This window comes from Cajanus cajan, chromosome 1 (assembly GCF_000230855.2).
Source record: "Cajanus cajan strain Asha chromosome 1, NIPB_CcT2T_4, whole genome shotgun sequence".
In the NCBI taxonomy this organism is placed as follows: Eukaryota; Viridiplantae; Streptophyta; class Magnoliopsida; order Fabales; family Fabaceae; genus Cajanus; species Cajanus cajan.
In genome coordinates this window covers 3,480,966-3,553,054 of record NC_138517.1, presented here as the reverse complement: position 1 = coordinate 3,553,054, position 72,089 = coordinate 3,480,966, and the positions used below count along the sequence as shown (strand labels likewise).

Here is a 72,089-nt window from a genome sequence, read left to right as displayed (position 1 = left end):
AAAATATTGATATTTTTATGAGCAATATATATATATATATTTATATATTTATATTTGTGATATAATCAAGATATATAATCCTCTCCTTTTGGATTGGTCTATTTTAAGGATAAAATGGTATCTTCATTTGTGACTATATCTAAATAAAAATTGAATTTTAGTTTTTAGTTAAAAAATACAAATATCAAACCACTTATATTAATAATTTTTAGTATTTATTTATAATATATAAATTTTGAGCTAAAAACATTAGGCACATCACTTTTTATTGATTTTCCGCGACAATTCCTCACCTCTTCTCTCATTGGCCCTTACTTTTATTTCTTAACGTTGGTAACTATCATCTTCGTTATTATTGTATTATTCTCATTATTCTTTACAAAATGAAGTTGACATTTGAAGTCCACTAGCTTCGTGTCAAAGACCCCATTCAGTTGTTAAATACTTGCATTTTTTTATGAGTTTCAAAGGAAATAAATAATTACAATTAAAATGGATACATGACGTTTTGTCATCTTCAATATCATTAAAAATTATTATATATTTTTTTTACACAAGTATTGTTTATTGAAGACAATTTTAATCAAGCCGATCATTAAAAAAAAAAAAAACTCTCCAAATATTTAACACAATATTTTAATAAAAAAAAAGGCCATGATGAAGTGCCTAATAAAAAAAATTTAAAATAGTAAAAATCCATCCATATGAATCAAAATTTCGCTACATTCTTTTCATATAAATTGAGACAAAAAATGACACGAGTAATGTTTAGAGAAAAAAAATAAAAAGAAAATACGAAAGAATATAGAGATTTCATATTATAGAAAGTTACTTAAATCTATATTTTTATTTTTAATACTAAATTCCACCGGAAGGCACGGGTCAGCTACTCATTATTAATTTTCAGAGTTAAAACGTCAACCTCTACCCAATTATAAGATTGATAGTTGACTGAGGATTTGTGTGCATTCCTCTCATTTTCCCTTGCTCACAATTTGATTAATTAACTTTTTCCAATCACAAACTGAAAATTCATTCTGGCTTCGAAGGACATTGATTATTCACTATTCTAATAATTCACTTTGTTTAGAACTATTTAATATAATCATGAATGCCACGATCCGTTGACTTCAATTCCTTCACAAATGTACCCCCAAAAAGAATTCATTAAAAAGTCCAACTTGATCAATGTTGGTAATTATTGCAGCCGCACGTTATGGAAAGAAAAAAAAAAAAGAATTAAACGAAAAGAAATTTCTTGACTTGTAAAAGTAAATATGCATGATTTCTAAAGCGGTGGGTAAACCACCAGGGAATTATGAAAGTGCATCAGTGAAATCAATACTTGATTTTATTTTAAGCTCTATTGTGACTACATGCAACAAGATAAAAAAAATATTTCATTGAACTAATAATTTACTGTTTAAATGGTATTAAAATTGATCTCTTTAAATAAATTTTCAAGTTTGAATCTTGAATTATAAAAAAAAATAATTAGAAAAAGGGATTGGACTAAAGATTACCGTTTAGTTTTTTAAGTGATATTAATCATCAATAAAACAATAATGTAGATAAATATTTTGTGTCAATAACATAATTAATAAGAAAATAATAATTAGAAGTTCAACTAAATCAGAAACTAATAAAACCTCTCCTAATGAAAACTAAGCATTTATGTACACCAATTCTGATTTGTGCAATACATAACACATGAAACAAGGATGGATCAGTTTATTTCTACGTGAAATGCATCAACTCAAAGACTACTTGTGACTTGTTAGATAAACCAAAGGATGGTCCATGATTAGGTGAATTAAGTAAGGGAAAAGCTAATTCACATACCAAATTTTCCACAAGGTTTCATCAATGATTTGTTTGTTTACCCATGAAACTTCCACCTTATTATTTGTTATATTTTTTTCAATTAGTTAAATAGATGGGGAATTACTCAAACAAAATCCAATTCTTTATCTAAATAAGCACCAAAAAGCACAAGATTCCATATTTAGGAATTGGGAGGAATCACAGAAGAAAACAAAATGGGACAAAACACTAAAGATGGATTCCCGTTATTCTGTCTCCCAAGCCGGGGACCCTTTTATCTGCATGGCCATGGCATTCAGAAGATCCATAATCTGTTACAATATTCTTTTAATTTCTAATACTAATAATATCATTGTTTATCTTCATGTAGTTTAATCAACTTCATTTATTAGCATGCTAATTAGTACTACTAATTACTAATTAGCATTTACTAATTCTTACAAAAGATGATTGTGATAATAAATTAATAATAAATTAAACCAAGATGAATTCATGATACGCGATGATGATGATATAGTATATGATGAACAAATCACTTCTTGCTCTTCTTAACCTTCCCAACACGTAAAAATGAACCCAAACCAAAGAGATTTGCACCTCCCTTTGAAGCACAAGGAGTTGGTACGTTTAAAATAGGATTAATCCTAAGGCCATTGGGGTAATAAGACCCTCCATAACTCTTACCTGAGGGAGATTTTTGCACAGGATACATATTTAAGGTGGAAGATGATGATTTAGCAATTGATGGATGCTTGTTTGAATTTGAACTCACTCTCTTTGGATTTGACACTGAACCTGTTGAGTTGCTTCTTGACAAAAGAGGAAAGGAGCATACCAAGTTCTTCTTTGTATCACAATTGAGACTTTTGCTTCTATTGAATCCCCAAAAAGACTTGCAATGAGGCTTCTTCTCATGATCAGAATTCACATCTAGGAGCTCTCTAATGGTTTCTTTCTTCACTTTTTCAACACTTGAGGCACATGGACGAGGTGGGAGTTTTGTGTGATGAGGTTCCACTTGATGAGTGAGTTTTCTAGCTTTGGTTTTGTCTTGTATCTGAATTGGAAGGATCACACCATTGGAGAAAAGTTCATCTGCTGAAGATGATTCAAACTCAAGGCTGGTGCTTGTGCTGAACTCAAAGTCAGAATTTGAGTCATGCAACAATGTGTCTATGGAAGGAACATCTTGTTTCATTGGTAGAACTTGTAGCTCTGAGAGATCATGGGAGAAAGAGAGACGTGGGGGACTTGTTTCTGAGCACATAACCATAAAGATGAGAACAAAAGTGGGAAAATGAAGAATTCAAAGGTGAACAGAAAAATAGTATGGTTTTAAGGATTGGACATATGAGGTTGCTTTTGGTTCCAAAGTTTAGAAGACAAAGGAGCAGAAAGAACTCTTTTCATAGTCTTTCAGATATAGAGGGATAAAAAAGAAGAGGGTGTATCAACATTTATTCAAGTTTCAAGGAGTAGAGATTCTGTGAAAATTGTAAGATCAAAGGAGATTTAATGTTCTTTTAAAAAGAAATAGATAGGATTTTGTCTATTACTGTTGGAGAGTAGATGCAAAGGAGCAACACAAAGCAATTAAAATTGTAAAATATTTTGTACCCTATGAAATCAGTAAAAGTGATGCTTGATTAGAGGAAAGTGACTCCAATCACAATCTAATTCAGCTGATTTGAAGGAATAATGTTTGGAGTCATTGTCTATAAAACAGCCAACCTTCAAGACTTGTTCTATAAGATATAGACTTTGGGGTTCTCATCCTAATTCCTAACCACTAATTAGCCTTTTGTTTATTTCCCCTATCATATCATGTATCATATGTAAGATAGAGGGACATTGTCTCATCTCTAATCTCTAATTAATTTAAACAATTATAATAACAAAAATCAACTAGATGGTTAGGTACTGCCAAATACACATTTCAAGATTATATTGATCTTTCATCATATTTTCTAATGCATCCGGATATGATTTCTTAAACACATGTTGCTATAAGAATGTACTCCTTTGCCCAAGACCATCCTCAAATGAAATGGGTGGTTCGTAAATGAATTTCTTTTTTATTCCTCGATAATGTGTAAATATATATTAATAAAATTTACATTAAATACAAATATATATTATTAAAATAAATCTTTAATTTTAATTAAAAATAAAATTAATACATTTAAATAACTATGCTTAAGTCATGATCTTAAAATTATATAGTATGCTTGATTCCTAGTTTGTTACAATTATAATTATCGACATTGATCAATCAATTAGAATCCTGGAAATCAAGTGTCTCAAGCATGATCCAGTAAAACTATGAACATGCATATCTAATTGAGTTCTTTTTATTAATTCAGTTTCTTTTCATCATATTTCTATCTCATTTTTTTTTACTTAACTCTCTTTATTTCACATCACATCATTTATCAAATTTATAACTATTTTTTTTCATATTTTATTTTGTCCTTTTTTTTAATCTTTTTCTTCTATCTATTTATACAATCCCAAATATGAGGTGTACGTTCACCATTTTTCTATCCAATAATGTTTGACACACATCCCTTAATAAGGCAAGAAATGAGTACAAGGAAAAGAAAAAAGAGAGAGAGAAAATAAGAAATATGATTAATGATGTGATTAAAAAGAAAAGAAAAAATAAGAGACAAATGAAAGATGGGTTGTAAAAAGTATGTGAGAAAAAGTGAACATGATCGAGAAATTCAAACTCTGATGTTTGTTTAAATTTAAAAATAAATATTTTTTAACTTTTTAAGAAACAGATAAGAGTTACTTCTTTAAAAAGTAGAAATTAAAATTGTTTTTTATTTATAAAAAAATAGACAAACACATCAAAAAAAAATAAAAAATATTTATTTTATTAAAAAGAAACGAAACAGACCCTTACATATTATCATCAGTTTTAAGCAACAATTATAATCCTCAGTATCTTTCAAAGTTTAAAAAAAATCTGCTTAATTTTTTGAAACAAGATCAAATTAGAGTTCCAAGGAAACAAATAAATAAATGAACTTCCCTTTGTTCAAAAACCTTGAAAGTTAGATCTTCCATTACTAGGAAACAGATAACAGATGCAATGTAAGAATTTCCCATCTGCCAACCAAATCTGTAATATTCATTAAATAGTACTCGAGGGTTAGTGGTGCAAAAAACTTACCATTAACCACTCTTCGTCTTCATTAGGTACGATTCTTTCTGTATTTACAAATTTCACATGATGATGAAGTTGTCAAGGATCAACTATGCTAAAAGTATCACTCAATACCTTACAGCACCATGCCTAGTGTTAGCGCCACCTAACTACAAAACTTGAATTAATAAGCATAGGACCCGCGAAAAATTAAAATGCATCTACAATCCTCCTATATTCTGAAAATGTCACATTGACGTATACTTTGACAATTGACACCACAATAATGAATGAATATTAAAGAGTAAGCTTACGTGACATGCTATCTATCCCCTTTTACTTGGTCTCACAAATGAATCATAGTCTCTCTCTTTTTAGCCTAAAGATTAAAATGGCAGCACCTTACAATTATGTGATACTTGGAAATATCGAAACCTCCCTCCCATCAATGACTAGCAAAATATGGATTTAATGTTCATGTACTTTTAGCGTAAAACAGTTTTACGAGGCTGATAAACAGAAATTATTATTGATATGATTTTTAAAATTACTGTAAAAATCAACAAATTTATTATGTACACAACGATGTGTGATTAGATGGGAATTATTTGTTCTACACTCGGTACATTTCTCTTAAATATTATGTGCAAGATAAATTAAGAAGGGTCAAAAGAAAAGTAGGTTACATAGTACCTTGATGGGCTCTATATAAGTATAGCATGGGATGTGGGGGTCACAATGGAGGATGGACCCAAGTCCCAAGAGATAACTACTATTTTCTTTTCTTCACCAAGACAAACAATCCATTGTTGTCAACTTGCCATGTGAGCAATCTCCCAATTTGGAAGAGTGAATAAGCTCATAACCATGATGACAAAACAGTCCTTAACCCCCTATTTGGGATGCTCAGTTCTTGCCACAACATGGGACCCTACCCAACCACTATGTGAACGACCCCTCGAAGCATCTCTCGACCCAGAATTGGCATCACCAGAAACAATTGTTCATTTGGTGCAAGAAAAGATGTAATGAATGTGACCAAAACTATAGTATGCACTAGAGATGATGCCATGCATTTAGAGTGAGACCTATCTCGTCATATAGTTGATAAACCATATAGGGACTTGGCTGTGATTGCTTTGGTGGACCCAAAGTCACAAACATAAGAAAATATATCATGGATACGGCAAATAGATCATTCGCATAGAATAATAGTTCAATTATCTATGTGGTGCATGTGCACGTTAAGATGCTTTGTTATATGTAAAAAAAACAATTAGTTATCAACGGCACAAAAAGTTGATAGGATTATATTACATTATTTATCTGAGAGGATATATTTATATAGAGGATATAGAGGAGATTGTTACATTTTGTTATTTTTATTGGATTATTTGGTTATTTGCATACACGTACATTTTTATAATGATAAGATTTTCCCCTAAAAAAAAAAGATATTATTTGTTTGGGATCTAAATTCTCATGATTTTATTTTTTATTATTACTCAAAAGATCTTTCAATCAATGGAGTATGTGTATAGTTTATAAACTCTTATTTTTCTTCTTTATTTTATCGATATGAAATCTTGTTTGATAAAAGCAAGGTATAGAGACACACTATTTTATCAATTCGATGAAAATTAAAATTTGTGACAAAAAATTGAATATCTCCAAAACTAAAACTATTGTAGGCATAATTGAAAACAATACAACCCAACCTGCTAATTCTATCTTGCTCTCATACCAAATATGGTCATAGTAGTCCCAAACCACAAGGAAAAATATGTAAGGGTAAGCTTATCAAACAAAAACAACGTCATACCAATAGTAGTCAACATAAACAACTTAAATGATGTCCTGTAATGCACCCAATAACAATTCTACAACACAACTTAAAGCACTCAAACAACTCATACAAATTAGAAACTTCATTATAGATACCATATAACACAATCATCAAATAACATCACATTCATAGCTTTCACCAAATAACAGCTTGTACATCTTTACAGTTTCAACTTAACCACTTTCAATATGCACATATACATATCACCAAACAACATGAACATCTGTGTCATCAACATATCACAAATAACATAGAACAATACAAACACTCATTCGGTTATCATTCACCTCAACGCCTTAAAAAAAACAACATAAATCACACACACACACACCTATATATATATATATATATATATATACACACACACACACAATTGATGTGTCGCCACATATATCAATTGTAGAGTTCTCTTACAATTGAAGTGAGCAATATAAGTGATTTGATTCAATCGAATCATATCAACTAGTATAATACTGAAAAACAATGGTTGACATTAAGGTCAAAAACAACGGTTGACACTATGGCCAGAAATAGTATTTAACATTATGACCAAAAATAGCGACTTACACTATGGTCAAAAATAACGGCTAGTATAAAGCTAGAAACAATGTACAATTTAACATCTTAATTATCTTTCAACTTACAACTTAACAGTTTCACATCTTTACAAATTAAACATCTTTCATTTTACAACTAAACATCATCATAACTTATCTTAAAATAAATCAACTTACATCACACAACTTAATACACCTTTAAGCATTTATCAACTTACAACTATAACATCAACATACTATTTTACATCCTATACTTCATCACATACAACATCAACTTACCAACTTCATGGGTGTCAACATATCATCTCATCATATAGCTTAGACTTAACATGTTCAACCTTAGCACCTTACAATTCATACAACTTACACGTCAACCAACTCACACCATTCAACTTTATATCCTCATTCAACTATACAGTTCATATATCCTCATTCAACTATAAGACAACTTAAAACATCCTACAACATGTATCACATACAACTTATTAGCTTTCAAGATATAGATTTAATTATCATTTGACATCATTCATACAACTTATTTGTCATCACTTAGCCATAAAACAACTCAAATAACAATTGTTCATCATGTAAATCACTACAAGAAAAATTAACATTATCTATGGAAGAAATTCGTAGATAAGTATGAAAATCCGTAGGAAAGTGTTACGGATTATCTATGGAAAAAAATCTGTAGGTAATAAGGTCGTAGATAACGTTACCTACGAAAATTTTTTCGTAGGTAACGTTACTTATAGAAAATTTTTCGTAGATAATTCGCGAAAGTTGTTATCTACGGATTTTTTTCCGTAAATAACGTTATCTATGGAAATTTTTTCGTAAATAACCCACGATAGTTATTATCTATGGATTTTATCCGCATATAACCTTTGAAAATTTTTTGTTTAATTTTAATAAATTTATTAATGTAACAACCCTCATATTTGGCCTCTCAAGGATATTATTTCATGACACTTCACTTTTTAACGTATTTTGTCCTTACTGCACATTTTTTGGGAAACTTCCCAAAATGTCACCCATCCCTATATTACTCCAAGTCAAGCACACTTAACTATGGAGTTCTGATAAGATAAGTTACCGAAAAGTAGATGCATGTTGTCAGTATAAGTAGTACAAATTAATTCATTTAAGTCATTGTTAAGTCTCAATTTTACCTCTTTTTGGATGAGACTTATTGAACAAATTCCACTCATCCTTTGAACCATTGCAATATAATTGTTCTCTTTTTGGTTCATTTTGTGTGCAGATATAACTAACCCAAATTCATCTAACAATACCTTAATCCACCTCATTTTTTGTGCAGGTATTGAGGAAGAGTGGAAAGTTGAAGACTCTTAGGATTGGAAATCTAAGAAGCTAAGGAGCAGAGAAGAGGTTCTGCGCCGGGCGCAAGGTGATCCGCGCCAGGCGAGCAAAACAGAGTATCTCACCTCTGGGAGCCATTGCGCCGGGCGTAATGTGAATTGCGCCGGGCTTGTCCTAAGGCAGAGAGTATCTGGAAGGCCCCGCGCCGGACGCGAAGACTTATGCGCCGGGCGCGAAACCCTAATCTGACTCCCCAAGCTCGTATTTGAAGCCATTTTCGGGGGAGAAACCCCCATTCTCACATTGGGCACCTCCAGGAGCTGCGGAAGGGATTCCCAGGGCTTGGGATCGTCCGTGTGCGGATCTTTCCTTCGGTTCTTCATCCTCCTTTCATCTCTATTTTGTATTTGCCCTCTTTGTTGAGTGGTTTCACCCATTTTGTGGGGTTAGATGTAGCCAACATACTCTATTGTAATCCTTACGTTTTCAATGATATATATATTTGTTGTTTCATTCATTGTTGTGTTTGTTTCTTTGCTTAATGCTTGCTTTGGATTGATCACCCTTTGCATGATTTAAGGTTCCATGGGTATTGGAAAATAACCTTTGAAACTAGTTCTGAAACATATGCCTAGTGGTGATTGTATCTAGGGATAGAGCTTGACCCATTAGTAGTCTTAAACCCTAGCCCGTAATGCGGGTGTAGATATTGGGTACTCAAGGGATTGATATTCAATATCCGCACCTAGGCTCTTCCTCTAAGGGATTAGGTTTGAGTAAACTCTTGGGTTGACTAAGCAATGAATTCAACAAGAGATTAAGGATACATTAGTGTTACGTTTGGTGAAATCTGACCCCCACAACCTCACAATACCACAATACCATTCCTTACCTTTTCCACTCACAAAACAATATTTACAGCTTTCATTCCAATAGTCACAACTTCGCATTCACTGCACAAACTATGAAATTGGAATTATTCTTTAGTCACGAATAGTCAATAAATGCTTATATTACCTTCTAATCCCTGTGGATATGATATTTTTACTACTTGAACGGCCGGTATACTTGCCGTGTTTGAGACCGTTGATAGAATTAAACGAATTTACAAATATTAACAAAAGTGTTTCAACGGAAATCTCAACAGTCATCCTCAACTATACAATCTCATACTTATACTATTTTTGGATCCCTCTCATTTTGGTGTGTCCAGACCGCCATAAAAATATAAAAATATATATAATAATTATATTACCAATAATAATTATTATATTATATTTAATTAATCTTTATTTATATATATACTTACTTGTATAATTAACAATCTACTTATTTCTATTTAAAATTAATATTATGATACAATTTAAATTATTTATTATAAATTTAAAAGTTTAAATAATAATTTATGTATTTTAAAATATAAGGGTTATAATAACACCGATGTAAATTTTACTAAGTATTACACCGCTCAATAACTTTATATTAAATGTGAATTTTGTAAATCCAACTGTTATATTGAAAGTTCATATCACTTTATATGTTTATATCAAGTTTTGTTAAAATTGAACAACAACTTGAAGGTAATCAAAGTGTTCATATTTTAGTATATTTTGAAATGTATATATTACGTCAATTTTGTTTTAAAAGAATGAAGTATCAAATCATCTTGAATTAATATAAATCTTTGTATATATGAGCTAAGAGTAAAAAACTTTCAATCTAACGGTTGAATTTATAAAATTCATATTTAATATAAAGTTATTGAGAGGTATAATACTTAGTAAAAGATACATCGGTGTTATTATAACCCTTCTCTTTTAAAATATTATTTTTATAAATTAAATTTTAACATTTTAAATAAATTATATTAATTAACTTAATATATTTATTCATCTTAAATCTATGATATAAAATTCAAAAAATGTATTTATTCTTGTTTTATTTTCTAATTATCAACCATTAATAAAATACTAATTTAAAATCTTATCTAATTATATCATAATATTTTCATATCAAATTTAAAACCAAATATTAGTATGTTATTTTTTTATCATCATTAATTTATAAAAATAAAAAATTTCAAATAATTTTTTTTAATAATATTTAATTTTTACCAAATATTTTTTACATCACATAGATAACTCAAAATTATCTACAGAAAAAATTTCATAGGTAATATTCTGTAGATAACTAATTTCGTGGGTAATATTCCTTAGATAACTAATTTCGTAGGTAATATTTCATAGATAACTAAACATTATTTATGGAAAAAATTCTGTAGGTAATATTCCGTAGATAATTAATTCCGTAGGTAATATTCCGTAGATAACTAATTTCATAGGTAATATTCCGTAGATAACTAAACATTATCTACAGAAAAAATTCTATTGGTAATATTCCGTTGATAACTAAAAATTATCTACAGAAAAAATTTCGTAAGTAATATATATTCGTAGATAACTAAACATTATTATCTATGAAAAAATTCCGTAGGTAATATATATTCCGTAGATAATAACAGTTTTTCTTGTAGTGAATCATTCATTATGCAAGCAAATAAATCAATTAGAAAATAAAATATTTATTAACTAAGTTCCTACGCTGATATGCTTAGCCTTAGCCACCCAGAGGCACATCCATCCCTCATGCTAAGCAAGCAACTCACGCTCAACCTTAGCCACATTAAACATGAAAACTCACGTTCAATCTCAATCTTCCAAAGGCACTTCCTAATTCTCACACTGAGCCTGAAAACCCATGCTCAGTCTTAGAGCTCAAAATTTTCAACATCAATAAAAAAAATCCCCAACAACCATGAACACTCTCCAACCTCCAAATCCTCTCAACTTATGCAATAATCCATGTATACAACCCCAAAATCTTTTAATTCTAACAACATACAACTCAAAAATCAAAGGAGAATACACATGCACCAACAACACCTAAAAAGATTATCAATTTCTCAACTTTTCATCAAAAACACCAAAATCCCAAATCCTTTTGCCACCCATTTTTATTTGATCAACACAACCGTAAATCTCAAGGGAATTCAAGCAACATGCACAAACAGATTCATCAAGGATGGAGTTCTAGCTTTCCTTGCCTCTTGTATAATTGAATCACCAAGAGGAGAAGGAAGATGGAAAGAAAAGGTTCTTCAATTGGCTCAAATTGAAGATCTTTAGTTCCACAAGCCTAGATCCTCCAACTAGTTAGTATGCCTAACTTTAAGGAAGAAGAATAGGAGGAAAAGAGATTTTTAGGAGAAGTTGTTGTAATACCCATTTTTTTTATTATTATTAATTATCAATGGCATTTTCGTAAATTTTATAAAGGTATAGGGGTATTCTTGTAATTTTATTACTGATGGCATTTTCGCAATTTTAAAAAAATTTAAGGGGTGTTTTGGTAACTTGGAACGGGCCGTTCCAAAAGCAAAACGGGCCGTTCCAAGCTTAAAAATTATACTAAATTTTTTTAGTGAGAACGGGCCCAGAACGGGCCGTTCCAACTAGGAGAACGGGCCGTTCTGACTTTGGAACGGGCCATTCTGGAGGGAGAACGGGTCGTTCCGGAAGGAGAACGGGCCGTTCTGGATGAGTCTCGGAACGGGCCGTTCTGATTTTAGAACGGGCCGTTCTGCTTTTTGGGAACGGCCGTTCCGATTTTGGAACGGGCCGTTCCAGTTTAAAAATTTGCGTACATTTGAAAGATTCGGAACGGGCCGTTCCGAATTCAATACGGGCCGTTCCGGGTGACTCTGGTTGCCTATAAATAGGGGCCCGGGGGGGTGAAAAAAAAATATACTGAGAAAAGAGAATCCTAGAGAGAGAAAGAGGAGAGAGAGAGAGAAAGAAAAAGAGGGGAGGAGAAAAGAAAAGAGGAGAGAGAAAGAGGAATCCAGTAGAGGAGGTTCTGCTAGGGGAGAGAAAAGAGGAGAGAAGAGGAGATTCTGCCCGAGTTTCGGCCCTTGCTTAAGGAGAGAGGTGGAGGTTCTGCCCGAGTTTCAGTTCAGGTTTATCCAAGTAAGGGTAGTGCTTATAAAATTAATCTAGTATATATGAGCATGATAGGAATAGTATAATTTTAATATGCTATTTTATGTGGAGATTTTCATTTCATATAGTATAATTTGGATCAATTGATGGTTGTTTTGGATATTTATATTATTATTATATTGACAAATTGGCATGGTTATGGTTATGTTTAATTATGGAATATGTTATGTATGTGGTTTGGAAAAGTAAATAGGACTTAAAGGAGTAAGGTTATGGTATGGATTAGATCTCTTGGTGAGATCAGGATATAATCTTTGGAAAAATATGAAATTTGGGAATCCCATGGTGAGGATTCCAATGTGGAACTTTTCCAAAGGTTATATGATAAACCACTTCAGATGTTAGGTGGATTCTGAAGTACTCCTCTAAGTATTCTATTTGCTACCGGTATGAGGGCAAGGCCGAGTCATACCGATGGATGAAGTGGCCATGATCACCAGGGTTACGTGACGACGCAATCCAACTGTATATTTTCCATGAGAGGTTAGGCGTGGGACATGGGTTGCTGACATGTTTCACCGTATCAACACTTGGTTTGGATGGTGTTGAGGCCAACATTTGGTTTGGATGTGTTGGTTACATCATGGATTATACAGTGGTGTGACTTTGTTTTGGATATGGAATCTGTATACATATGGTATGGATTGTATACATTGGTTATGGATTATTTTATTATCATAAAATATGTATATATTGGCATGGACGTGTATACATTATATTTTGGGTTGGTCTATATTTAGAATGGAAAATGACTTGTTGGTCTGGATAAATACTGTGGATAAATATTTGTTTAATGATATTTTATTATGATATACTATGGTTGGTTTTATATGTGCTAACCCTTGTGTTTCCATGTGGTTTGGACTGTGATGATCTCACTATGTGGGGGAGCAGATCAGGTGTGAGGCCTTGGGATAGCAAGGAGTCTTTTGGGGTAGCTGCTTTGAGAAGTGGCTAGACGTAGAGCTTGACCAGCACCTAGGGTGTCTAACTTATATTTCATGATGTTACTATTGGATTACTGTATAATTTTACCAAGAATGACTCTGATATAATTATGTTTGATATTATGAAATAATTTTTTTTTTTTTTCACTCTATCGTAGCTGGCTTTTGCTCTATTTTCTTTATTTTATATTATTTTATTTTGGCTGGTTATTAATGTGACGACCTAGGGTGGGTCGTTACAATTTTGGTATCAGAGCTGGTCGAGTCTCTTTAGGGTTTGTGGGAAATGGTCTTATTATGTTTCTGTTGAGTGGAAATAGATTTTTTTTTTTTTTTTTGAAAGGAATTTCTTATGTGTTTTAGTGTAAACTCATGGGTTCCTTGATCTTTTATCTTTATTAGGATGGTTGGTAGGGGAAACCATTCTCATCCTTCTTCAGGTGTAGATGAGCGGCAGATTGCTCAGGCTATGGAGCTAATTGCTGCTGCTATTGGACAACAGAATACTTTGTTGGCTCAGATGGAGACCAACCGGGCTGCAGCTGAAGCAGCTAGGACTGAAGTATCTGATGAATATAGGGGCTTGTCAGAGTTCAGAAAAGGGAATCCTCCTCAATTTACAGGTGTTAATGGACCTGAAATTGCTGATCAATGGATTGAAGAGATGGAGAAAATCTTTATGGTGATGCATTGTCCTGAGGAAAGGAAGCTAGTTTATGCTGTTTATATGTTGGTGGGTGAGGCTAGTTTCTGGTGGAAAGGTGCTCAAGCTATGATGGAAGCTAGAGGGGAGGTGATAAATTGGGAAAATTTCAAAAAGGTATTCCTAGAGAAATATTTTCCAGATAGCGCCAGATATGCTAAGGAAGCTGAATTTTTGAGATTGCAACAAGGAAATATGTCAGTACAAGAGTATGTGGTCAAGTTTGAACACTTGGCTAGGTATTATTCTCAAGCTATCATTGAAGCCTGGAGATGCAGGAAGTTTAGTGAGGGTCTAAGATTTGAGCTGAAAAAGACTATTGTCCTTATGGGGATTGTGGAATTCCCAGTTCTAGTTGAAAAGGCAAAAACAGTTGAGAGATTTGAAGGAGGAAATAGAGTGGCAAAGGGTCTAGAGGGATCATCTGGATTTGGGAGGGGGAAACATCCTCAAAAGAGACCATCTCAGTTTCAAATTGGAAATGCTAATAAGAAACCGATGGGGACTACTACCACAAGAGATGTTCAGAGTATTAGATGTTATATCTGTGGAGGCCCACATATGATGAAGGACTGTTCTACAAAGAACTATACGTATTTTAAATGTGGCAAGGTGGGTCACATGGCTAAAGATTGCATTGTCAAAAATATTCCAGCTAGAGAGAACCAGAAAGTGGATCGGCCTACTGCAGCAGGTCGTGTCTTTGCTTTAACAGGTGCTGAAGCTGAAACGACATCTGAGCTGGTAAAAGGAAAGGGCAAAGCTGATGGTAATGATATTTCTATTTTATTTGATTCTGGTGCTTCACATTCTTTTATTTCTTATGAATGCGTGGCAAGGTTAAATTTAGTTGTGAGTTCTTTGTGTGTGGATCTAGTTGTTTCTACCCCAGCTTCAGGGTCTGTTTTGACTTCTGAGGTTTGTTTGAGATGTCCAGTGGAGGTGGAAGGGCGTTGTTATAAAGTGAATTTATTTTGTTTACCTCTATCCGATTTGGATGTGATTTTAGGGATGGATTGGCTTTCTGCCAATAGGATTTTGATAGATTGTTCAGAGAAGAAATTAATCTTTCCTACTGATGAACAGGAGAGATTTATTTCTAATAGACAGGTAGATGGATTGTTGAAGGATGGAGCTCTTGGGTTTATGATCTTATCTTTTATTAGTGTAGAGAATGAAAAGTTGTTGAATAGTATTGATGTTGTTAGAGAATTTCCAGAGGTTTTTCCGGATGATGTTCCGGGATTACCACCAAAGCGAGAGTTAGAGTTTAGTATTGATCTTATACCAGGGGCGGGACCAGTGTCCATTTCTCCTTATAGAATGGCACCAGCGGAGTTATCTGAATTGAAGAAGCAGGTTGAAGAACTTTTGGAGAAGCAGATGATCAGACCTAGTGTATCTCCGTGGGGAGCACCAGTGTTATTGGTAAAGAAGAAGGATGGTGGTGTGAGGTTATGTGTGGATTACAGGCAGTTAAATAAATTGACAATCAAGAATAAATATCCATTGCCAAGAATAGATGATTTGATGGATCAGTTAAGGGGAGCTACTATTTTCTCCAAGATTGATTTGAGATCTGGATATCACCAAATTCGGGTAAAGGAAGAGGACATACCAAAGACTGCTTTCAGGACTCGGTATGGCCATTATGAGTATGTTGTCATGCCTTTTGGAGTGACGAATGCTCCAGCTATTTTCATGGATTATATGAACAGGATTTTCAGACCCTTTCTGGATAAGTTTGTGGTGGTGTTCATTGATGATATTCTGGTTTATTCTAAATCTATGGAAGAACATAGAGAACATCTGAGGATAGTTTTGCAGGTATTGAAGGAGAAACAATTATTTGCAAAGTTGTCAAAATGTGAGTTTTGGTTATCTGAAGTTAAGTTCTTGGGTCATGTGATTTCTGCACAAGGAATTGCAGTTGATCCTACTAAGGTGGAAGCGATTTTGAGGTGGGAGCGTCCAAAATCAGTTACTGAAATTAGAGGTTTTGTGGGATTGGCTGGCTATTATAGAAGATTCATAGAAGGATTTTCTAAAATAGTTATGCCTTTGACACAGCTGACCAGGAAGGATCATCCTTTTATATGGACGGAGGAGTGTGAAAGGAGTTTTCAAGAGTTAAAGGAAAAGTTGACTTCGTCTCCAGTGTTGATTCTGCCAGATCCTAATAAATCTTTTGAGGTTTATTGTGATGCATCTCATCAAGGTTTAGGATGTGTTCTTATGCAAGATAGACAGGTTGTGGCTTATGCATCTAGGCAGTTAAAGACTCATGAACGAAATTATCCTACGCATGATCTAGAGTTGGCTGCGGTGGTTTTTGCTTTGAAGATTTGGAGACATTATCTCTATGGAGCAAAGTTTGATGTGTTTAGTGATCATAAGAGTTTGAAATATTTGTTTGATCAGAAAGAGTTAAATATGAGGCAAAGGAGGTGGATTGAGTTTTTGAAAGATTATGACTTTCAGTTAATGTACCATCCAGGTAAAGCAAATGTGGTGGCAGATGCTTTGAGTAGAAAATCTCTTCATATGTCTTACCTGATGGTTAAAGAGATGGAGTTAGTAGAGAAATTCAGGGATATGAATCTTAATGTTGTGATTGCCTCAGATTTTATTAGTTGTGGTATGACTACCATTACTAGTGATTTCTTGGAGATGGTGAAACAAAAACAAGTTCAGGATATGAGATTGAATAAGGTTAGGGAGTTGTTGGGTTCTGAGAAAGCTGAAGGATTTGAACAAGATATGGATGGAATCTTGAGGTACAAGGGTAGAATTTGTATTCCACAAGATAAAGAGTTGAAGAAGTTGATACTTGAGGAAGGTCATAAAAGTAAATTGAGTGTACATCCGGGTATGACAAAAATGTATCAAGATTTGAAGAAAATGTTCTGGTGGAATGGTATGAAGAGGGAGATAGCTGAGTATGTTGCATCTTGCATTGTGTGTCAAAAAGCTAAAGTAGAACATCAAAAACCAGGAGGTTTGTTACAAATGATGGAAGTGCCAGAATGGAAATGGGATAGTATAACCATGGATTTTGTTGTTGGATTACCAAGATCTGCTAAGAATTGTGATTCTATTTGGGTGATCGTGGATAGATTAACTAAGTGTGCTCATTTCCTTCCAATGAATATAAAGTGGTCCTTGGAAAAGTTAACTCAATTGTATATTAAGGAGATTGTTAGATTACATGGTGTACCCTCCAGTATCATCTCTGATAGGGATCCTCGTTTTACATCCCGATTTTGGCAAAGTTTGCATCAAGCGTTAGGGACTAAGTTGAGGCTCAGTTCTGCTTATCACCCACAAACTGATGGGCAGTCTGAGAAGACTATCCAATCTTTGGAGGACTTGTTGAGAGCTTGTATTTTGGATCATCTAGGGAATTGGGAAGAGATGTTGCCTTTGGTCGAGTTCACTTATAATAACAGTTTTCATGCAAGTATAGGAATGGCACCATTTGAGGCTCTGTATGGGAGGAAATGTCGAACACCTTTGTGTTGGTTTAAAGAGGGAGAATCAGTGATGGTGGGGCCAGAGATCATCTTACAGACTACTGAAAAGGTGAAACAAATTCAGGAAAGAATGAGAGCTGCTCAGAGTCGGCAAAAGTCTTATGCAGACAAAAGGAGGAAACTTTTGGAGTTTTCAGAAGGAGAACATGTGTTTTTGAAAGTAACTCCTACCACAGGTGTGGGAAGAGCTATCAAAGCTAAGAAGTTGAATCCTAAGTTTATTGGGCCGTATCAAATTCTCAAGAGGATTGGACCAGTGGCATATCAGATTGCATTACCTCCATTCCTTTCTAATCTGCATGATGTGTTCCATGTTTCACAACTGAGGAAATATATTCACGATCCAAATCATGTATTGGAATCAGAGGCAGTACAAGTTAAGGAGAATTTAACTTTTGAGAAACAGCCAGTTTCAGTGGCAGATAAGAAAGTTAAACAGTTGCGAGGTAAATCTATCAATTTGGTGAAAGTTATTTGGGATGAGATTACTAATGAAGCTACTTGGGAGTTGGAGGAAAGGATGAAGGATCAATACCCATATCTCTTTTAGAGTAAGTGAATTTTCGAGGACGAAAATTTTTGTTGTTGGAGAGAATTGTAATACCCATTTTTTTTATTATTATTAATTATCAATGGCATTTTCGTAAATTTTATAAAGGTATAGGGGTATTCTTGTAATTTTATTACTGATGGCATTTTCGCAATTTTAAAAAAATTTAAGGGGTGTTTTGGTAACTTGGAACGGGCCGTTCCAAAAGCAAAACGGGCCGTTCCAAGCTTAAAAATTATACTAAATTTTTTTAGTGAGAACGGGCCCAGAACGGGCCGTTCCAACTAGGAGAACGGGCCGTTCTGACTTTGGAACGGGCCATTCTGGAGGGAGAACGGGTCGTTCCGGAAGGAGAACGGGCCGTTCTGGATGAGTCTCGGAACGGGCCGTTCTGATTTTAGAACGGGCCGTTCTGCTTTTTGGGAACGGCCGTTCCGATTTTGGAACGGGCCGTTCCAGTTTAAAAATTTGCGTACATTTGAAAGATTCGGAACGGGCCGTTCCGAATTCAATACGGGCCGTTCCGGGTGACTCTGGTTGCCTATAAATAGGGGCCGGGGGGGGTGAAAAAAAAATATACTGAGAAAAGAGAATCCTAGAGAGAGAAAGAGGAGAGAGAGAGAAAGAAAAAGAGGGGAGGAGAAAAGAAAAGAGGAGAGAGAAAGAGGAATCCAGTAGAGGAGGTTCTGCTAGGGGAGAGAAAAGAGGAGAGAAGAGGAGATTCTGCCCGAGTTTCGGCCCTTGCTTAAGGAGAGAGGTGGAGGTTCTGCCCGAGTTTCAGTTCAGGTTTATCCAAGTAAGGGTAGTGCTTATAAAATTAATCTAGTATATATGAGCATGATAGGAATAGTATAATTTTAATATGCTATTTTATGTGGAGATTTTCATTTCATATAGTATAATTTGGATCAATTGATGGTTGTTTTGGATATTTATATTATTATTATATTGACAAATTGGCATGGTTATGGTTATGTTTAATTATGGAATATGCTATGTATGTGGTTTGGAAAAGTAAATAGGACTTAAAGGAGTAAGGTTATGGTATGGATTAGATCTCTTGGTGAGATCAGGATATAATCTTTGGAAAAATATGAAATTTGGGAATCCCATGGTGAGGATTCCAATGTGGAACTTTTCCAAAGGTTATATGATAAACCACTTCAGATGTTAGGTGGATTCTGAAGTACTCCTCTAAGTATTCTATTTGCTACCGGTATGGGGGCAAGGCCGAGTCATACCGATGGATGAAGTGGCCATGATCACCAGGGTTACGTGACGACGCAATCCAACTGTATATTTTCCATGAGAGGTTAGGCGTGGGACATGGGTTGCTGACATGTTTCACCGTATCAACACTTGGTTTGGATGGTGTTGAGGCCAACATTTGGTTTGGATGTGTTGGTTACATCATGGATTATACAGTGGTGTGACTTTGTTTTGGATATGGAATCTGTATACATATGGTATGGATTGTATACATTGGTTATGGATTATTTTATTATCATAAAATATGTATATATTGGCATGGACGTGTATACATTATATTTTGGGTTGGTCTATATTTAGAATGGAAAATGACTTGTTGGTCTGGATAAATACTGTGGATAAATATTTGTTTAATGATATTTTATTATGATATACTATGGTTGGTTTTATATGTGCTAACCCTTGTGTTTCCATGTGGTTTGGACTGTGATGATCTCACTATGTGGGGGAGCAGATCAGGTGTGAGGCCTTGGGATAGCAAGGAGTCTTTTGGGGTAGCTGCTTTGAGAAGTGGCTAGACGTAGAGCTTGACCAGCACCTAGGGTGTCTAACTTATATTTCATGATGTTACTATTGGATTACTGTATAATTTTACCAAGAATGACTCTGATATAATTATGTTTGATATTATGAAATAATTTTTTTTTTTTTTCACTCTATCGTAGCTGGCTTTTGCTCTATTTTCTTTATTTTATATTATTTTATTTTGGCTGGTTATTAATGTGACGACCTAGGGTGGGTCGTTACAGTTGTAACACCCCGAATTTTTCTACTAATACTACGAATAATTATTATACATTTTTGTATTTATGAAGATTATTTCCTTATAATTATTTTGATTAATTAAATGGGTTTGATTGAATCTTTAAAGGTTTTTAATAATAATCATTTATGAAAATTATTTTGTATAATATTATTAATTATAATATTTTGTTATAATTATTATTTGAAGAAAATCATATTTAAATTGTATTGATATTTTATTTTCATTTGATATATATATACATATAATTTATTTATTTATTAATTACTAATTATGGATTTTCATAGCCCCGAAACGGGTCGTTCCACTGTGGGAACGGGCCGTTCCAACGCGAGCATTGATGGGTAAAATTTTAACCTAGAACGGGTCGTTCTAACTTGAAACGGGCCGTTCCGGAAACCCCAGAACGGGCCATTCTGGTTTTGGAACGGGCCGTTCTGGGAAGGCTTTTGTACCTGTTCTGTGTGCCCAGAACGGGCCGTTCCGAATTCGGAACAGGCCGTTCTGGCCGCGGCCTGGTGCCTATAAATAGAGCGTTTTGCACTCTTTAAAATTCATTTTCTTCATTTTCTTATCTTTTTCCTCCTTTCTCTCTGAAGACGAAGGGGAACCTAGAGGGGGCGACCAACAAAATTCAGCTCCTACTTATCGAGGTAAGGGGGGGAGTGAGAAACCTCGCTCTGGGTGTGAGATTGTATGCTAGGTAGTGGGATTGGCCCCAATCCTGTGTTTGTTGTATGTCATATTTGTCTTGTATGTTCCAATTACTTAATTAATATGCGTGTATGAATAAAAACTTTGTTTAGACTATGATTGTGGAATTTGGTACTTCTATGGGTTCCTACGGGAAACCCTAAGGGAGTGCATTGATGCTTGTATGAGTAAATTAATTGTGATAATAATTATATACGTGAATTTTCTTATTTTAAATGTTTATTGCATAAATTGGAACGCTCTATGGGTTCTTGAGAGAACCCTATGAGCAGCAGGCAAAATAGGAATGTTTTATGTTTTGCTATCTGATTGCTCTATTGTATTTCTTGTTGAATGTAATGTATAAATATGTGTTTAATTTATTAAATAAACAAGTTTTGATATCAATTAGAGTGCTCTGTGGGTTTCTACGGGAAACCCTATGAGAAAACAGGCAAAATATAAATGTTTTCTGTTTTACCTTCTGAGTTTTCTGTTGTGTTTCTTGATATTTGCTGAGCGTAAATATGTGTCTAATTTATTAAATAAACAAGTTTTGATATGAATTAGAGTGCTCTGTGGGTTCCTGTGGGAACCCTATGAGAAACAGACATATTTCTAATAGTTTCTGTTTTAGCTTCTGGTTGTTCTGTTGTATTCATTGTTGTATGAGATGTATGAATATATGTTTACTTTTGCAAATAGATGAGTTCTGATATGAATAAAAGTGCTCTGTGAAAATTGTGAATATGATGTGATAATGCGAATGTGATGATGAAATGTAATGATGAGATGTGATGATGAAATATAATGAGGAGATGTGATGATGAAATATGTTGAGACATGATAATGTGATATGGGAATGAGACATGAAAATGTGATATGTGTTAATGCATAAAGTCTTGTTTGACATGCATCATTTGCATAAATGTTTTAAGGGTACGATATGGAATACACTGCCAGAGAAGGCCCCCTAGTGTAAAAGCTTTGGGGATTAGTCCTTGGGGATAGCTCGGTTTGGAAGTCCCAGTCTCGCCCATTGTGTGCATGGGATGTATCTTGCGCGGCTTAGCTATCCCGACGAGACTCTGGTAGTATATCCTTCTAGTGAGAGTGCGCAGAGGGTGTGACCCGGCATGTACTCCTAGACTACTCTTCGTGCATTGCTAGCAGCAATATGCCATGTGATGTTTTACTGGCACCACATGCATGATAATGTGAAGTCCGTGTCCATGCATGTGCATCCTTATTATTAAATGATGATAAATTACTATTTGTATGACTTGGATGATTGAATAAACTATTGTTGTTGATTGATCTATGAGGTAACTGTAATGTTTGTGTTTGGCTATCCGGTGTGCGTTCCTACACCGTGAGCCAGAGTGAGATGTTTCTCACTCCCTTCTTTTGTGTTGTTTCTCTTATTTGATATACAGGTGATCATCAGCGTGAGGCTAAGGATGTTGGTGATGAAGCTTAGGCTTCTATGTTGGGTTTTGCTCTGATAGGACATGTGACATCGGGACATAGATAGGATTGTTTAAAATGTTCTTATTAAATTATTTTGGAAAATTCAGTTTTATTTCTTTGTAATTTTACTGGCATGTTATTTGGATTAAGTTTATGAATGTGAACTCTTTACCCTTACGTGGTTGGAAATTTGATTTTTATTGATGAAAAATTCTATTTTTTTATAATTACTGTATATGTATGTTGGGGTAGAGGGTGTCACAGAAGTGGAGGAAAAGTTTTTTCTTTTTTTTACTCTTTTTCTCTAAATACTTCTAAAAAGAAGTTTCATGCCTCCCTTCAAGTGAAATCTCACACCAACACCTTTCCTTCTCAAAGCCTAACTACACAACTAAACCAACACTCTACTAAACCACACCACTTGAATGGGTAACTCAAACATGAATGTTACATGCCTCGTTCTCTTAACCTTAATTTGACCTCTCTCAACTTAGTTAAGACACGACGACTTACACATATTTAAGCTTATTCTTCACATAAGAAGGGAGTCCAAATTTCAATAAATTTTTCTTTCACAAGTATGTGGAAATAACTAGAAAACTGGTGATCTTACAACAAGTTTCAAATTATTTCCCTCATGGAAATGCCTTAGTCATCATTTATTATAAGTTTGAATTTTGACTAGCTCCAACAACTTAACATTCAAAGCATCATGTATCCAATGATATCACTACTAGAAAAGTGTCATTTTCCTGCAAAAAAAAATTCGCAAAATTTTTTTGTGAATTTTCCTACAAAAAAATATTCATGAAAAGTTTTTTGCAAATTTTCCTGCAAAAAAATATTCACATAAATTTTTTGCAAATTTATTTGCAAAAAAATAATTTACAAATATTTCTTACAATTTTTTTTTACAATTTTAGTGATCATAGAAATTTTTTCCATGGTAAAAATTTGCAGAAAATATTGTAAAAAAATTATTTTGTTTCTTGCAGATTTTCTTGCAAAAATAAATTCGCAATTAATGTTTACTAAATGGTAGAAAAATTTTGCAGGTAACTTTTCCTGCTGATTTTCCTGCAAATTTTAATCTGCAGGAAAAATAAAAAAAAAAATATTAAAATTTATAAGTTTAATATTTTAAAAAAACTTCAAGTCTCACATCGATTGAAAATAAAACAATTAAAGAGTATATAAGTTGGGGCAACAGTTACCTTACAAGTTGATTTGTACGGTTGAGTGTTAGGCTTATAATCTACAATCTTAGAATTTAAAAGATTATGTATCACATGTTGGAGGCATGAAACAAATGTTTCGGATGAATTCATTGTGAGCATTTGAAAGTTGAAGAATTATTAATAGAATTTATAGTAATTTCTTTAATTTTTTTCATAAAAAATATTTCTGCGAAATTTCTTGCGAAAAAATTTGTAGGAAACCTTTCTACTAATTTTTCTGCGAATTTTTTTTTGCAGGAAACTTTCCTGCAAATTTTTTTTTACAGGAAACTTTTCTGCAAATTTTTTTCTCAAGAAAATTTCCTGTGAATTTTAAAATTCGCAAAAATATATTATCCACGAAGGTATTACTTGCAGATAAAATTTCGCAAAAAAATTTGTAAGAACAACGTTTCCTGTGAATTTTTCATAAAAATTCGCAGGAAAAGTCGCATGTAATAAGAGAAATTCTAGTAGTGTATCTCACATCAATATGCTTAGACCTTGAATGAAAAGTTAAATTCTTACCAAGATAAATAACACTCAAACTACCCACTAATAATATATCTTTATCTTGAATAAAACTTAAGCTCTTTCAAGAACTTATTCACCCATAGTAGCTCCATGCATGCTTCACTAATGGTAATCGATTATGCCTCTAGAGAAGATAAAGCTACATACCTCTATAGCCTGAACTGTCAAGTCAAAACTCCCCTTACAAATTTAGTGAAGTAACCCGAAATGAACATGAAATCAATGTTTCTAAACATTTCAGAGTCTAGGTATCCCACCAAAGTAAGCATAATCACTAAAACAAAACCTCATATCTGGACTAACACAAAAATAACTCAAAATCTATTTCACAATATTTCAATGCTCTTTAGTGGGGTTTGATAAAAGTCAATTGTACCAACATGTGTTATATTTGATCTCGTGCACATCATAGCATATATCAAATTACACATCATAGATACATCAACTAGGGGCGCTGAGTCAATAAGTTACATGCTCACAATATAGTTAATACTTGATATTATTTCTTTTTTATTTTATAAAATTTAAAAACAAAAGCAAAATAAATAAGTAAAATAAGCCAATTTAAAATAAATTGCTCGTAAAAAATTTGGATCAAGACAAGATAATTTTGTTTTATAATTATTGGTTGAGGGATTAGCCTGACTTTCCATTTGATGGTTATAATAAAAACCAAAGATCCATTTTAAATTTGTTCTTGCAACTCATTGATTATGAATACATCTCCCTATTGATATCTTTCCCATGAGCATTTCCACACATCTTTAACTGTATCCATAAAAAAATAAAATAAAATAAAAACTCTCTTAACGATAGATTAACTGGGATCATCACAATTAAGTAATAAGAGTGTTGCACCATCCCATGCAAAGTAATTGGGATCATCACGTGCTTGTTTTAGCAAAGTATCAACAATAGAGCAAAATTTATTCTTTATCTTTAAGAGCCAAAAAAAACGTAGCTCTTGGCCATCAATAATGTTGGAGATTCCACATTATTTTAGAATAAAGTCATAATAGTGTATATAAGTAGGGAGTAATCCAACTTTTAATAGTGTATATGAGTTACGCTCTTAATCCACTTTTTAAAGATAGTATCAAATCATATCAAAAATTTTCCTAGCTAACAACTATTGATTGTTGTTGGACTTATAAGTCATCTACTATCGGGTTATTATTAGATCACTCGTAGATGTTTAGTCTTACAAATGACTATTGATTATTATTCAGCTTATTAGACCACTTGTTATCGGGTCGTTGTTGGACCACCCTTAAATGTCTAATCCTGCAAACTTTATGCTCAAGATGTCCAATCCTTGACATGAGGGGAGTGTTGGAGACCATGAATCAAGCAAAAATAGTGTATATAAGTGTCTAATAGCTATTGATTATTGATGGGCTTATCAAGACAATCGCTATCAAGCTATTATTAGACCATTCGTAGATGTCTTGTCATACAAATGACTTTTGATTATTGTTGGGCTTATCAAATCACCCTTTATCAGGTTGTTATTAGATCACTTGCAAATGTTTAGTCTTGCAAATTTTACACTCAAGATATCAATCCTTAGTGTGAAGGGGGTGTTGGAGATCCTACATTGTCTAAGAATAAGGAAATAATAGTGTATATAAGCGAGGAGCAATCCTCATATTAAAAGTCAATTTTATAAGGTATTGAGTTTGACTTTTAATCCAACTAATTTAAGATCCTCGTTCTAATGCATGAAAAATGACTTAATGGATCTATTGCAACATTCATAACTTTTTGTGTCATTGTAAGAAAACAAAGATCGATCAACACTAAGAAAAATTTAGACTTCAACAATGGTAGATCAGATTCCCATGAAAGAAGCATAAAACTTTGTTATCATATTAATAAATAAACAATCCAAAATCAATAAATAATTTTGAAAGATGAGGCTTGGAATTATACTGTTAACTATCTTTCTAAAACATAGATAAAATTATATATATATATATACATATATATACATATGAGAAAAATATATGAATGTGACTCATCTATAAAGTGTTATCAATAATAATTTTTTAATATCTTAACCATTAATATTTTTAATTAATGTTTATTATCGATAATACTTTATAGAAGAGTCACATTCATAATGTATGTGCTTGTGTGTGCGTGTGTGCACATTTAATTTATTGGTTGTATTGTTGAAATTTAATTGAGTGAAATAACTTTATCAAGAGTTACTTTTAGGATAATTTGATCTCTCTTTTAAATATATATATATATATATATATATATATATATATAAAGAAACTTCTTAATATAAGAAATGATATTGATAATAACCATTAGATTAAAATAGACAGTTTAGATTAAAAGGTTATAAACAAAATCATCACATACTGCCACCATTATAATTGTCTCTATCATAATCTTTATCACAACTATCATTGTCACCATTGTTGCCTCCACCACCAACACCACCGCCATTGCCCCAACTTTCGTTGTCACCACCACAACTATTATCGTCATCAACGTCATAATCATTGTTGTCATTGTCTTTGTTGCCACCACTATCACCACCATCGACATTGTTGCCACCACCATTGCCACCAACGTCGTCATCATTGTTGTCATTGTCTTTGTTGTCATCACTATCACCACCATCAAGATTGTTGTCACCACCATTGTCGTCAAGAATGGTAACAATAGCAACACTAACAATGGTGGTGAAGTTGGTGATTGTGGTAGTAATGGTGATGATGACAATTGTGATGATGATTATGATAGAAACAACTAGGATGATGATAGTATATAATAATTTTGTTTATAGCCTTTTAATCATAATTTTTTATTTTAATCTAATAACTATTATAAATAGTTTTCATTTCTTATATGAAGAAGTTTCTTATTTGAAGCATCTTTTATATATATAGAAAAGAGAGAGAGAGAGAGAGAGGGCATATCTAGTGAGACGGGAGTTTCTTATGTGAGAGTGAAAGAGACACATTTATACCATTAGATCAAAATAAATGGTTGGATTCAAAAGGTTCATTAAAATCATCATGTGATGATTATTTTTGCAAGGAGAGGATTTTCATCATTGTTGGAAACCATTATAAACAACACAACCATGTTTGCATCACTACATTTTGGGATAATTCAAAATTATATATATTTTTTTTAGGTTTATCCTTATAGGAAATCATCGTAAAAAAAAAACTACCTTTTTCTGGATTGCTGTATTTTGAGAATGTGATAGTATTACCAAAGAGGCCATTGATGCATAGTGATTTAGTTATTTCACTCTGGTGTAGGTTAATGGCATAGATACAAAAATGCTTCGTGATGAAAGAAGGGCAAGTGTTGTGGCATGTTTGGAATATAGGATTTTGGTTTGGTCACTACAAATTATAAAGTGATAGAAAGTGAAGAGTCAAATGATTTTAATGAACCTTTTATTTTTAAAAACATTCATTATTGAGATGTTTGACAATCGTGTTTTATATATATATCATGATTGTCAAACACGTCAATAATGAATGTTTTATTGACAACAAAATTTTATAGTGCAAAAAAATATAAAATTATAATAGTCTTTTCACATCTAAATACTTAAAATTAATCTTAAAACTTATTGTTAAGATTTTCCTTAATTGTTTCTTTAAACACCTATGAAGATGTTAAATTAGGTCTCAATTGTTAATTTTTTTTAATAAATTATTATTTTTAATCAACGATTATTAATTTATATTTTAGTTTGTAAACTATATTTCGCACTTTAAAATACAAAATTTCATGTTATAATATCATACAAATAAGAAAAAAAAATTTGTATCTTCTCTTTATTTTTTTTTATTTTCATTATTTCTCTTTATATTTATACAAAATATTAAATAGAACATTTAAAGTTATATTTATCTTAAAATTTTAATACATTATTAGAATTATAATGCATGTAAAATTAAATAATATTAAATACACTTTACTCTTGAGAGTCATATTCTTGTTTCTTTTAGTGGACATATTCTTCATTTTTATAACTCGCATACGGTCTTTGGACTATAATATAAAACAAAACAAACCATATGAAAAGGATGAAAAGACAGAGGAAAAACACAATTTATTGTCGAAAGAAATTTGAGAAAGTAGTACGAATTACTCCGTTGACCAAATGAGCGTTTTCATCATTTATTATATGGCTAAACGACCATTGTGGTGCACTTTTAGAAATAATATATTAAAATGGGACTGTTTTGAAACATTTTACACTTTTGGGACTGTTTTATTGGGTGTCGCTATGGGCTATAGCGACACCCATGACACGTGGTTTTTTTTTTTTGGCTTGGTTGGGCTGGATCAGTGTCGCTATAGGCTGGCCCACCACAGCTGATGGGCTTAAAAAAATTATGTAGCCCATAGCGACACTAAGTAAAGAAAAAAATAAAAAAAAATGAAAATAATAGTAATGTAAAATAAACATAATAAACTGAACTATTTATTATATAATTATAAAAAGAAAATTAAGTTTTAAATGTAATTTTAAAATAAATAATATGTATTTTTTTTAAACTGGCGCTATGGGCCATAGCGCCGGAGTGGAGCTATGGGCCATAGCGCCCCAATTTTTATTTTTATTTTCATTTTTAAATTATTTTTTACATTATATTACTTATTTTTTAAAATTTACAATTTTTTCTTATTTCAATCCTTTTTTACCTTTTTATCCGTTATTTTTTTATAAATTTCTAAACAAATATTATATTTAAAAAATATTAGATATATTTTTTAAACTGGCGCTATGGGCCATAGCGCCTGAGTGGAGCTATGGCCCATAGCGCCCCAATTTTTTTTTTTTCGTTTTTAAATTATTTTTTACATTATATTTTTTAAGTGTATTAATAATATTTTTATATGTAAATTTAAAAAAAAACTAGGCAAAAAATAAAAAACTAGGCAAAAAATAAGTGAAGGGAAAAAATAAAGAAAAACATAAAAAAAATGAATTACAAAATAAATTTTTTAAAAAAACTGGTAGAATATTACAGGGAAGCTTTTATAATAATTTGGTTCAATGAATCAACTTCATGATTAATTTCCATAATTTGCTTATAATATTACAGGGAAGCTTTTATACGAAAGGTAAAAGAAACATATAGCGAAATAATTAGGAGCAGCTAAATGAGTGACGAATTAAGAGAAATGTCATGCAACATTTTGTTGAAGATGCAACCGTGCTTCATTTAATTCTAAAACCGGGGCTATGGCCATAGCGCCTTAGTGCCGCTATGGGCCATAGCGCCCCATTTTTTTTTTTTCACTTTTAAAAAAAGAAATGTCTTGCAGCTAAATGAGTGACGAATTGCTGCTTAGATGCTGTACATTCACACAAATTAAGAGAAATGTCTTGCAGCATTTTGTTGAAGATGCAACCGTGCTTCATTTATTATTATTTCTCAAATGTTATATTTATAAAATAAAACATATAATTTTTAAATCGGCGCTATGGGCCATAGCGCCTCAGTGCAGCTATGGGCCATAGTGCCCCTTTTTTTTAAATTATTATTTTATAGTTTAATTAATATTTTTAAACATAATTTATTTTTTATGTTTCTTATATTACGTTATTTTTTATTCGTTTTTTCTTCACATAATTTTTTATATTTTTAAATTTATATAATATATTTTTTATATTATTTATATAATTGTGTTGTTATAGGCTATAGCGACTTCAGTTTTAGCCATATTGAGTCGCTATAGCCTATAGCGACTTTACTTGAGACTCCACCAGCTACAACGACTCTACAAATATGGCGTTCATGGCTTATAATCAGACCCAAAATTGCCACGTGTCACTTGTGTCGCTATGGGCCATAGCGACACCGTAGAAAATAACCCCAAAGGTGTAATATGTTTCAAAACAACCCATTTCAGTAATTTGTTTGTAAAACTACTCTACAATGGTCGTTTAGCCTTTACTATATAGTAGTCAAAATTGAATTATTTCATTGAATAATAACCTTAACCGTTGAATTAAGAAATATTCCTTCAGGTTTTAAATATAAGCAAGATAAAAAAAAAAAAAAAGTCTCATATATATATATATGTTAGTCTTAGGTATAAATAAATTTTAATTATTTTTATTTTATTTAATTTCATTATGTTTAATATACTTCTTCTTCATTTAATTGAGACTGTATTTTAAATATATATATATATATATAGAGAGAGAGAGAGAGGAGCGATTCATTTATTCTAAGGGTAAATATATCTAGATTTCTTCTGTTTGATAACTTATATTCTACATCAAATTTCAATGATCTAATAATTGAATTTATAGTTTTAAGCGTAGATCAAATATGCAAATTTTTAACAAATTTAAAAATTATTTAATATTTCATTTCATTTATTCAAATTGATGGATAATCATAAAATTATTTTATACATTGATTTGAATTTATGAAATAAAATATCAAATGACTTTCAAATTTGTTAAAAATTTAAAAATTTGATCTATGTATTAAAACTTTTAAATTCAATTATTAGATCGTTGAAATTTGACGTATAATATGACTTATTAAACAAAATAAGTATAAGTTTCTAAGGAAATATATAACATAGAAAAAGAAGTTACTCTCTTCAGTTTTAAATATAAGTGGAAAAAAAATCTCATATATATATATATATATATATATATATATATATATATATATATTAATTTTAAATATAAATAAATTTTAACTAATCTTACTCTATTCAATGTTATTATCATTAAAATATTTTTATTTAATAACATAAATAATATATTTTTTAATTTATATTCTGAACCGAGAGAAGTATCGCATTGAAACATAGCCCAAATGCATTCTTTCTTTCACTAATAGTAGTAATCTTTAGCATCGGATTTATATGACGTTGAAACTTGTATGATTTCTTGAGATAATCAACCTAATGAACGGTCAATCAATTCATTTCATCATTCCGGTTTTGAGGATCTTGTACAATTTTTCTTATGTAAAAGTTCATTAATAGATGTGTTGACACATAAAGATTTGAAAAAAGCAAAAGTGAAAAGATACGAAAAATTCAATATTCAACAATTTGTTCAATTGAGTGGTACTAGATTAATCTCTTAAGTAAAATTTTGGATTTGAATATTGTGTATAAAAAAAATTCTATTATAGGAAAAAATTTCACTAAAAATATTAACCAAACTTTCTAACACAGATTAATAATCAATAAAATTCATAAAAATTTCATACCAATAATATGAATATAAAAAAATGATATATACACAAAATTTAAAGTTTAACTCGGATGTTATCTTTATAATTTTGATGTATAAAAAAAATAATATATGTAAAAAAATATTTTATAACCAATCTCCTAAATAATCTTTGATGTATAAATTGTACTGCTTCTCAATATGATACAAATTATTAAGATATAAAAATTAATTAATATAATTATTTTTAGTTAATTCTATAATAAATTTAAATTTTGTTCTGGATATACTTTTTTTTTATATTTTAAATAGTAATTATATTTAATGATAATTATAAATAAATATATAAAAAATAGAATTTATAATAAATGAAGAGTATAAAAAATTTAATTTTAATTAATTTTAAAATTAATGATTATTACTTGTGATTAAAATATAAAAAAATCAATTTATTACTAATAATTAATATCATAAGTAACATCAAATAGAGTTTTTATATAAATTTTAAACAAACAAGTTTTTTTTTTAAGAAAATATATAAAAAATTTAGATAAATTGTATCACATGAAATTTCTCATAACTATTAATAGTTGGATGGAGAGAAATTAAAGTAACTAGAAATATAAGGATTTAAATTCAATTTTCACTGCAATCATCTTTGTAATTTTTTTTATCTTTAAAAAAATAGAATTTCTGATTTATTTTTATTATTTATTCACCTCTTCTTTATTTCTCAAATTGTTTTCATCTTTCCCGTCAAAAGTTTAATTTATGATTTTTCATGAGTGACACTTTCCTTTGATTTTAATTTTTTTCCATGTAAATAAATGTTTATATGTAGATATTTTGTGCATCGGAAAACAATTGAGGGCAATTGCCGCCCAAATTTCCAAGCGCCCTCATCAACAATCATGTTTGACTTTTGGTCAACAAAAAAATCATGTTTGAAAATTAGACTATTTATTTAATTACGACAACTGCATTTGAATAAATAAAAGAATTCCGAAGGACAAAAGAGAGCATTGCAGTGGCAGACTTGCAATATTCCAAACTTCTAATGTTCTGTTTGCCACGTTGAAGGATTACGTAAAGGAGGAGAGAAAGATTTTATCTTTCAATTCAAAAATAAAATTTGAACTTTTATTTTTAGAACTCACGATTAGAAGCAAAATTTCCTTTTTCTTCTCTTTTCACTTTCTCTTTAATTAACAAAAATACACAATTATTTATATTTACATTTCTTTCTATTTTATTTTATATCCTAACATATCATAATAGTTTATGTCATTAAGAAGGAATTAAATTTGAATAATATACTAAAAATTAAGTTTTACATTATATAAGTACTAGTAAGATCGAGCTATTTTATATTTATATATATTTTGTTTAAAATTAATAAAAGTTATAGTATACATATTATGTATAATTAAAAAAATAATCTTAAATAAAAGAGTCTAAAAGACAATAATTTTATATTATTTTTAAAAAATATGATAATGAGAAAAAAATTAATATATATAAATATATAAAAAAAAATGTAAAAATCAATGAAAAGTATATGGTTTATAATTATACTGGTGTAACTTTTACTAAGTATTACACCGTTTAATAATTTTACATTAAATATGAATTTTGTAAATCCAATCGTTAAATTGAAAGTTCATAACCCTTAGATTATATATATAAAATTTTATATTAATTCAATATAATTTTAAAATAATATTAAAATCTAATAATAATTAATAATTTATTTTTTAATATCTATTTTGATATATATTTTTTTTAATTATTTTTCTTATAGTAGTTTATTTTATAATATTATGATAATCTAATAATGATTACTAATTTTTAAATAAAATATAACATTAAAAAATATATTTTAAATATGAATTCGATGATAAAATTATTTTATTAATAGTAGAAATAAAAAATATAGTGTTTGAAAAGCATTTACATGGAAGCAAATGAGAATTAAGATGTTCCGATATAAAAGTAAAAGACTGAAGTGAAACGTAAGAGAGTGTAGGAGGTTGCGGAAGAAATCTGGTTTTGGTTTGGTGACAAAAACAACATTGAGGATCAACGCGAGATATTATGTTATGACCCGACAACAAAGTCAACCATACAGTCACCTCGGAAATCGCGCTTAACCAGGCTGTTCTCCTCCATGAGGTTTCTGGCCAGGTTGTGCCCCTGCTACTACAAGGCCGGCGCAGCCTCCGACCACGGCGCCGACCACCACGACGATCCCAACTGCCCCGACGACTCCTTCGACCTCATATTCGACCTCCACACTCTCCAACTTGCCACCAATTTCTTCTCCGACCTCAACCAGCTAGGTCATGGAGGCTTTGGTCCTGTCTTCAAGGTACCCTCCTTTTCAATTTTCAATACCTAATTACTTCATGTTTCTCCAATTTACTAAACTAAATACAACTCATATACCACATTACATCTTTTTAATTATAGGTTTATGTTAATTTAGACTTTCAAATTAGAATTTGGCTAGAAATCATTGAGTGAATTACATTGTTAGCTGATTAGGAATCCCCTAAATATGACTTGTAATCCCTGCGAGAATGTTTGATTCTAAAGTGAGAAGAGGAGTAAACAGATAGAAGAAGATGCCTAGAGGAATGAGATTTTAATGGAGAAAATATGAAAAGGGAAATAAAGGGTTAAAAAGAGGGGTGAGGGAGTGATTTCAATGTTAAGGTAGATAATTGTTTTTTGTTTTTCCTATGAAGAAGAATTTTAGAAATTAATTTACCTATATATATCTTTATAATTTTGAATTTCAAAACATAAGTAAAGATATATTATTATACTTTTTGTGTTAAGATAATGTTTCATCGGAAGAAACTATGTCCACAAATGTTGATTAATTTTTTGTTGTCAAAATATTAATAAAAAAATTAATTATTATACACCTGATATTTTAAATCTCTTCCAAATCTCCTAATATTAAAGGAAAGAATAAATTTAGACGAGGACAAATTTTGCTCTTTTATCCTTCTAAAAATTAACCAAACATCAAAATTTTATCAAAACTCCTATCTCTATTTCCCTTCAACAGTAAAAGTATGAAGCCGACCGATAATTGTATCATACGTGATATTATATGATTATAAGCTTATTAAAAAAAATTAGAACTTAAGAAGAATGTACCGAATAAATGTTACTATTAACTAATTATCACTCTACTTATAATTTTTAAAATCATTATTACTAAATTTTGACAATTTTATCAAAGTAACTTATGATTATAAGAAATCTTTCATTAAATTATACTTTTGTCCTTTATTTTATTTTTTAGATTTATTTTAGTCTTTTATTTGTTAAAATGTTCATTTTGATGTTTTTTCTTTTATAATTAGATTGATTTGATCCTTTTAAAATAATATTCATTTTTAATTTTACAACACGATTTTGAAAATTTTTTGATTAGGTTAAGATGTGATACTTATAACATCTTATTCACTTACATGAAAAAAAATGAAATTTAATTGATAAACAGTGAAAATTTTGTGAAAAATATATTCAGTGATCAACTAGAAAATAATATGAAATTAGATTTTTGAATTTTTTTATTGCATTTTAGACTTATTTTTATTCGATTTTCACCATATTTATCACATTTTTTAGTTTTAATTTTGTTGTATTCAATAATTTTCAAATAAGTAAATCTACTAGGACAACTTTAAGTCTTGAATTAATCAAAAAAGAATTCAAAATCATGTCCTAAAATTGAAAAATAATCATTATTTCAAAAGGATCAAATCAACTCAAATTTAATATATAAATGACCAAAATGAACATTTTAAAAAATAAAAGACTAAAATAAATCTTAAAAATAAGATAAAATATATATATATATATATATATATAATTTAACCAGAATCATTATAGTTTCAATTCATTCTATTTAAATTCTTAAAGTTATAAAAGTTTACTGACTACTAAATTGTCAAATATCAATCATTGACCCTCGCCATTTAATAAGTTTAGAAACAAATTTTATTTTATTTTTTATTTTAGGAAGTAAATTAATCGGTAAGTTGATGAATTATTCTAAAAATTTTACACATTAATTTCTAATTATACCATATATTGTTTTTAAGATTTGAGAAGCAGGGTTTATGCAATTAATTAAATTATGCACGCTTTGTGCAGGGATTGATGCCAAATGGTCAAGAAGTGGCGGTTAAGAAGCTGTCATTGCAATCAAGGCAAGGAATTAAAGAGTTCACCAATGAAGTCAAGCTATTACTCAAAATTCAACACAAGAACTTGGTTATATTACTGGGTTGTTGTGCAGAAGGGCCTGAAAAGATGCTTGTTTATGAGTATCTGTCTAACAAAAGCCTTGATCACTTTCTGTTTGGTATTGAAAATAGATGTTTATTAGGGCTCGTTTACTTGTCCCTTTAATTTTTGTTTTCATTTTCTGTTTTCACATTTTAATTACAAAATTGTTTTGGATGTTTCTTGTACAAATTTTTGAAAACGGGAAAAATATTGAAAACAAGGTGATAATTTTATAATTAAAAAGTGAAAACAGAAAGGGGACCTTACTTTTCCTCTGTTTTGTGGTTGTTTGTGGGCAGTGATTGATTGACAACAGTTATAACATGACGATTTTCAGATAAGAGAAGGTCTCCAATTTTGGACTGGGCAACACGATTTAGAATAGTTACAGGTGTGGCAAGAGGACTTCTCTACCTGCATGAAGAAGCCCCGGAAAGAATTATTCATAGGGACATTAAAGCTAGTAACATATTGCTGGATGACAAACTAAATCCAAAAATTTCAGACTTTGGCTTGGCAAGATTGTTTCCTGGGGAGGACACTCATGTGCAGACATTCAGGATTTCCGGTACACAGTGAGTAGATTCTTCCCTCCTTGTTGTTTGTTATTGAGGTTTAGGTATCCTTATACTTTTTATATTTGATGGATGCAGTGGTTACATGGCTCCTGAATATGCTTTGCGTGGATATCTATCTGTGAAGACAGATGTTTTCAGTTATGGAGTCCTGGTGTTGGAAATAGTTAGTGGAAGAAAAAACCATGTCTTGCACCTTGGTTCAGAAAAGGCAGATCTCTTGAGCTATGTAAGTTGATCAGATGGCACGCATGAATGCAAATTTTGTGTGGACAGATTGTGCTCGTGAACTAAGATTTTTGTCATGAATTAATGACCTGCTTCTGTAATATAAATTTTTTTACCAAGAAAAAATGCATATTTTCTACTTATGCTAGGGATTAATAAAATGGAAAAGTGATGGGTCACTAGAAATGATGCTGGTTCTTGATATTCTCTTGTATATGTTAAGGTTAGTGCCCCAACAGGCAGGCTTCTGAATAAAGTCTATGGCTGTGCCTGTACTTCTTCCACAAGTCTTGGTGTTACCTGAGGAGGTCAAAGCACACAAGTTCTAGTTGCAAATTAGATTCTCCACCCACACGGGTAAAGGTTAACATAGATCTAACCCTCCTACCTTAAACCCATAATAGTGGAGTTTTGTGCACTACGACACTCTAATGTTAAAATCTATTTCAGAGAAACCTGTTCACTAATTAGGGTATTTGAAGTATAGATAAAGGCAACGTGCAGGTGATAATGCTTACAATTTTTTTTCTTTACAAGTCACTGTTGTTGGTTACCAACTTTTATGACCTCATTGATGTTAATTTGTCAGCCAGTTTATGCCTTTCTTGGAATATGTACTTAAGTAGTAAGACTCTGTGATTGTTCATCTGCAACTATATGATTTGGTGTATGCCTTTGTAAGTGAACATGGTGAAGTTTTTGCGTTGAAGTGGCACCATAGAGCATCTTCCATATGAACTGGACAGTAAAACCTGCATTTTATGGAACGATATGCATATTACTCCCTATTAGTTGACTTATGTTGTCAAAGGGAGTTAACATGAATTTCAAACTACCACCGATACCAATCATTAAGCATAACATGTGACCATTTCTTTCACACTCGTTCATTTTCTTCACTGAATTTTGTAGGCATGGTCGCTATATCAAGGGGGTAAGATAATGGACTTAATTGACCCAACCCTTGGTAAATACAATGGTGATGAGGCAGCAATGTGCATTCAGCTAGGTTTGTTGTGTTGCCAAGCAAGCATAATTGAAAGACCTGACATGAATGCTGTTCATCTTATGCTCTCAAGTGATTCCTTCACTTTGCCAAGACCAGGTAAACCAGGAATTCAAGGTCGTGTTGGACGTTGGACTACAACCACAACTTCTGCTTTGACCAATACCAATGCTAGTAGTGCTACCAGGGCCTCAGGTGGTAGTAGTAGTTTTGTAGAGGATTATTCTAGAAATTCTATATCTACCTCTTCTTTTGATGAAGGCAGATGAGAAGACCTACATTCATATTGTATAGAGTGTAACTGAAGCTCACTATTTATTTAAGGGTATTTTTTTTTTTGTAATATCGTATTTATATCAGTAGAGAAATAGTTTGATGTATTTAACAAAGGATTGAGGCCTTTTTCTTTGCTGCATTATATTTTATTTAGATAAATTAATTCAAAATTTTTTAATTTTAAATTCTTAATTTAGATATAGTAATTTGATTTCTACCATGATAATATTGATTATATATATATATAAAAGAGAGAGAGGGATATTTTAAGATTAAATTTTATAAAAATAAATATTAACTAATTTCTAAATATTTAATAGTTTTAAAATTAATATTAAATAGTATTTAATAATTTAAAAAATATTTTGAATATTCAATAATTAAAAAAATATTAATATTTTTTTATATAGGTAAGATAAGAAAAATATTAAAAAAATTAAAATTCTTATTTTTCTTAGAGAATTTAACAAATGTTTGAATTTTAAATTTTTTCTATATTATCCATTCAAACAAATTATAAAAGATTTTTTTGAGTCGGATATTTTTGAATTCTAACTTTTTATTTGGCTATATATCAATTCTTTGAAAGCAAGCGTGATCATTTATTGAATCGTCTGACCCTTTAGTTGATTGTGACTATTGACTTGATCTCCAGTCGATTGGGATTCAACGACTGAATTCTTGTGCCACTATCAAAACATGGTTCAATTGGTATTCAATTACTTTTTGATAATAGACGAGACAAGGTGCTTGGATTTCCAGGTTCATATATTGTCACTGTTCAAGAACACTCCTTTGTTAATCTTCTCCTTGATAATTGATCTCCAAAACTCCCAAGATGATAATAGCTCAAATCCTTGCGCCGACTTGTGGGGAGGGTACCTGTAAAGATACTCTAACGCTCAAGTAAATATTCGGTTCAAAGTAATAAATATTAAATGATCATACCTTCTTTTTGTCCCATTAATGCTTTGTATTTATAATAATGTATTTGGGTCAAATGGGCTTTTTGGATTAAGAGGTTATTAATTTGAGTTTTATATTATAATTTAGGCTGATGTGGATTTTTATTATTTAGCTAAGATTAAGAGGAATGGTGTTTCTTTTGGCGGGAAACAAGTTGGCCTCTCACGTGGTACCCCTTTGGATTATGATCTGGCTGAGGGGTACTCAGCTCCCATGATTCTCGGGTTGGTATTCGGGCCTTATGGTCTGTTCCACGGTGGTTGGACCACTCGGGCTATGCCAAAGCTGAGAGGGTGTTCGGTTTAATTAGGGACTGATTGGGCCATTGGTAAATCCAGAGATGAGGAGGTGCTTGGGTTAACTGGAGGCCGAAGGGTACCAGTACATATATGATAATAGTTATAATAATATGACTTGTGGGATTATTGATGATAATAAGTAACATTTGAAGTCACTGTCTCCAATGTTGTGGGTTGGAAGACAAAAAAAATATTCAGATTTTTTTTTTTTTCATAAAACATAGTTAAACAAACCTGAACTAATGATCTTTATGTTGAGTTTTACACATTTACTTGTTAAAGAAACATTGGTTTCATTTTTCCAGGCCTAAATTGTCCCCAACTAGTTATGGTGCACTTTTAGCTTCTACAACAATAATGGTGATAAATAAAACGTTTTTATGTACAAATATTCTAAAACATTCACATATTTATTAATAAATAAAAAACCTAATTTTACTTAAAATATACTTTTTATATATATATAAAAAAATATTTCTTCTGTTCATAATTAAATACATGCAAATATAAATTCTACATGCACATAGGCGTCTTTTTTTTGTGCAAATTGAAATTGTTAGTTTTGCTTGCATAAATTAAAATTTGATAATTGAATTTTCTGCTAAAAAAATGGGACAAAATGAAGTGAAGCATCAATGTCAAAAGAATTTATATATAAAAAAAAAAAAAAAAAAAATCTCCTCATGATAATGTAATTTGAATTTTTTCTGGCTCCTTGATTATTTCCTAGACACCCGTCAGGGTTGGCACCGGATGGTGGATATAAAGACTAATAGAGGTAATACAAACAAAATTTCAAAGAAAATTGGAAACAATACTTGTGAAAACTTCAACCAGACTTATTCAAATCGAGGATTAACTTGTAATTAATAGAAAGAAAAGAGTTGTCTCTAACATATTGTTGACTCAGTATATTGGGAATGTTCAACATTTATCATAACATCACCACACTCTAGCACTTGAAGGTTCTTTGAAAAAGTTTGGGTTACTCACAACCTTGTCAGATACACGTCTTTCAAATTTTGTATAAGACAACGTTGTTATTTTTGCTATGATTGTTGTTAAACATGAACATTCTTTATAACATCACCACATTCTAGACAGTTGGAAGTTCTTTGGAGATGTTTGGGTGACTCACAACCTTGTCAAATATACATTTCTTTCAAATTTTGTGTAAGGCAACAATGTTATTTTTGCTAGGATTGTTATCAAATATTAAGGTTGACCTATAGGAAATATAAGAAAAGACTATTATGATCAAGTAAATGGAATGATTCCTTGACTAAAATTATAGAATATTTAATAAAATAATTGGATAATATCAATTGATATAATGAGTTATTATGAATGTTAATTAAATTGTGTCACAACAAGAGAATCGACTTCATTGATTGTTTCTTAATTGTCTCTTTCTTCAACCATATTTTACATGAATATGTTAAGTTAGTTAGGGCTTAAAGAGAGATTTGAGTTCTTTTGAATGATTAATGGGTTTAGTGTATACATGTGCAAGTGAGTAAGCATGTTTACATGAATGCATAATGGTGTTGAGTGTTGTTTATATATGTCAAGTTTAGGTTCAATTAAAATTATATGTTATATATGAATAAAATATTATACTTATTTCGATGGATGAAATATATGAAGGAAATGTGATACATGTATAAGTTATATGAATACAATAAAATATGTATGTCTATGTGTTACATTTATGTATTATGTGAACGAAATATGTGTAAGAATTAAATAAATAAAAATGTCATCAATATTTATGTATGCATGTTGAAACTTAGGTCTCCTTTAATCGAAAAGATGACCTAAGAGTAATATAGATAAATGTATATATATATATATATATATATATATATATATATATATATATATATATATGAATGTACATATGGATCTTAAAAAATGGTAAAAAAAAACCATTAGACACATTATGTTTTTTTTATATATAACAAAATTTGTATGAAAATATGTGACAATAAAATCTTGTAAATGTTTTAATTAATGTTAAAAGGTTTAACTGCACTTTGTGCCTTCGAACTTTTACTTTATGACAAATTTTTGTCTCAATTTTTTTCTCACAAATAATGTCCAAACTTTTAAATTTTGACAATTTTTGTCCATATTTCAGTTATTAGTCAAAATACAATGTTAAGTCGAACGTCTAATATAGATAAACTTGATGACTTCGCATGTCTATGAGAAACTTGATTGCATTTTGTGCCTCCAAACTTTTGATTTTTGGTGAATTTTGCCCCCAAGTAATTTTTCTTACAATTTATACCTCAAACTTTTAAATTTTGGTGATTTATATCCTCTCATTAATTTCCGTCACAATACTAATGGAATATTCATCATAAAATGTCTTTGTAAGACTTTTATGGTTAATTATTTAAGATACTTGTAGAAAAGGATTAGATGTAAATTAAATTTAATCTAATGTCATGTAAATGATGATTTGACTTAATATAATTGTATCATTTTTTTAGAATTATATTTAAGCATATATCCAACTACCTAATCATCAATTTTTACATTTATGAAAATGGGTAGTGTTAGTGTAAGTTTAACTTAAATATATTTTTACACTTAAAAAAAGTGTTAAATCGTATGTATATACTCCATAATTTTGTAATTACAGGTTTCGTGATTGGAATGAGTATACTAATCCACTAGTATCACCATAATATACTTACATTAGTATTTTCAAAACAATTGACAACACAGCTAAATTGATCAAATCTAATTTTGAGAGCATATATCGCAAAAAAAAAATAACTTGAAGTTAAAATTTCTCAAAAAAAAAACATTTAAATGGATAAAAAGTTAGTAAGATCGTATATAGAAATAAACAAAGAGGATTGTACTTTGGGAATTGAAGTAGTTGAGAAAAATAGATTAAAAAAACACACTTGAAGGAACAAACAATAGATATAATATCTAATTGAGAGTGAAAAAACTGAGAAAACTCTTCAAGTTATGTATTCCGTTTTATAATAAACAAATATTTTAAATATATTTTTAGTCTCTTAAATTTAAGATAAATTTATTTTTAATTTCTTAAATTTAAAATTAACCTTTTTAACTTCTATAATTTAAAAAAAATTTAATTTTTATACTCAAATTTTTTTTAAAAAAACCTATAAAATAATATCATATAAAATCTACCTAATAATATTATTATAAGTAAAATCAACACATAACCATATCGAATTATTACTTTCAAATATTTTATTAATAATTTGAAAGACAAATAAAATATTTAAAAGTTACAAGGATTAAGTAATTTTAAATTAGAGAAATCAAAAATAAATTTCCCTTTAAACTTAATGAAATATAACTTTTGTGATAAAATACACATTATTAATTTTTTTAAAATAAAAACCTCAAAAATATACACTTAATCATAATTGTATATTACATTTTATTAAGCTACACTTAGATTACCACACTTGATACACATCAATATCATGAAAAATTGCCCTAACCATTCCTAAAGCACACCTTCTCCCCTAGTCTTTAAGTGAACACTAATCTCTTTTCATTATTTATAAAAGTGGCACATATAACCCCTTATATATGACACAATTGAACACAATTAAAATATAAATTATTAATGCAAATACAAATAATAGAATGAAAATTAATCTCTTTTTTTAATTTTAACTCCCAAATTATATTCTAAATATATATCAACTTCAACAAACAATTTCAAAAAAAATGAGTTAAGTTATTATTTTCAAAATTGAAGAACAATAAAAAAATTCATAAAGAAAATAAAAAAATTATACATAATTCAAAAATTAAAGATAGACAAATACATGATTGACAAAACATGAGAAGATAAATAAGTGATTTGTAAAAACTAGAAAAGAGATATGTGTCGTTTAAGTATCAGAGCAAGTGAGTGCAACTTCTCATTTTATATTGTTTTATTTAAAATTTAATACAATATAACCCATCAAAATTATAAGATACCAACCACCTTCATACTTTAGTTTTAAGTGAATAAAACTCACTCGAAAAACTACCACCAATGAATAAAAGCGGGATTCTGACAGCATATTTGCTTACAAAATTAGAGTGCATTCCTTCAATAAGAGTATAGTAATGTTGATCTGTTTCCAAAAGTGTCCTCAGTATGCATTTTGAACAACAGCTAAAGCAATATCTCATGCAATTTTATACCTAAATCCTATTTCTTTCCATTTCACCCTTAGCTTCCATTTTTTTCACGGTATCCAATAAGCAATGCATTTTCGCTGCCATTCAAGAACAAAATACTGCAAAAAATCTTATAAAAAGGGGAATCATTTGGATGTTATAAGAAAATATATCAAATTCTACATTGATAAACCAGGACACAGTTTCCTAAAACTCCCTAAAGGAAATCCGGAATAAAAGCCAACTTAACAAGACCAGCATCCACCATATGTAATTCAGGAACAAATTCAAAGCTTATAAATAGAACCTATGCCTCGGTAGTAGGATACTCAAACACAACATCTTTGCCAGAAAATTTCCTGTATACTGCAGCAAAAGTCTCCAACTTGTACTCGGTGTTGTTTCGCTCCTTGGGGTCCAAAAAGACCTGTCAAGACAAACACAAGAATTCACTTAAAATAAAGACAAATCCTAACCATGGCCCCCTAAGGAAAAATAATTTCTGTCAAAGACACAACAAAATGTATATTATTTAGTGATTTAGAAACATTTAACAAGGTGTATTAAATGTTCCTCAACGAGTGCTCAGCCTGATGATTTCTTTCAAATTTTGAACAGATGGCTTTCTCACACAAGTTTAAGCATAGTATTAATTTCTAAGCATTACATGCATATGCTCATTAGCTTGGTTAAATAGAGATGTTTAATTCAGATCTCGGTAGTTGATTGAGCTAAATAAGAATTTCATAAGTTCTTTGGCTATATAATATTTACCTTCATAATCTTGGCACCATCAATTCTATATCTAACACGCTTTCCAACAATCTCAGCAGGCAATACAATATCCTCGAGCATTGCCTCATGCACAGCAGTGAGTGTCCGACTGCGGGGACGCTGAACGGCAGAACCTTTCTTTGGTGGCCTTAATATCCTACGGGTGGCAATCAGGACTACATCCTACAAGTTTAAGAGTAATTAAAATATAACAATATGAAGCACCACACTTCAAAACAATACATGAATTGTAGGAGCCTGGAATAGGGAAACAACACCCATAGCTAAAATTATTATGTCATCAATGTACTACATAGCGACTTGCTTAATTCATAAGCTTAATTAATGATTAAACCATTGTATAAAAAATAAAAGCAACTCAAGAGACCTTGGAGATTGCGAGATTGAAAAGAATAGAAAGTGAAAGAATATTGATAATAGATGCTAATAAGAATAATTTCCAATATGATAAGACTGTACACCTACCTTTCCACTAAATTTTTTCTCTAGTTCTCTCACAAGCCTGACATGAATCTTCCGAAATCCTTTCCTTAATCTGTAGGGAAAATGGATAACCACAGCCTTGCGGTTCCCAGCAACATCAATTTGGCTGTAGATCACAAAAATGATAGTCAAGAGACAACCAAAATCTCATTATCTTCACACAAGCGACCATTAAAACAAATTCTTACACTGCTGAATTTATGTATAAATCTTTCAAATCACTTTTCAGCTCATTGTTGGTATTTTCTAGATCAAACAATGCCTGCAACAACAAATTTTATTTCATCATTGCACTTGAAACTGACTAGCAGCTACAGCCTACAGCAACAGTTTTTAGAAACAAAATAAACCTGTCCAACTGATTCCTCAAATTCAGTTGGCTCAACATCCTTGTCTTTGTGGATTTTCTTCCTTGATGTGTACATCTTGACAACTGTAAACGAAGAATGAATTAGGTGAATGCCGTAGCTTATGTTTCAAAAATTAAAATAAAAGTTCAATATGCAAACATCTAACAGCAAGCACAGCCTAATCATCAAGTGAATTTTAATTGAAATAATATCACAAACACCACATTGATACTAAAGATAATCATGACCAGACCATCAATTCCTAGTTACATCTCCCATCATTTTCACCAACAAACTGTGATGATTACTGAACATATTCAGCATGAATAAGCCAAATATTCTCAGCATTGTCAAGATAACAACAACCCGAGCAATACAACAATCTTACATTCTTCTCATTAGAGTCATTTGCTGACAATAAAATTCAAATATTAGTTTGAAAGTTCAATTACATGCTTATCCCATTTGAACACTATATAATGGGGTCAAAGATGAAAACCCATTTATGAATAGAACAATGCTAAGAGAAATATAGAAAGAAAACATACTTACAAAACCTAACAGTGTGATTCAAAGAATACAACTAAAAAAAACAAAACCCTTTTTTCTAGAGCAAATTCCTCACAATCCCAACAAAAACAAAGCACAACCATCGATTGAAATTTCATTGCACAAATGAACAATTCCTCACGGAACCTAAAAATGAGAACTTTTGATCCGTTTTCCGTCGATTTTGGTTAAGAAGTTGCAGAGTACCTCAAATCCTAAAAGGGTGTCAGGATCTTACCTCACCCCGGGAAGATGAAAGCCGCCGAGAGCCGCTGCAAAAGAGTGGATCCTTGCTCTGTTTTCGCGGCAGTGAAACCCTAATGTGTTGGATTAAATTTGGTTTATAAAGATTAAATAAACGATTCGGATTGGCTGGGTGGTACACATGGACGGCTCCGATTCTGTGAGAAAAATCATGTATCCTGACCGTTGGATTAACCATTTTTTCTTTTTTTTTTTAGTATGTTTATTTAAATCAAAATAAAGTTTTTTTTTTATGAAATTAGGGCAAGCCATGCCAAATGTCGTACTCTACATGTATGAATTTTTATTTACTTTTTCGTTCTATCACACATATTGTATAGTTGAATTTTCATTAGATTATTTAAAATCATATTAAAATATTAGTTAAAATAATTTTGGATAAATATCTATTGGTATAATTTTATGTTGTGAAATTATTTTTAGATATAAAATTAATTTTGAGTTTAAATAATTTTAACTGATTTTTGTGTTGGATAAAAAATTATATTTCATTTTTTCACTATTAATTTGCTTTAAATTAAAAATATTTAAATATAAATCACTTTACTTCAAAATCAATTTTAATTACAAATAACTTTATAAATTTTTTATTCCAATTTTTATAAACACTCACCGAATGGCTGCACTCTGAATTATAAAAAAAAAATGTCACTAAAAATAGTAAATGGAGCCTAATCACTGAAAATAAGTGAAAATATATTCTTACAGTCCAAGTGATAAAAAGGGTTACTTTGAAATATTCATGAAATCTTACAATAAGGTGAGAATCAAGTTCAAGTCTTGACTCTACAAAATCAGCTGAAAGTCCACATTTATGAAGTTTATGAAATCTTTGTTAGCTTTATGGTTTTACAGTAAAATTTCCACATTCATATTATAACATCAGAGAAACAAACAACTGCAGATAGATGTCTAAGTGTACTATAACTCATAAAATTACTCATTAAATTTATATTGTTAGCTAAGCTAATCAGCGATCCATTATCTAATTAATAACAATATATATAATAAAAGATAGTTTGTGATTGGTTCTAAAAGGATAGTCTAAAATCAAAATCTTCATCTTTGTGTGTTCCTAAAGTGCCATAATTCATCCATGCTCCATGCGCTACGTGCAAATTCCTTGTTTGGCCAACTGGTTTGTGATATTCGGCAATCAATCATTGGGAGTTTCAGATCCTCAGCAACCATTGTGGTTGTGGTTGTCAAGTCGAAGGCATCCATGCCATATTCATTATTGTTATTTATGCAATAACCATCATGTGAAAAGATGCCAAAGTCAGAACTATCCAAGGCCTGAAATTGACTAGTAGTGTATTCCAAAGGCTGATCCATATTTAGGATATTCACTGATTCTGAAGAGGAAATGCTTGAACCATTGTTGTGTTCAGAGTCTGAGTACAAACAATTGGGGCCTCCTTCATTCACACAAGTTCCCTGGCAAGTGATTTGTGTTGTTGGTGTTGTTCCAATCTCAAATGAGGAATAGTGACAACCACCCTCAAAAGGCAAGGGTATTGCTTGGTCTTGGATTGACATGGCTGAAGAAGATGATTCTTGTGCTTTATGAAGATATCTTGTCATCTTTAGACCCTTGACAAATTCTACAAATTCTGTTCTATCTGTGTCAAATTTCATATATCTTGATTGTTTTTGAATCCTTGTTCTCCAATAGTTCTTGATTTCGTTATCTGTTCTGCCAGGCAGCTGTTGTGCAATTTTTGACCACCTGCATACAACAATCACAAAGAGGCAATAATTATCCAAAGGAACGATGTTATGTTATTATTCTAGAATTGACTAGAAATTGATAGTGGCCAGGTTTCTTTCTTTCCCAAGAATCAAAATCTAATGAATTAGCATACTTTTACCAAAAGTCTGTTTGAATATAAATTATAAGTACTTTTAAGAGTTTTCTATCAAAAAGTTTCTTATTTTCGATAGAGAAACTCTAAAAAAAATTATAATTTCTTATATCCAAACAAGTGTTAAGACAAGTAATTATTATCAGATATGCACCTGTTGCCCCACTTTGAGTGGAGTTCAAAAATCAAAAGCTGCTCTTCTTTGGTTAAATTTCCTCTCTTAACATCTGGCTTTAGATAATTTAGCCACCTTAATCTGCAACTCTTTCCTGATCTCCTTAATCCTTCAGATAATTTAGCCATCACATAAGATAAAGCAAATAATCAGAATTAGCATAAAAAAATGGTTTAAAAATAATATAAAATTACCAAATATTGTATCACCAACAAGATTTTTTTTTTGTTTTAGCTATTCTTGGATTACCTGAATATATAGCAAGCAAATTCCATCTCCCCTCCCCGTGATTGGCAATGTAATTAATGAGAAGATCATCCTCTTCAACACTCCATGGCCCTCTTCTAAGTTCATTATCATCTTCACATGAATAGATGATGCTCTTTGGAGAAGTAGACATGTCTAGTCTCATTGATCAAATCTCAAAACACCATGCATATATATGCAGAAGCGACTTACAATTTATAATGAGTATGAAAATTTGCCTACGCAAGATAAATAATAATAAGTACAAATGGTTTGAATAGCTCCTAACAGTGCAACATTTTTTTGGGAGATTTTTGTCAACGTGAACAATATGAACTCTGTTGCTTTTTCTAAAGACAGAAAAAAGCCTACTGCTGTTATAAATTCCATATCATGGCCTCCATTTACTTTTCATGGTCTCTGACCCATGAAACAATAAAAGGTGGATAGGTTCATTGCTTAGCATCTTACCTCGTTTCTAGAAGAATAAAACACTAGAGTTTATTAATATATAGTCATTAGTCACATTATTCGATCACAGGAGCCAAAGGTTATAAGCCAAGATCTGGAACTTGTCTAAGTTATTTATGTCAAAGAACAAATTCACTTGAATTGTACTCCATATTAATATTTTAATCACTTTATACATTGATATGCTGCTTATTGCACCAAGGGACAAGGAGTATGATCCCTTTATTAAGGTTCGTGATTCGAGTCTTAATAAAAATAAGGGTTAAGGAATAGTCTTCTGTAAATCAGTCTGCAGTTCAAAGTGACATCCAAATATAGATATTAAAGGGATCTTAAACCAATGTAATATTTTTATAAGAGCAGCAAGGTTAGGAAATGCAACAATTATATAATCTCCTTTTAGTTATTAAATGACATCATCAAATTAATTAAAATATATAAATAGAAAACAATCTTCACATCATAAATTGATTTTATAATATTAAATTATGTTTAAACTTATATAAATACTTTAAATTAATATTATAATTTATTCTAATAATTATTAATTGTTATTGATCATTTATTATCGAATTGTTATCGGATTGTTCACAGATGTCAAGTCCATTCTAAAATTGTACATGATGGTGTTGTTGCATTCCAAAACCAACCAAACAATGAGTGAGACTTAAAACAAAATTTGAAAGAGATATTTATACTTTTAATAAGATAGTTGTATTTGAATTTATTTATTAATATAATAGTGGTGTTGTTGTCGTGAGTCAATTTAACAATGAGTGAGACCTAAAACAAAATTTGAAAAAGATTTTTATATTTTTAATGAGAGGGATGTATATAGAGTTTTTTCTTTTTTTTTTACTAATATATGTGGATTTTATACTTTATAAAAACTAATGACAAATAATTTTTTGCTGTTGGATCTAAAATTTAAGTTTTAGTAGTTTTTATTCCTGAATTTACACTTTGTTGCAATGGTTTTATGTGTTTGTAACTTTGCAAGTATCAACTTAATCGTTAAGAATTCATTTTTAAGTGATTTTATGCATTTGTAAGGATGGAGTGTTTGTTTGTTTGTTTTAAGGGTTGTGTATCGAGTTAACACAGGTGTGAAAGCAAATAAACTAGTGAATTATCTACTACAATAATGTGATTATGACCATTATAACAAAAGATTTGCATTATTGCAGAAAACAAAACTCGTCTCAAAAGTAAGCGCAGTCTTTATATGTGTAATGAGTGTAATTTTCATCAATTAAGTATAAAATAGATTTTTGCACTATCATTTAATTATGACAAAAATCTATAATTTTTCTATATAATAATACATAATTAAATAATAGTGCAAAACATTTTTATTCGATCCATATAATCATTCTAGGTTCAAATTATATTGCTTTCATTGTAATTCCGTTGATAAAAAAAGAAAGGTTTTTATTCATGGGATTAAAAAAATTATTTCTTACAAATTCTTAATGCTATTTCTTAAAAATTGTATGTTACAAATTATTTCCATACAAATTTTATTTTATTTTTTTGCTATACCTTAAAAACGAAAAGTTTCCAACTTCGCCAAAAACTTTCTTCTTCAAAAAGGGTGATGTTTTTTTATGTGGCATGGCCAAATGGCAAGATTGTTTCATGGAATATTTACAAGCAGAAGTTTGTATGAAAAGAAAAGATGGTTGATTTTTTTCATTTTAAATTGAAAGAGTTATAAAATATTTTTAAAAAAAATGACTGAGAAATTATTGAAAACTTTTAGAATTTTCTATGGCGTGAACGACCACATGCATCATCAAAATCAAAATTGTAGAAAGTTATACGCGGTTTTATTAATGCGCAGTTATTCATGTAGAAGACTTTCGTTAAGCGTGTTAAAGTTGTAAAAAAAGAAAACAATGAACATGGAAGTAGAAAATAAGTTAAAAGATAAAAGATGTGATTTGACCATTGTAAGATTAATAAACAGCATTACAACATTGAAGACCTAATTAGAAAAACCGTAATTATAAATGATTAAAAAAATTGACTAGTTTTTTTCAATCTTTAAATTTGAGTGGTTATAAATGATAAATTAATCCCCTTCTTTTTGCAAAATATTAAATTAAATATTTATATTATTTAGGTTTAATTCCATTTTTATTTCTCTAAATATTACACCTTTGCTATTTTGATCCATAGAGTTCTAATGGATGAATTTTAATTTTTTAAGTATCTCAATTATAAAATTTCAGTTTTTCAAATATCGTAATTACACAGATTTTTACTTATCTAAATTACATATATTAATAATTTTAGTAATAATAAATATATATCATTTAATATATGAATTAAAATCATGATATATGTAAATTAAATAGACAAAAAATTGTATAATTATAATACTTAAGGGATTAAAATTACATAATTACAATGTACTTGATAAACTTAAATTGTTTAATTAAATAGGTATAAATTTTTATAAATGCAGAACTTGAAAGACTACATAATTGCAATACTTGAGCACTAAAATTGCTTACTAAAAATTGAGGGACCCAAATTACACAATAACAATATTTGAGGGATTATAATTGGTTAATTAATATTTGAAAGACTAAAATCGCACATTTGTTATAGTTCAAGAACCAAAAACTCATTTTAAGTCTCAAGGTTAAAATATATTTTTTAATTTCTATAATTTCACTTACTTTACCTTTTAATCTCTATAGTTTAAAATTGACTTTTTTAATTTTTATACTTATTTTTATTAATCATTTTTAGTCCTTATAATTTAAGATAAATCTTTTTAGTCCTTATACTTATAATTTTTTAATCTTTAGTCCTTGGCATTAATTTTTTTTTTTAACTTTGTTTCTTTCATGTTGACATAACATATGTATTAATTCCAAATTTATGTGTATTTGATATTGATTTTTTTTGTTAAAGTTACTCTAACTTAGGTGTCTCAATATTCTTTCTCTTATTTCTACCATCACCTACGACGCCTATTATTGAAATGTTATTCTTTTTCTTTTTTTACGCTCATAAAGTTAAAGACTTCTATCACATTAACACAAAATAAATAATGTTACAAAAAAATTGACAATAAAGACTAAAAAGATATATATATATATATATATATATATATATATATGTATGTATGTATGTATGTATGCAGGTATAGAGACTAAAAAGATCTATTTTAAAATATAGAGAATGAAAGAGATTGAAAAAAATAAATTTAAAGACTAAAAATATTTATTTTAAACTATATAAACTAAAAGGTAAAGGAAGTGAGGTTATAAGGACTAAAAAATTATTTTAACCTTTACACAACTTAAAGGTATAATTTATTACTAAAAAAAAACTATTTCTCATTAAAAAAAATAATTAAATGTAGTCGAAATTTTTTTAAGCAATGCCATTTTTTTTTCTTTTTGTCCTTTTTATCTTCTATGTTTTTTTAAGTAGTATTTTAGATTCTACAATGTATAAGATACTTGTTTATTTTATGTAATTAAATTTATAATATAATAAATATTTAAAAATATAAATAATATTTTAGATTTATAATAAATGATTATATTGTGATATATAAATATTTTTAACTATTTATAATTTTTATTAAAAATTGTTGAAATTCAATTTAAAAATGAAAATAAAAATGATATATTCAAAGAGATTGAAACTATTAAGGTTAGTTAAGTGTTCGGAGATCATGATAGATGCATAAAATTTAGATTTAATATTCATTATTATCATTGTACATTTTTTAATTGATCATAAATAAAATAAGATATTAAAATTTATTTAAGTAAAAAAAATCACTAAAGATGATCAGATTTTTCCACAAAGTGCACCAATAACATAATTTTTTTAAAATAAAATAGACATGTTTATTAAGTGTGTTATTAAACACAAACAAACCAAAATGAATTGATTCTTTGTAAAGGGATTTTGTAACTAGCTTTGCAAGAACAGTCTTTTAATTTTTAAAATATTGAATAAAATTTGAATCTTTAAAATCAAATTTTGCATAGAGTTTTCTTCTATACAAATATTTTAACTAGTGTTTTAGCATGTACAATATATAAATTAAATGTTTATTATACATAATTAAATTTTAAAATAAATTATATATATATTATAATTAAATATATAAATTAAATTTTAAATTCATGATAAATAATTTATATTGTAATATAATATTTTTTTATTAATAATTTATTATAAAAAATATTAAAATTTAACTTAAAATATGAATAAGTAGATATTTTTAATATATATAAATTATATTTTAATTTTATGATAAATAATTTATATTATAAATAAAATTATTTTTTATATACTGATAATTTATTATAAAATAAAATTTAATTCATAAATAATTATGATAAATAAAAATTAAATTAAGTATGAAGTGAAAAAAAATCCTAAAAACTCTCACAATAAAAAAAAGTTTCTAAAAATATTCTCACATAGGATAGTTATTTGTATTTTATATATAAAGATTGATTTTATTACAAAATAATATTATTTTATTTATTGATAATTTATTTTAAATATTTAAATTTAATTAATAAATAATTATAATAAATAAAATTGAATTAAATAAATATTTAATTTTTTTATAAAAAAATTAAAAACATTCTCATATAAAATAAATGTTTATATTTAATATATCTAAAAATACTTTCATATAAAATAAATGTATATATTTAATATATAAGGGTTGATTTATTAAATGAATGGAAGTGTGAGATTTTTTGGGAAGGTTATCTCTGTGGCTTAGATGGAAACGGAAAATAGCATAAATAGTTTCAAATGAAAACGTGTTGTTATTGTTGTTGCAGTGATGTGGGGCGGCATTGAAACACTGCTAGGAGGAATCTTACAACTCACCCACAGTGTTTTTTCTTGGTTGTCAATTGTCCCATTATGTCTGCATTCGTATAAGAATAAATTCAATGTGCTTCTCCTTTCTCAATATTTTAAATTTTCCATCGGCTTCTCCATGAAACTCATAAACAATAGGAATAGTCAGCTACAGTATTCATTCTACTATTGCTGTATTTGACTTCTAATGCACATCTTTAACTTTCTTGCACAACTAAGAGGGTCATATAAATGGTGGCTCCTAGATCACTTTTTCTCAATCAACTTGGTTGAATAATCAATGAAAAAAAATGTGAAATAACTTGGTGTAATGTTATTAAATTGGATTTTGTTTTGGAGTTCATTGTGGCATATATATCTTTTTCAATAATGAAAAAATAAAAAATGAAAATTTATGTTGTATATTTGGAAAAAGTGACAAAATTATACTTTTTATCTTTTATCTTATTCGTTAAATTCATTTTCGTCTATTATATTTTAAAATGTTCATTATGATTATTTATTTTTTAAATTTGGACCAATTCAGTATTTCTAAATAATGATTATTTTTAATTTTAAGACGTGATTTTAGATTATTTTATGACTGATTCAAGACTTAAAATTCGTCTTATTATATTCATTTATATGAAAATTGTTGAAGATAACTAAAGTTGAAATAAAAAAAATTCAAACATGGTGAAAAATAAATAAAAATAAGTCTAAAATAATAATTAAAAATTTTAAAATTATAATTTTATACTATTTTCTAGTCATTTACGAGATATGTTTCGCACGTTTTTTATTTTGTTATAGCTCTCATGAGTTCAAACGTCAATTGAATTTTATATTTTTATATAGTTAAATTTATGGTTACAAGTTTCATGTTTCGAATAAGTTAAAAATTAATTCAAAATTATATCGCAAAATAAAAAATATTGTTCTTTTAAAATGATCAAATTGATCTAAATATAAAAGACAAATTACCATAATAAATATTTTAATAAATAAAAAATAAAAATAAATCTAAAAAGTAAAATAAAAAGTCAAGAGTATAATTTAGAAGAAAAAAAAAACAAATCTCCTCTATAAATATATGTTGAATCTTTATATAATTAAAAGTGTGTTTGAATATATGTTAGGACCCTTTTAAATGGAAGTTTAATTTCACACACTCTTATACACAAACCTAAAAGGGAAAGTAAAAAATGGATCAGTATTACATTGAGTTGAAAGTTTCCAAACACACCTTATTGTTAATCTCTTTCATATATGAATCTACCTAATTCAAAAGTCAAGAACTTATATTAGTATCTCGTTTTTCATTCAAATATGGGTTTAATTCACTCTCTATATTTTGAGGAATATTTACCATCTAAACAAAGGGAAAAAACGGATTATTTATCTAAAAAAAGTCGTGTTTGGTATCGTATTAATTATTCCTTGAACGTGAATCAATAGAAGTCAAGTCGTTTTTCATGCTTTTATTTTCTTCTTCTTGTTGACAAGAAAATACACTTTAATTTGATGTGGATCAGCAATGCTGAAATAAACACACAGTAAATCTTTTATAACTTGATTCTATTGTAATCGGAATTTAAAATATAAGCTATTGATTCTATTCCAATACTCAATTGTTCTGCCGAATATGTGATTGAAATAATCTTGGCGTGGGATAGAACCATAGAGCACAAAAGATAGCTAGCTAGTAGCTAGCAAAGATCAAATCTACAACATAACATTTTCATTTTGTCAATGTATAAATCTCTAAGTTTCAATTAGGTAGCTCATGGATATGGATGTCGAAAAGGAGACATTAGATTAGACAGGTTGAGTGACAAAGTTGTACAAGTACTTACATGAAATGAACTCCACAATGTATGGGAGAAAATAAATTAATTTGACCTTCATCAAACGAGGCCTATATTTGATGCCCCAACATTAAAAAGTAACTATGGTTGTAGGATCTAGGTAACTATTTTGCCTTGGTATGGTAATAATAACTAGTTTCTACTCATTTCCAATTTGTCCTATAAGATGTAAAATTAAAAGCCCGGCCCATTCTCCTTTTTGGCTCAAGCTAATTTCCAAATTAATTAATCTTGTAATTAATTACATCTTTTTTCTTCTTCTTTGCAACTTGTCTTGCAATAATGCATTTGTAATGTTGGTGATTGTGACATGAAGCAAGCATGAAATTAGCACAGTAGAATCGTCAAGCAGGCATGATCCATTACACAAGAATTTTGTTCTCAAAAGTCAGACCAAGAAGCAGAGGCCGTATAGTATATGAGAGTGATTCGGGTTGAGAATGAGGATAATGACATTGTGGTCACAAAGATAATATATAATAAAAACGATGATTATGATTATGATGATATGATTAAACCGTGATCATTTAATCAACTGTGAGGATAATAATAAAGACTGATATGATGCCATTGGTGACCAACAAAATGCATGTGCGGGTAAAATTGATCAACTGTGATATTATTAGAGACTTAAAATTTTAAGGATTCTATATTTCTAGCTTGAACTAAAAGATGATATTTTCAATAAGACTCCTCTTATAAACGGATTTTGGTAATCAAGTCTCTTATCTAGTGATATTTAAGGTCAATTTTGGGATCCAGAAAATTGAATTGGTATTCTCAAATTCGATTTTCATCAAATAATGTTTTATTAGAAGATATATTCTGTAAATACAAATTAATCTTTAGTTGTTAATTTTGAAATATTAAGACCATGTCTATAAACCAAAAAAATAATTGAATTTTGATCTAATTATTTCGATGAAATTATAGGTTGTTTGATTTGTTTTGTTAAATTTTGTTAAATGATAAAAAAAGTTTAATAATTAAGAGATAAAGACTAACTAAAATTATAACTTTTGTTCATATGGTTAAATATTATAAATATATATAAGTAATTTTTCACTCCAAATTTTATAAAATAATAGATAAAATTAATATATTATATATAAGTGATTTCATATTAAAAATAATTACAAAAATTCTCATATTATCAAGATTCAATAATTTTCTTAAATATAATAAATATTTTATTTATTACATCAAATAATATGTAAATAAAAATAACTATCAATTAAGCTTGAATTCTAGGAATAAATAAGAAACTAACAAAGTTTTTTTTTTTTTGATAAGCAAGAAACTAACAAAGTATTATCACGTCAGCTCAAAAAATCCACAATCTATACAAAACTAAGTTTAAACGTCAATTTAAAAGAACGAATTAAATTTATATATCTTTTTGTCCAACTCAGCATGTTACCTACATCAAACTGGCTCATAATAATTAGGTAACCCATTATAAAATATAAATATAGGCTTTGATGAAAAATTGTTCCAGATTTAGATTTTATTTATGTAAAGATTTGTACAATTCAAGATTTGAAACTTTTGTTTTTGTGGGCTTATATGCACTGTGAGTGCTTGGTGCTTATGGATGGAATAGTAAAATAAAGTATGTTGTTAATTAGGTAGTGTACCTTGTGTAAATGATTGGCAACCATAGGATGATATTTTATATTAAATTGGATGGTTTTAGATTGTTTGAATGTAATTTATATTTTTTGTTGTTATTTAAAAAATTGTAAAGTGTTGACTTTGGGTTGTTTATTGGAGATAGTTTTTGGGGTTAAGCAGCTATTGGTGGCAGTTTTCTGATTGTGGCAGTGTTGGTGTTCATTTATGTTAGCTATTGTTCTCTAATTTCTCTCAGCTTCCTCATTTCTTGCGGGAAATCTTAAAAATAGGGTCCTTTCCCCTTTGTTCTAGATGAAATTGGTTGCTGAACGAGTATTATAATTTTTCAAAGTTTAGCACCTCACGATTGATTCTGATAAACGTCGACTATTCATTTTTTACGATTAGAGAGGTCAATTTGAGCTTGGATTGATAACTAGTTCAATTAATTTATATACAAGTTCAAATTGAATCTTAAAAATGATAGTTTAAAAATAATTAAGTCATTTTGATATGATTTGTTAAGTTAGATAGGTTAAATGGACTTACGTCAAATTTATTCACAGATTTAATAAATAAAATAATCTAAATTATTATCAATTTATACATTTATAATGTATTATGAAACACTTGAATAAAATAAAATAATAATATAATAGTAATAATCTTTTATCCTTTTATATATATATATTTGTCTTAGAGTTATGGTTACAAGTTTAAACTTATAGTTATTGTGAAAGTTTTGTCGCTCTTATTATATTTTTTATGACTTGATTATGTGATTTGTCATTTCTATTTTATTTATCAAAGAAGACGAAGACGTAATCACGTTCGTAATTATGTTTACAAAGTGATATAACAATTCATTATCACCGTTTAGACCACAAAATTACATGATATCACTTTATTTTATGAACCATTGCTATTTTAACTTAAATAGTTTTAATCTGTCAAGTTAAAAACTTCTCTCTTTTTATGATATATATATATATATTATATATATATATGTATTTTTTTTTCTTGTTCAACTATTCAAGTATATTTATCTAAATAATTGAGTCTCTTTTCTTCTTTTGACATTTTTTCTTTCTCAGTTTAGATTATCATCTGCTAAAAAATAACTAGATATTTTATGATAGTATATTGTATAAATTAATCATGTTATAATTTTTATTTTTTTATTATCAAAAAATAGACTAAATTTTTTAAAATATATTAGGTTAATTTGTCTTGATAATCTGACATAGGCCACGTAAAACAAAAGAATAATGGTCTGAAAAGAATATAATTCATATTAACTTAACCTAAAACAACATTTGAATCATGTAGATTAAATTAGGTCAAACTAACTTGATTATTTAACACCTTTATCTACATTACATAAACAAAAACAGCTTCACCTTTTCCAAAGACCCAAATGTCGAAAATGACCCGTTAATGAGAAGCACCACCACTACAAGGACCCAAACTCCTTGAGGATGAGATAATCGATGGAGAGTTGCTATTTTTGTTTTAACGATACTGAGTTTTCTTCCATTAAAAGATATTAGAAGTTTTGATGCCGATAAAGAGGTGGGATGATAAGAACTAAGAAGAAAAGATTGTAACTTTAATAAAATTCTTATTATATATTTAGTACAAGCTATTGACAAATAATGTTTATGTGATTGTGAGCTTCAGTATTTGAATAAAAAAAACTAAAATTATTATTATTATTATTATTATTATTATATATATATATAAATTATTGCCCAAAATACTTGGTAGTAGAAGCGTTATTCGCAAGGGGGCCGTGTTGGGAGAAAGCAATAGAAACTTAAAAGAAAATAGTTCCATAATTGTGCACTGATATCTTAAGCGAATAAAATTTGAGTTTACTATAAAGCTGGTGTGAAAACTTACATATATATACAAGCAAATAAATTTACTATACAAATTAAATTGTGATTGAAAGATGATATGGAAAAAAAAAATTACATTGTCAGTATTCATAAAATTTATTAGACCTTTTGGTTTATTCGGTTAAACTTTTTTTTTTTCACATTTAAAAAAGGTTTAATTCGAATATACTTATAATATAATATAAAAGCCATTACATGTCTTCCTTCAATAATAATAAAATAAAAATTCTTTACATTGTTGCAATCGTGAATTTGTGTATAGTTAAAAATATAAATTTTCATAATAATTAATATTTCAGTATGGGTATTGATCGGATAATTGTTTATTTTTCTATAATTAAATTTTATAATAAATAAATATATTTTAATATATGAATTATATTGTTATTAAAATTTTATAATAAATTATTAATAATTAAAAATAGATTCATATATCACAATTTATTTATTTTTATTGTAAATATAAAAATTAATTTATATATTTAAATATATTTATTTATAATGAATTTTAATTATAGTATAACTTATACATTAAAAACTATTTCTTTATTATAACTTTCAATTATAAAAATTTAAACATTTATATTATATAATTAACAGTTGTAACCACTAGGGTTAGCCTAATAGTTGGATGTGAAGGGATTGGAGTAGTTAGAAACATGAGGATCTAAGTTCAATCCTCGTTGCGACCATTTTTGTAATTTCTCCTATCTTTACAAAAAAAAAAAAAAATAATTAACAGTTGCAATATTTGATATATCATTACTATCGATCGTATGAGCATGACTTTTTCTTTTTTTTTTATAGCACGAGCATAAGGTTAAAACATTCATACTTTGTAACTTACAATAAAAACATTTCGAAAAGTTAAGAAGAACTAGTAGATTTCTCAACCTCTTAAATTTTGAATTTTCTCTCTACCTAATCTTCTTTGTATTGGTCAAATTCTTGACTATCTCGCTCTTCTTTTTAATTAATCTTTAATTTATTTAATCTTGATAATTAAAGATCTGATATGTTGACTCTAAAAATCTCAACATATTTCTGGCCCAAAATTGATTTGTTTTGTTACTTTTATACTTTTATTTCGATTCTGATTGCATTTGGATTTTAAATTTTATATTTATGAGTGAGTTTAATTTAAATATATATTAGCGCAAAAAAATATTCCCCTATGAATCATCCAATTAAAAATTATTATTAGTATAAATTTTAGGATAATTTTATAAAAATAAATAAAATGATCATAAACAATAGTTTTTAATTAGATCATGATGTAAAAATCTTTTACATTATCGGAATATATTATTTATCGTTCATGTTTTCCATTTTATTTTTGAATATTTTATGTTAATTCAAGGAAAATCAATTATGATTACTTTGAAAATACGTAATCTAAAAATTGTTAAAGCTATCATCGTTAATTTCATTATCTTTAAAATTTTAAATTAGTTCATTTTTCTTCATATGTCCTTGCAATTTTTACTCTAACAATAATGCATACGGGATGTAGTAGTTGTAACACCCTGAATTTTCTTGTTGATTATTATTTATTAATTAAAGGGGTTTTATAGAGGTTTGTATTAATTTAAAATTATTTATGAAATTTTTTTATAAATTCTATTTTAGGTTGGAACGGCCTGTTCCAAAAGTGGAACGGGCCGTTCCAGACAATGAAAATAAGTTGTTTTTGAGGGATCAGAATGGACCATTCCAAAAGTGGAACGCGCGGTTCCAAAGAAGAAAAGGACTCATTTTTGTTTTCCCAGAACAGGCCGTTCCCAAAGGAAAATGGGCCGTTCCAAGGTTATGAAATTGCCTAAAGACCTTAGTTGGAAACGAGCCGTTCCAACTATGGTCAATCAGTGTTAACGTGAACTTCAGAACGAGCCGTTCTGCTTTTTGAAACGGGTCGTTCCGATTTTGGAACGGGTCGTTTCAGTTGAAGATTTTGCATAGATTCGAAGGATCCAAAACGGGCCGTTCCGAATTCAATACGGGCCGTTCCGGGTACACCAAGTTGCCTATAAATAGGGGCAAGGGGGTGAAAATTTGATACTGAGTGAGAAGGTGAAATCTTAGAGAGAGAAAGATGAGAGAGAGAGAGAGAGAGAAAGAGAGAAAGAAAGAAAGAGAGGGAAGGAAAGAGGGAATCCAGAGGAGGAGGCCCTGCCCAAGTTTCAACTCCGCTTATCCAGGTAAGGGGGGAGTGAGAAACCTCGCTCGGGGGTGTGGGGATAATTGTTGGATAGTTTGTTTGTCGGATTGGCCCCAAATCCCTTGCCGTTGTTCTGTCTTATTTTCTGTTTGCTCTATTTTATTTTTTGTTGGAAATAATAAATGATTATGTAATCCTAATCCCTTGTTGTTGTTCTGTTTGATTTTCTATTTGCTCTACTTTATTCCTTGTTGGAAATAATAAATGATTATGTCATTAACGTTAAAAATGAATAAGTTTTAATATGAATAATGTGACACCCTCTACCCCATTATTAATATACAACAAATGTAGCAATAAAATATTTCTTTTCTTCTTTTTGGGTAAATAAAATCTTTCATAGTTGACAAATATTTCAAATATCACAAGGTAGAAGATTCACATTCGTAACTCATAAATCATAACTCCAGTGTAGAAATTGTAAAATAAAAGAAGTTAAGATTTTCAATACAATTTAGTGAAAAACAAGAAATCATATATATACAAATAATAATAAAGGAAATATAAATTAACTCCAGTAAAGGTGGCAGTGCCTCCTAGTTAGGGATTAATTTATACTCCCAAATCATATAATAATAAATATAACAAAGATGTACATTTTGGTCTTTTCTCAAGAACGTTCAAAATTACATAAGAAGAGAAAATTAAAGCTTTTAAAATAATAACATATTAGACTAAGCTAGCTAAGCCCAGATGTCACATCCTATCAGAGCATGCCCAACTGAACCCTTAAGTCTCATTACCAACATCTCATGATGATGATCACCTGCAACATAATTTAAACATATACAAAACAACAAGGCAGTGAGAAACATCTCACTCAGTTTCAGGTGCAGAAATAAAGGTTAGATAGCACCCACACACACAACAAATATAAGTCACATATAAACAATACACATACATCATCAATATCACATATATACTCATTTATCATGCATTGATGTCATGGACTTGACTCATAAATGCATGCATGTGGCGCCATACGGAAGATTCACAATTCATCGTTGGTGACCCTAAGGTACACCTGGTTACATCACTGGTGACCCTAAGGTACACCTTGTTAGCATGTTACATCGTTGGTGACCCTAAGGTACACTTTGTTAGTCGTGGGTGACCATAAGGTACACCTTGTTAGCATGTTACATCGTTGGTGACCCTAAGGTACACCTTGTTAGTCGTGGGTATGCGGCCTCAGCGGCACACCTGGAGTAATATATGCATATGATGCATGTCATACATTTATAATCTCATTGACTCAACATTTAACTTAGTACAAGGTTTCATCAAGTATATCATGTCATTATTTTTCATAGTCTTATTATCACAGCTTGTCTCAATAGTCCATTTTTAGGTCTCATAGTCCATTCTTAGGTCTCATGTCATTTGTCCATATTTCCATGGTCATGTCATAAATACTCCTCATAAGGTCCACATAGGTATTCACAGAGATTCAGAGAGCATTCTTATTCATATTAAAACTCATTTATTATTAACATTAATTTCATATTCATTTATTACTTCAACAAAGAAAAAGGTAGAGTAAATAGAAAATCAAACAGAACAACGACACATTCAACAAAGAGCAAAGTAGAGTAAATAGAAAATCAGACAGAACAACGACACCTTCAACAAAGAACAAAGTAAAGTAAATAGAAAATTAAACAGAACAACGACATATTCAACAAAGAACAAAATAGAGTAAATAGAAAATCAGACAGAACAACGGCAAGGGATTGGGGGCCAATTCGACAAACAACTATCCAACAACTATCCCCACACCCCTGAGCGAGGTTCTCACTCCCCCCTTACCTGGATAAGCAGGAGCTGGAACTTGGGCAGGGCCTCCTCCTCTGGATCCCCTCTTTTTCTTTCCCTCTTTCTTTCTTTCTTTCTTTCTTTCTTTCTCTCTCTCTCTCTCTTCTCTTTCTCTCTCTAGGATTTCACTTTACTACTCTGTATAAAATTTTCACCCCCGGCCCCTATTTATAGGCAATCTGACGCACCCGGAACGGCCCGTTCCGGAACCTTCAAACGTGGGCAAACTTCTCAACTGGAACGGCCCGTTCCAAAATCGGAACGGCCTGTTCCCAAAAAGCAGAACGACCCGTTCTGTTTCTAGAACGGCCCGTTCTCCATACCAGAACGGCCCGTTCTCCAATTGGAACGGTCCATTCTCCCTCCAGAACGGCCCGTTCCAGGCTCGTTCTAGAACTTCAAAAACAAGCATATTCCTTCTTTTGGAACGGCCCGTTCTGCATTTGGAACGGCCCGTTCCGACACCCAGAAATACCCTTATTCCTTTATTAAAATTACGAAAATGTCATCAATAATTACGAAAATGCCATCTTTTAAAAAAAACTGGGTGTTACAAATAAGAATGCCCTTTGTGGTGGAGAATAAGAACGAATTGGTATGGTCCATTCTTTTGTAACTATGGAGTAAAACATGGCCTAATGATGACTTCACACACATAATGTATACATCGTGAGGTGTAGAGAACTTGAACCATATAGTGCAGGAATTATGAAAAAGATCAAATAATCATTAATTATATGCTTAACAAATGAATAATTAACTTGGTGTGTAGACAATTAATACTATTATAAAAGATATTGTATCGATCAATCACCTCATAGCCACTCCAATAAATCCCAATAAGGATTCAATGAACCACCTCTTGAATATATATACTATAATACTATTAATTAAAATCAATTATATGTTTCAACCACAATCAAATTAATGTAGTAATGAACCGACATAAATTAATTAATATGAGTTATTTTAATTTAATTAGTAGTATTGAATTCTCGAGTATCCGATATATATATATATATATATATATATATATATATATATAGTTGTATTATATATGTATTAAATATTCAAAGAAAGAATTTTAGATTTGACAGATCATCTATGATATATATTATCTATACCAAAATTTAATGCTGTAATGGACTTTGAGAGATTGAGGTTCTTTCTTTTCCATTTATAGTTGATTTCATACGCACCCACTTACAATTTTTATCCTTGAAAATGTTTCCTTCCATGGCCATAGGATGTGAAGGATGCATTTAGACATAGTATAAGTAAGTGGGCATCATATCAATCATCAAATCATCTTTTGGGTCAAAAAAAGTAGACCGATTCTTGTCACTTAATTAATCTGTCAGCTTTCCGAGGTTGTTCAAGTATATGATTGCAAAGTAGTTTTTTAGATAAATATTTTGAGAAATTTTTTAACAATATGGCGGAATTAATGTTGAATCCTGTGGACATGATATGGTTAGGTTGAAAGATATGCATATTTGGATCGACAACATTGAGGTGATTGCAATTGAGCCACGTAATAGGTTATATGTAGTAATATATATATGGTGGTACTGTTATGGCTTCATATGGTGTTTAGTGGGGTTACAATTTTAAAAAACTCTAATTTGTTCTTTTCTTTTAAAAGAAAACAGTCCACTTCCCCCATTGGAAGGAAGAAGACACGTTCATGGTTTTATGGTACATAATATATGATCCAAATTAATATTCCTCATCAATTCTGTGTTTGTCATCTAAATTGGTAGTAAAACCTAATTACTTTAACCGGAAGTGTGGATAAAAGATATGTTAGTCATTTGGAGCTTGATATATGTCCGTATACATACTATCTATGTTGGGCTATGTTGGGCTAGTTAAGGTGACACACTTCCCAAGAAGTTTTGTTTTAATAAGGTAAGTATATGCCTAAGTTATTGGGCAAAATAACTAATTAACCCCATTCCATTGGAATCTAATTAAGAAAAATATTATTTGGTGTTCTTTAATTAGAGGAAAATATAATATTTTTAAAATTAAACCGATTCTAGACATTAATTCAAAGTTTAATGATTTAATCGTGATTGAATCGTGATCAAATCAATATTAATGAAATAATGATTATTATTATTATTTATACAAAATTAATATTAAACAAATTTAAAATTCTAATTTTATAACACTAAAAATTTAAACAAAATATTATTTATAGACTATAAACATTTAATATGTACAAAAAAATTAATCTATATATAATATAATATTTAAGTTTAAATTTTAATAAAATACAAGTGTTTATTACTAATAAAAAGTTTACATCTAGAATAAAAAAATATTGAATTAATATAATATAAACTATAAAAAAAATAAAGATACTAAAAGTTATAAATTAACATAAATAGTTAAATTATATTTAAGAAATAAATATTGAAAATAAGTTATTCTAATTAAAAATATTTAATAAAAAACTTTTAAATTAAATTTTAAAAAATAATTTTTAAATTGGACCAATTCAAATTGATTTGATTGATTCTATCCATTTTTCATAGGTCTAATATAGAACATTTTATTGAGCCAAGACCAATTTTTAATTGAATCTAATCAAATTGATTTGAAGAATCGATTTGATCCAATTTTCAAAACTATAAAAGATAAAATGAAATGAAAAAGAAATTTTTCTTTTGGGTAAGCTAATTAATTTAACTTCCTTTTGTAGCTACCTTCTACTACAAAGATTTGAGAAAAAAAAAATTAAATACAAGTATAATATATATATATATATATATATATATATATATTATTTTTTATATACACCAAAAGTAAATTTTTATCCATTTAAGTTGAAAACACAGCTAAAAATTGTAGAACTTGCTGAAAAGTATATAAGTTTTCACAAAATTAATTTCTCAATTATCTGACAGATAGGAAGCCCTCTCTCTCACACACATTTTTCAGTATTTAACTTCCTAGCTTTTAAAAATATATATTAGTGGCTATGAGAAATGTTACCTTAAAAACTCAAAGGCAAGATAAAGAAGAAGGTTTGAAAATAAGTGCAAGAGAGTACATATTTTAGCTCCCAAAGGTCAAAAGTCAAAACAATTGTAGTTAAGTTAGGTAAATCCGCCCTATACCTATTGTAGCCATATTCATAGGCAATATCTTTATATGGCATTCTCTTCCAGCATAATTTGTTTGGCTGCACACCTTTCATTTATACTAAGGTTTTAATTCAAATGCATGGGCACCTTCACCGTTGCACGTTTATAATATGGAAGATATTTTCGCATCACCAAAAAGTTATTATTTCTATTTTTTAATTAAGGGCTAAAATTGGATCTCCAATTTAAGTATGGCGTGACAATTGGAAAGGTCACTTTAATTTTATAGGGTTTTTTTTTTTCATTAATATAATTCACATAAGAACACTAAAAAACATACTTTTTTAAATACTCTCTCTAATTGATTAAAATTTATTAAAAAAATATAAATTTTTGACCCCACACCTTATTTGATGTTTCTCTTTTTTAATTTTGTAAATTTTAATAAATTTAAACAAAAAAGTGTGTCAAAAAATGTATTTTTAACACTCTTCTTTATACAATATTTAAGATTGATAATTAAAAATTAATTCATATTTATAAGACATGATTTCTGTTGATTAATTATTATTTTAATATTCAATAATTTAGATCTCAACTTCATTGGTCTAACCTTAAAAAAATGAGTTATACAATATATATTTTTATTAAACAAAAGAAAAATGATATTCTCCGATCAAGGATAGTGATATGACAACCAAATCCCTTCTCGTCCGGTCACTACGGTCGTATATTTAGGGTTTTTGTTTTCAAACTAAGCACGTAGTTTTGCAAAAGGGTAATAAAGTGTTACTACTAAAGGAAACCTTGTCCCAAAGTTAAGAAACTTTAATTTGTCTTTGTGTGTGAGCCGTCAATGCCTACATGCAAATGATCAAAGCTTGTCCATTTTGGGAAGGCTACAATTGGGTGTGTAGATAGGGCAACTCCTACTTTTCAGTGCCCATCATATGTGCTTTTTTTAGGGTGTGAGACTAAGGAATATGTAACCCTTAATGAGAATTGAATGAACTGCCGCAGGCCAAACATACACCCCACATGTCAGAACGGTGTTCCAAACTTTGGTTCATTCATTTTCTCTAAACATTGGTTCAAATCAGAGGCAAGGTTGAGCAAACAGAGGACAATGTGTGGAGAAACTGTTGGAATTGAAAGGTTGAACAACTTGGGGAGTATTTGTAATAATTCATTTGTGTTTATAATGTTATTTTTTTTAATAAGATTTTAGATTAATAATTATATGATCGAACTCATTTCAATCTTATATGTAAAATCAGTTTTTAATTAAGTTGAGAAATGTCTCGTGCTTTTATATATACATTATATTCCGATTGTACCATTAATTGATGTGCCAACATGTTTTGATACTTACTTCATCCCAAAATAATTATGATTTTAGTGTTTAATATTTTTTCAAAATAATTTATATTCTTAGTTTTTAATTTGATATTCAAATTTTTTTATATAATTTATCTTATTGTGAATATGAGATATTTTAAAAGAATGAGTTTCACATTGCTTGAAACTATCTGTTGTTTCTTGCACATGCCAAAAAGATAAATAATAGGTAACTAGCAAAAAAAAGGCACTCCGTGCCTGCGTTGTATTAAAAAAATAATAAATATTGAAAAGAATGAGAAGTTATTAATAAAAAAAAGTAGTTATTGAAAAATAAATAAAGGATAAAATGATCTATGTAAAAATGAAAACCAAAAGTAGTTAGTAAAAGTAGTATCTCCTTTATATATTAGTATAGATTAATATAGATGTAAATGTATATAATCAATTTAATTTTAAAAAAATTAATATTATTTAATACCACATATTTTATTTTTTAAATTAAATTGAAGGAAACTTTTGAAATCAAACGTGAAACATGAGTTTGCCCTAACTCATGAGTTTCATAGACATATTGCAATGAAAAATCTTCCGATACTCCAGTGTGTGCAAATTAAATATGAGTTTTGAAAACATTTTTTATTTTCGACTTCACACAATTCGGGTGTTTTTTTTACTTATTCAATGATGAACTTATTGTTGATTTTTATTTGTAAGTAAACAATAAAAACTTCAAATTGTAGTTATTTTAAGATAAAAAGGGTAAGTTTTAAGATGAAGTTAATTTCTAAATATATAAGTTAATATATATATATATATATATATATATATATAAACGTATGTGTGTGTATGAAATAATTTCTTATAAAAAAATGTTTAATTATGTGCGAGTATTTTACCTTTAAGATGAAATCTAAATCATATTTTGGTGAAGGAAAACATTTCATTAATTATATGAATTCATACAACACGAAAACCTTAAAATATAGGGACATATTTAGTACACGTGTTTGGTTTAGTTATCATAATCTACTTTTTTATTTACATCTAAAGAGGCGTAAAACGAGCTAATAATACTTATTTTGAAGAAACATGATAAAATAACTAATATATATTTAAACACGTCACTAATTTTTGTTGGACTTAAATATCCTCTACAGCCAACTACTCTAAAATCTCTCTATTTCTCTCTCTTATTTATTTTTTTACAAATATTTTTAACTTAATAAATTAGAGACTAATTTCTCTCCCACACAAAAATTTTCTAACTATTATTTCTTCATTATTTCATTCTGCATTTTATTTTTATTTTTGCTGCATAAACAACACAGCAAAAGATTATCTATTTTGAATTTTCATCAAACCAGCAGTTTGTTAAATTTTTATCGAGCTTTTATTCAATGAAATACAAATAGTATTCTTTTGTACTTTCCTTCTGTGAAAGAAAATTTTCTCTCCTTCTTTATTTCATAAATTGAAACTTATGTTTAAGGTGGTTGATATATTGACCAAACACACACTGTCTTAACATGACTTGGCCACTAAGAAAGCTATATTTTCGTCCTTTTCTGGCACATTCATAATGGCTCTATAATCTGAATTACATAACACACTTTAAATGGGGTGGAGCAATAATAAGGATCATGGTACTGAATGTAAAGCACCATGGCATGCTTATGTGGCCTCAAGTATGGACAAGGAAGAAGAACAAGTTGCAGAAAAGATATCGCACTCTAAAATGACAGTTTGTGTGCACAGTATACATCACAACACTATGGAAAATTCTATAGTTCGCCTACGCTAATGCTTCTAATGGGGCGCAAAACAAAGTGACTATCTTTCCAGGGTGCTTCTTTGTTTTTTAATGCCTACATTCCTTTTAATTATTCAAATAATTTCTTTTCATTTTACACTTTTCTAATTTTTCTCAAGAAAATGCAAAAAGTCCCAAAATAATATTTTTTTTTCTAAGTATAAATCACACATATGATTTGTTGAAAATAATTTTGTCTAAATTAAATAAGACCATTATAAATGATAAAAATTTTCTTTCTTGTAATGATTGAGTCTGAATAGCTTAACAATTAATTTGCGTGTTTGTTGATAAATAAAAAAATAATATAGGATATTAATTTTTATATATTAAACATGAATGTCTATTTTATACAAAAAAAAAAAATTTATGAGAGGATTTTTAGGAATTTTTTAAAATATTTTTCTAATTTTATTTATATTTATCATAATTATGTATACATTTTAATTATATATATTAAATATAAATCTTTATTTTGTGTGAGAGGATTTTTGGATTTTTTTTAACTTCTTATTCTAATTTAATTTTTATTTAGCATGATTATTTATAAATTAAATTTTAATATTTTAAAAATAAATTATAAATAATAAAAATAATATTATATGATAATATAAATTATTTATCATAATTTAAAATATAATTTATGTTTAAAAATATCTCTCAACTCATATATATTAAATACAATTTTTTAGCATTTTTAAGAGTATTTTATGAGACCTTTTTAGGGATTTTTTTATTATCTAATTTAATTTTATTTATCATAATTATTTATGAATTTAAACCCTCATGTATTAAACACAAATTTTTATCTTGTACAAGAACTTTTGTAAGAATTTTTTTAAAATTTCTTATTTTAATTTTATTTTTATTTATTATAATTATTTATGAATTAAATTTTAATATTTTTAAAATAAATTATCAATAAATAAAAATAATATTATGTTATAATATAAATTATTTATCATAAATTTAAAATATAATTTATATATTTAAAATATCTATTTATAAAAACTTTAAATATAATTTATTTATTCAAACATAATATTTATTTGTATATATAATTTATTATAAATTTTAGTTATCTATAATAAATATTTTATCACTAAATTACTTAGACTAAAATATTAATTTTAATAACATCTTTAACACTTTTTGATACAATCTTATTCTTATAAGGTGAAACTTTTTCGTCTCAAAATATATAAATTACCTTATATCTTATTCCTAAATTAGTTTGAGCCATATATATAACCAATAAAACAAATTATTGAACATGAGTGTTAAAAACATTTATAATATGTAGTAGTCTAAATGTAATCAACCCGACGCACTAATGGCAACAATGATCTCATTGGGACACTATTTTATCTACAATTTTATGGCTACAATTCTCGTACGCTTGCAAATACCGCGGTAGAGTGACTAGTGACGTAGGTAACAATCAATTTGATTGGTTTGGTACAATATTTAACACTTTTGCTATTCAGAAATACTCTGATTTAAGATTTTTAGTGTTTAGTTTTTACACAGAAATTAAAGTTATGTATCAAAAAAAATTTATACCCTCTTACTCAAATAATTCCTCCCCTTAATAAATGAATTGTTTATAATTTTGATGATGAATAATTTATGAAGAAGTAAAATTGAAAAAATAAATAAGTAATATTATATTAAAAATAATAAAATTATTTATTTTAAAATATTTTTCAAATGTTAAAATTATGATTATCATGGGATGAATGGAATGACACATATTTACCGTCATATACTTGATTTTAGCGATACTTGAATGAATTTTTAAAAGAAATATCTCAAGTTCATGTTGTAAATATAAAAAAATGTAATTAAGAGAAGAGATTTTATTAAATCATATTCACGATGAATATAAGAAAAAATACATATTTACTAATATATATATATATAACAAAACATTTATTGGCTAAACTAATTTATATATAACTTCGTAACAAGGAAGTACGCACAAGTATTCTTAATATATAGAATTGATTTATTTTAGTATAGTTAAATGTTTTGTAATACTTTTTTTAAATAACAATACATATTATTTTTTAATTTCACATTTTTAAATTAACTATATATTTTACGATTTTAAATTTTTTTTATCTATAATGTTAGATTTTACTCAAATTAATCTAGCTTACATGTATTTTCTTTTATAATCTCTTATATTTTTCTATGGATTTTTTATTTTAATTTTGTATCTTAAATTTAAAAACATTAGTGATCAAATAAGCCCTCACTGTTCATATTTTCCAGAAATTAGCAAAATAATTGAGCTGAGCGCATAAATTAACTGATGTGAATTTGTTTTGATTAATGATCTTGAGTTTAAACTCTGAAAATATAACTTTGCTAAATAGAGGGAAAATTTTGTTACTCATAACTGACCGATCTATCTGATTTGAAGAGAAAAAAAAATGATCTCATGTATAACATTCTGAAACCAAGAAAGTAGCTAATGCAATATTCATGCACCATGAGCTAGGGGTTGAAAAAATGGTTCAAATTACTTTCCATTGTGTTCTACACTCTGGACTTGAAAAGATAATCACAAAAAGGAAATACAAGTTATGGTGCTCAGAAAATAAGGAAGGAGAAAGGTGATATATTTTGGAAGATTTTGCACCATGGCCATGCTTTAGCACTAAACAAGTGCACTTTTCCGATTCCCACTACAACTAAAAATGGAATGATACCACAACACAACATAGATTAAAAAGTCTAAAAGGTCCAAAACTAGGCGTGCTTTTTCTCACAAAACATGGGCCCTTAGGTAGTGTTTGTTTCCAGGGATTTACTATTCATGAGCAAAGAAAGGCGAAGAAACTTATTGTTCGTTTCCGATGATTTGCGACGACGAAAAGGCGAAGAAAAGGAGGAAGAAGCG

General features: G+C 29.2%; 5 protein-coding genes across 6 annotated transcripts in view; 2 read left to right on the top strand and 3 right to left on the bottom strand.

Moving 5' to 3' along the window:
* LOC109795863 (DUF1639 family protein, putative (DUF1639)) overlaps positions 1 to 198 on the top strand; it is a 4,905-nt gene extending 4,707 nt beyond the window's left edge. Inside the window, exon 4 of the transcript XR_003803915.2 lies at positions 1 to 198. This exon is cut by the window's left edge and continues 1,938 nt beyond it. The gene's annotated coding sequence lies outside the window, so the exon portion shown is untranslated.
* A 1,746-nt stretch (positions 199 to 1,944) lies between these two features.
* Positions 1,945 to 3,619, bottom strand: LOC109797894 (uncharacterized). The gene has a single exon (XM_020358053.3). The coding sequence runs from the start codon at positions 3,095 to 3,097 to the stop codon at positions 2,357 to 2,359; it is 741 nt and encodes a 246-aa protein (XP_020213642.1). The 5' UTR covers positions 3,098 to 3,619; the 3' UTR covers positions 1,945 to 2,356.
* A 30,002-nt stretch (positions 3,620 to 33,621) lies between these two features.
* LOC109797005 (cysteine-rich receptor-like protein kinase 44) lies at positions 33,622 to 38,168 on the top strand. Its single transcript, XM_020356885.3, has 5 exons — positions 33,622 to 34,004; positions 35,810 to 36,020; positions 36,282 to 36,519; positions 36,598 to 36,748; positions 37,660 to 38,168. The coding sequence occupies exons 1-5, from the start codon at positions 33,804 to 33,806 to the stop codon at positions 38,020 to 38,022; spliced, it is 1,164 nt and encodes a 387-aa protein (XP_020212474.1). The 5' UTR covers positions 33,622 to 33,803; the 3' UTR covers positions 38,023 to 38,168.
* A 5,430-nt stretch (positions 38,169 to 43,598) lies between these two features.
* On the bottom strand, positions 43,599 to 46,101 carry LOC109796882 (small ribosomal subunit protein eS7). Of its 2 annotated transcripts, none has more exons than XM_020356725.3 (6): positions 45,888 to 46,101; positions 45,096 to 45,178; positions 44,934 to 45,007; positions 44,728 to 44,851; positions 44,242 to 44,424; positions 43,599 to 43,894 (listed from the first exon to the last, which is right to left on the bottom strand). In XM_020356725.3, exons 1-6 carry the CDS (start codon positions 46,084 to 46,086, stop codon positions 43,775 to 43,777), a joined length of 783 nt encoding a protein of 260 aa, XP_020212314.3. In that variant the 5' UTR covers positions 46,087 to 46,101; the 3' UTR covers positions 43,599 to 43,774. The 2 variants fall into 2 exon arrangements, with proteins under 2 accessions (XP_020212314.3, XP_020212313.2); XM_020356724.3 differs by having other exon boundaries at positions 45,883 to 46,012.
* A 509-nt stretch (positions 46,102 to 46,610) lies between these two features.
* LOC109796252 (transcription factor JAMYB) lies at positions 46,611 to 48,634 on the bottom strand. The gene is made up of 3 exons (XM_020355936.3): positions 48,198 to 48,634; positions 47,928 to 48,057; positions 46,611 to 47,637 (listed from the first exon to the last, which is right to left on the bottom strand). The coding sequence occupies exons 1-3, from the start codon at positions 48,358 to 48,360 to the stop codon at positions 46,968 to 46,970; spliced, it is 963 nt and encodes a 320-aa protein (XP_020211525.2). The 5' UTR covers positions 48,361 to 48,634; the 3' UTR covers positions 46,611 to 46,967.
* Between the last annotated feature and the right edge of the window lie 23,455 nt (positions 48,635 to 72,089).

What these genes read in the sequence shown, in the direction of transcription:
- LOC109796252 (XM_020355936.3), bottom strand. Translation starts at nt 48,360, where the DNA reads ATGAGACTAGACATGTCTACTTCTCCAAAGAGCATCATCTATTCATGT. An exon ending in TTTGCTTGCTATATATTCAG is followed by an intron (nt 48,058 to 48,197) that starts GTAATCCAAGAA and finishes AATTATCTGAAG; the next exon opens with GATTAAGGAGATCAGGAAAG. An exon ending in CACTCAAAGTGGGGCAACAG is followed by an intron (nt 47,638 to 47,927) that starts GTGCATATCTGA and finishes TGTTGTATGCAG; the next exon opens with GTGGTCAAAAATTGCACAAC.
- LOC109797894 (XM_020358053.3), bottom strand. Translation starts at nt 3,097, where the DNA reads ATGGTTATGTGCTCAGAAACAAGTCCCCCACGTCTCTCTTTCTCCCAT.
- LOC109797005 (XM_020356885.3), top strand. Translation starts at nt 33,804, where the DNA reads ATGAGGTTTCTGGCCAGGTTGTGCCCCTGCTACTACAAGGCCGGCGCA. An exon ending in GCTTTGGTCCTGTCTTCAAG is followed by an intron (nt 34,005 to 35,809) that starts GTACCCTCCTTT and finishes CGCTTTGTGCAG; the next exon opens with GGATTGATGCCAAATGGTCA. An exon ending in CCTTGATCACTTTCTGTTTG is followed by an intron (nt 36,021 to 36,281) that starts GTATTGAAAATA and finishes GACGATTTTCAG; the next exon opens with ATAAGAGAAGGTCTCCAATT.
- LOC109796882 (XM_020356725.3), bottom strand. Translation starts at nt 46,086, where the DNA reads ATGGTTAATCCAACGGTCAGGATACATGATTTTTCTCACAGAATCGGA. An exon ending in TTGAGGAATCAGTTGGACAG is followed by an intron (nt 45,008 to 45,095) that starts GTTTATTTTGTT and finishes TTGTTGTTGCAG; the next exon opens with GCATTGTTTGATCTAGAAAA. An exon ending in TTATACATAAATTCAGCAGT is followed by an intron (nt 44,852 to 44,933) that starts GTAAGAATTTGT and finishes TGTGATCTACAG; the next exon opens with CCAAATTGATGTTGCTGGGA.